We start from the raw sequence: 65,234 nt of genomic DNA on the forward strand, positions 1-65,234 counted from the left end.
TTTATTAACCATTTCTATAGCAAATATCATTTTGACTATGCAACATACCAAACCACAGAATCTGTCTGAAAACCCTTCTAACTCGAATTATAAAGCAACAATATTTTTACTACATGTAAGCATTCCAAATTTGACATCACCAAGTATACCAACAGTTCAATAACATCAAATACACTCAAGGAAACATAATGGTAAAGCCCAAATTATTTATTTAAAAGCCTTTATCAATTTAATTAGATAATTAGGGAAAATAACAAACATATACAAATGTGCACAATAAATTCTCAAAAAATTACAGTGCTTCCAAGTGCTACCAATATACTACTGTAAAATTTTCATGCCATTTGACCAAGTATAACATCCTTTACCAAAATGACAAGCTAGCAATGCCTATTTTAGTGAAAATAGTAAACCCTATAGAAAAATGTCAAACAATAGATTATATATTTTTCCAGCTTCCTATTAGTGTCATACTACTGTACAAAAATTTGCATATCAATATGTTACATATTTTTATCCCTATAATTTTTCTCAGAAAATGCCATTTATTAATGGATAAATAAAAAGACCCTACTTTAATCAAGTTTACAGCAAGTTTATTATTTTTTCTAGCTAGAGCATGTCAACACAAGTCCAACAAAATTAGAATCATAATTTTATGAGTTTTGTAGCCCAAGATATCTATTTTACAAGATTACTAACCTTCAAAAAGCACTTATTTAAATATATTTTAATCACCAAGAAAATACCATAAACTGTACATTTCATATTTTTATAAAACACTACATTTCATGAAGATTACAACAAATTTTGGGTCACAAGAATTGGACGTCTAGAACTCTACCTATGATTTTTCAAAGTTGCATACAAATCTGAAAATAAATGAACTATCTTTCAACTCAGAGCCGCTGATAGCTGGGGGCCAACGGTCAGACAGGGCCGCCCATCAGCGACGACAAAATAGAGGAACGGTGTGGGATGGCCAGAGTTTGCAGATGGTGAGCTTCTCCGACAATGGCACCAGAACAACAGTGACCCCTAAGTCATCCCGCACCTATTGAGTTATCTAGTTGGACCTATTGCCGGAGCTAATGACGACGGCGACGTTCATGGTGGTGTGGCGGAGCAGGCCGATGCCGAGGCGTCAGAGCTGGCTATGATGGCTCGATCTAGGGTTCGGCCAAGGTTCTAAATGACATGGCAATTCTAGCGCACCTACTAGCGTGACCCGTGGTGGTCAGAGACGGCCTAGCCGCAGCAACGGGGCACGGCGGCGAAACACCGGTGAGGCCGTGCACGGCGAGAAGACCTTATCAAGCACTTCTAGCTAGCAATGTGGGCGTGGTGATGCGGTAGGATCATGATGGAGCTATTACGGTGGCGAATGAGCAACGCGGTGTGAGCTGGGGCCGACAGTGGTGACGGTGGCGCTGCACCGAGCTGCTACGGCTGTTGCAGACGGAGGCAAGCAAAGGAGGAAGCAAACTACTCAAATACTACAACTTTGCTTAAGGGTGCTTTGCTATGCAAAGACTCTATGATATAATTCAAACTAGGTCAAACATACCACTTAAAATGATGACCTACACCATAACTAGGACTTAGAGACCAAACTAGGCTTAGTCATGAATACCAAAGTTGTTCCTTATGCTATTCTAAACATGTCTAAGGTACTCCCAAGGTTCCACACACGTTTCACACATTGGTTACATGTAAACCCTAACTTAAGTAAGGCAATTAAGTAACAATACATGCAATATAAGCCAACATAGGTAGAATACATGATATGCTTATGTTCATGAATGCTTAATGATGATTGTGATCATGCAATACCAATGTTAAATGCATGGTCCCAAGATTGTACGACCTACCATTCCTCGTAGAAACTCAGATAAACCTCACGAAGATAGTCCTCATGTTCCCACATAGCATCTTGCTCACTTTGATTATTCCAAATAACCTTGTAGAACTTGATGACTTTGCTACGGGTCACTCTTTCCATTTCTTTAAGCACTTGAATTGGTCTTTCATCATAGGTCAAATCTGACTGAATCTTGATACTAGTGGGTTCAATAGCTTCTTCGGGCACACGAAGATATTTCTTGAGTTGGGAGACATGAAAAATACTGAATATATCTTTCATTTCCAGAGGTAACTGGAGTTTGTAGGCTACTGGCCCTTTTCATGCAATGATCTGATATGGTCCGATATACCTAGGAGCAAGTTTTTGCTTCACTCCAAACCTTTGTACTCTTCTCATTGGGAATACCTTTAGATACACAAAATCTCCAACTTGGAACACAATAGGATTTCTCCTCTTATCTGCATAACTCTTTTGTCTTGATTGAGCGGCTTCTATATGTTGTCGAATGATTTGGACTCGTTCTTCAGCTTCTTTGACAAAGTCAATTCCATAATATCTTCTTTCACCAGGCTCAATCAAATTCAGAGGGGTCCTACACTTGCGACCATATAAAGCTTCAAACTGAGCCATCTTCATACTCTCTTGATAACTATTATTGTAGGAGAATTCAACCAAAGGCAACCAATCCTCCCATGAACCCTTGGAAGAAATCACACATGCTCTCAACATATCTTCCAAGATTTGATTTACACGCTCAGTTTGACCTGTGGTCTGAGGGTGATAAGTAGAGCTATGAATCAATGTGGTACCCAAGTACTTATGCAGATGTTCCCAAAAATGATTAACAAATTGGGGCCCTTGATCTGTTAAATACTCTTAGGTACACCATGCAATCTGACAATTTGCTAAATGTATAACTTTGCATATTGATGAGGTCAATACTTGACAATGACAGGAATAAAATGTGCAAACTTGGTAAGACGGTCAACAATTACCCATATAGAAACATGACCCTTTTTGGTGTTCGGAACTCCGACAATGAAATCCATACTAATGTCATCCCATTTTCAACTTGGAATGGATAGTGGCTGAAGTAACCCTACTGGTTTCATGTGAATGGCCTTAACTCGGCAACAGTTATCACATCTTGCAACATATGCCACAATTTCTTTCTTCATTTTTGTCCACCAAAATCTAATCTTCAAATCTTGGTACATCTTGCTGCTACCTGGGTGAATGGATAGCTTGGAAGAATGAGCTTCCTCTAGGATTTGGTCCCTCAACTCCCTATCTTTCGGCACAACAAGCTGATCTTTAAACCACAGAACACCATTCTCATCCAATCGAAAATGCTCACTTTCTTCTTCTTTCATCTTTCTCTTGATATGGAATATACCAACATCAGTCTTTTGTAGCTCAATGATCTTTGACTCTAGAGAACAACTAACTATGATACTATGTAGGACTGTCAGATGCAATAAGTTGAAACCATCTTCCAACAAAGAATTTCCATGATACTTCCGACTTAAGGCATCGGCAACTACATTGGCCTTTCCTAGATGATAATGCACTTCTAGGTTGTAATCCTTGATCAATTCTAACCATCTGCGCTGCCTCATGTTCAACTCAGGTTGAGTGAAAATGTACTTAAGGCTCTTGTGATCAGTATAGATATGGCAAACATTACCAAGCAAGTAATGTCTCCAAATTTTTAGAGTATGGACCACTGCTGCAAGCTCTAAATCATGCGTTGGATAGTTGACTTCATGCTTTCTCAACTAGTGCAAGGCATAAGCAATGACTTGGCCTTCCTACATTAAAACACACCCTAAACTGGTACCTGAGGCATCACAAAATACATCAAATGGTTTCTCAATGTCAGGCTATGCCAACACAGGAGCAGTAGTTAACAAAGCCCGCAAAGTGTGAAAAGCTGCTTCACACTCCGGTGTCCATACAAACTTCTCATCTTTTTGAAGTAACCTCATCATAGGCTTAGATATCTTGGAGAAATATGGGATAAACCAATGATAATATCCAGCTAGACCAAGAAACTTCAAACTTCATGAACTGAGGTAGGAGCTTTCTAATCCATCACTTCTTGCACCTTGGATGGGTCCACAAAAATTCCATCCTCCAATAATACGTGACCTAGGAAAGGTATATTCTTCAACCAAAACTCACATTTACTAAACTTTGCATACAACTTATGCTCTCTTAGTCTTGACAATACCACTCTCAAGTGCTCTTCATGTTCTTCTGCTGTCTCAGAATAAATCAAGATATCATCGATGAATACAACCACGAACTTGTCAAGTTTGGGCATGAACACCAAGTTCATCAAGTACATGAAGTAGGCAGGAGCATTGGTCAATCCAAAGGACATGACTAAATACTCATAAAGGCCATACCTAGTGGAAAAAGGCATCTTAGGTATGTCTTCCGGCCTAATCTTGATTTGGTGATAACCTAACCTCAAATCAATCTTGGAGAACACTTTTGCTTTTGACAATTGATCAAACAAGATATCAATGCGAGGCAAAGGATATTTGTTCTTGATGGTAACAGCATTGAGCGGCCGATAGTCCACACACATCCACAGAGATTTGTCCTTCTTCTTCACAAATATTGTGGGACAACCCCATGGTGATGAACTGGGGTGAATAACACCCTTCTCTAAAAGTTCATGCAATTGAATCTTCAATTCAGCTAACTCATTGGGAGGCATTCTATATGGTCTTCAAGAAATAGGTGTGGTACTAGGTAACAATTCTATCTTGAACTCTATCTCACTGTCCGATGGTAACCCTGGCAATTCCTCAGGAAAGACATCCGGAAATTCACATACTACTAGATTATCAGCAAGGGCCATAGGCTGGATAGCGTTGGCCACATTATGGAGATTAAACTCCCTAGGAAGGGGTACTAGAAAAGCCTCATTATTCTTGGGATCTCTCAACATAATAGTTCTAGTCGAGGTATCAATAAGAACACCATGGTTCTTCATCCAATTCATCCCCAAGATCACATCAATACCCAATCCCGGTAATATCACTAAGTTTGCAGTATATTCCCGTTCACTTATTTGGATGTGTACATCTCTAACTATCTGATTAGTAGAAATGTTACTCCCAGCAGCACTTATACAATAACCACCCTTGTTAACTCCAACTATTTTCTGATCATACTTGGATGCAAAAGTTGGACTCATGAATGAATGCGAAGCTCCAGAATCAAATAAAACAACTGTAGGATGATGATTCACGAGAAACATACTAGTCATGACTACTTCACCAGAGGGAATCTCTTCGATGGTGGTATAGTGCACATGTCCCTGACGTCCATTTGAGTTGCCTTGCTTCTTATTGTTGTTTTTCTTGGGATAAGGGCAATTTCTCACCCAATGGCCTGTCTTGTTACAGTTCTAGCATGGCATACTACTAGGTGGAACATTGGAGCTGCCTTGTCTAGTGCTACCCTTAGGTAGGGCAATGGAGTAGGCCTTGCGATATACCTTCTGGTTCTGATTGGGCTACGCCTTCTTCTAGGGTGGTCTATACTTTGGAGCGGGAGGGCGAAACTGGGGTCTCCCAGCGGTAGGAGCTTTGGACTGAGATACACCTACTTCAAAAGCTCTCTTATGATTCTTGGATGCTATATAGATATTGTTATGATTCTCTTGGGTTAATGAATCACTAATAAACTCATTGAATGTAGCACTTTTGTTGTTAGCTAGTGTCTTCATCAGCTTCGGGCTAAGTCTCCACTTGAAACTGGCAATCTTCTTTGCATCTGTATCCACAAACTCTATGGCATACCTTGATAGGTTGTTAAAGGCATGCAGATACTCAGTTAAACTCTTAGTACCATGCGTCAGCCTCATGAATTTTGTATGCTTCATACTCATCAGACCTGGGGGAATATAATGTCCCCTAAATGCAGCCTTGAATTGATTCTAGGTGATTTGAGCATCTTCAGGCAAAGTGGATCGATGATGACTCCACCATATGCCTGCAGGTCCATGAAGCTGGTGCGATGCATATTTTGTCTTTAGGTGCTTGGTGAGCCTCAAAAGACGAAACTTTTGTTCAATTGTATTCAGCCACTCGTCTGACTGCAATGGTTCTTCTGCTTCCTTAAAAATAGGAGGCTTGGTGTCAAGAAAGTCCCTGAAAGTGCTGAACTAGTTAGGTTTAGGTCCTTGATGTTGGTCTCTTCCACGTCCTTGGCCAACATTATGCACGAGACCGCGTAGCACTTCTCCCATGGAACGTTGAGTATCCATGAGTTGAGCCATCATCTCTGCTGGCGTAGGATGCGGTGGTGGGGGAAGATCCTCATTGCCATTGCCACGGTCATCACTACCACATGCATCCTCACCAAAAGCTCCCCTATGAGTGCGTGTCATCTGTGAAATTACAACAAGTGATTATTGGATGATGTCAAGAGATTGCAGAAGAATTGTATAATCATGCCATACTGTAATTACTGGAGAGAATCGTAAATTTATACAATAACGCAGAGGCACAATAATTCATTTCCATAACATAACATCACCAAATGATCGCTTATCGTGCTCACAACGCGTTCCATACATGCCAAATTTTTATATCAAACACAACTGGAAATCCATTAAACAATGCAATTATCACAAGTAGTACATGCATAGTTCCAATCACAACACAAGGGTACATCATGAAATTGAGACCTATGTTATGAGTTCGTTACATAAAGATCGAGAATAAAGAGCTAAGACATCAAGCTCTCTACTACTACAGCTAAGCTACTCCTGGGAGTGGTCGCTGTCAACGTCGGACACACCATCGCTGTGGTCGTCCTCCCAAGGCACCACCTCTTCATCTTCGGGCTCTTCTTCAGCATCCATCTCCACACCATCATCCTCAGCAATCAATACATTAGGCTCTTCTTCCACCACTGGAGCTAGAGGAAAAATTGGGTTAATTATGTTGTTGAGGCGATGAACATCAATTTGAAGCTCCTCGGTCTGGCGGATGAGCTCCTGCTCCCTTTGCTTGAACTCAGTGGCCTACCTAGCAGCCTGGAATACTACCCTAATCATGGCTGCCTCTCTATTTTCAGCAAGACGAATGACCTCGTCCCACTCTGCACAGACGCCCTATAATTCAGCGTGAGCTACATTTCTCTCTCTCACTGCAAGGCCAAACTGCCTCCGGTGAACTGCTAAAGCTATCTTGAAGTTATCTATCTCATGCTGAGCTGCCCTAATTGCCCTTTGGTGCCTATGAACACATGCTCTCATCCTACGTTGTGTGGCCTATGCTCTTTCGAGCTCTAGCATGCAATTGATGTAGCTATCTTGGCGACAATAAAACATCCTCATGACTGCATACATAGCACACATTGCAGCATTACTACTTCCATCCCTTTCATCCCTATCTTTGACTAAAGCATTATTGCCTTGCTGGGCCCAAACGGTCTGTGATGCACCAACACGGGGAAAAGATCCAACTAGCCCATTCACAAGCTCATCCCCGAATTCCTGACAAATCTCACTTAGAACCTCAAAAGCTGCCACTTGGGCACCTTCCCACAGGGCCTGTCCATCTGACTCCACACTCCATCCCTGCCACTGAGGATTGCCTTCATGGGCTGTGTAGTAACTCGCACATCAAACGACCTCTATCCTTCAGTTACCACTTTGCTCCAAAAGTATTGAGGCGGTTCAGCATACCCAACAGAGTTCAGCACCCGCCACAGTAAGGTGGGAGTCCCAAACAATGCCTAAAAAGTGTCGCTAGCAATAGGGGCTCCTAGGGCTGCCATCTGTAACAAAAGGTTACAATTAAGTGAGACACACGTTATAGAAATGGGTTACTTAACAATAAGATCATTTAAGAGGGAAATAATGCAGGAACATGAATGAATGGTGTATCTTGATGTATGCTCATTCTGTACGTCCTCACAAACTTAGAAAAAATAATAATTCATAACGACATACGCGGTGGCATACGTACGTTCTCTCAATATAATCGTAACTAAACAAGCTACATGTTTCATTGTTAGTGTACCAACAGAGAATTCATTTCAGCCCAACAAAACAAATATAAGTATAGAAATATAAATCTGGGCTCTAGGTTACAACTAAATACTTCCATATATGTATACCCATACATATACTTCCGTATCAAAGCAACCGATGACAATTTATACCCACAATTAAATACGCACCATACACACATGCAAGCGTGCATATACAGCTGTATCAAAACTAGCTCTCCCCGACTGCACGCTCACATCTTGCGGTCATGCCACTCATCAACTTACCTTCTTACCTTGGCGTAGAGGCATTTAATCCATACATTACCACTTAAGTAAATGGCATCCACACAATAGCACGTCGTATGGACAACGAAAGTAAAACCCCCCATGTTAGTACTTAAATAGCCACCTAAAAGTCCTTAACTGGGCATAAAGGAGATGACTACTGGCACACTTTAGATTTTTATAACACAAAACCTTTGTTTTTAAATACTCAAATGACAAGTTTAATGTTGAATCCTTGCTCTAATGTTAGCTGTCACAGAACCATCCAATTTATAAGAGCACAAGTATAATAGCAATCAGCGAAGCGATCAAACCGTCATACTTAAGCCCATATAAACCCGATAGTCCAACGAAATCACGAAGGATCTCAAACAACCAATATACAAATCAAGATCATAGAGATTCAATACAACCAGTCACATGTTACATCATAGCTCACAAATAATTCTCATACATCAGAGTTTGAATAATTATTACAAACCAAGTTTGAAAGTAGCGGAAGCAAAGTAGTTTAACATCAACATCACACGTACTTTAATACAAAGCCAGTTTCATAGTCATCTCCAACCAAAAGCACAAGAGTGAGATGATATACAAAATAACCATTGCCCATGGTCCTAGTCCTCATCCACTACAGGAGCAAGGCAGTTCTTGCAGTAGCCGTGATACATAACATTATTTGCAACAATGGGAATAAAACCCTGAGTACGAGAAGGTACTCAGCTAGACTTACCCGTCCAACTAATATACTAAGACACCAAGGAGTATGCAAGGCTTTATAAGTAGAGCTGGTAGACATTATTTGTAGAAAAAGCATAAGTTAACCAACATATCTTTAATTGTGAATCACCAGTTATTAATCCTATCTCATACTAGATTAGCAACTATTCTATGCCAAACATGTTGGTACCATCAAGTCATTACAATAATAACCATATCCAGTTGAGTTCTTGCAAAATCTCATAACCACACTTCCATCAATTACTACGATGAAGTGTGATCCTGTCAAGTTCTCATTATCCGAGAGAGACAGCGATTCAAATTGATTCCTACCTAGCTGGGGAATTATTCCTAACACACACCCATACTTCCCCCGTCGGGGTCACATCAGGTCACCTTTGGGACAACTCAAGTACAATCACAGGTAGGACCAGCGCCGCACCCTCAAAGATACAACCAATCTGCCAAGGGTGCTCGGGAGTCTAACCCGCCTTTGGGCTTACGCCATTGGCTCTCCACACATCCTTACTGCCTCTAGGGTGCGCACTTTAACTGCTCATGTCCTCGGCCTGAGTTGAGCTACTCGGCTTTATGGTCAGAACGACTTATCTGGCCAACTATGTGAGAGGCTATCGATAGAATATCGTCGGTAGTCCTCCGAGGGGTATCCCATGAAGGTAGATTGATCGACAGAGATGCGTATAATCGAGAACAAGAAGACAACAAAGACACATGAGTTAGATAGGTTTAGGCTATCAGTATGATATAATACCCTACTCCTATGATCTATTGCATTGTATTGGCTATTGTATGATATTGTGTGTGTTTGGAGGGGGTCCCTGCCCGCCTTATATAGTCTAGAGGGTAGGGTTACAAGTCAGTTAGATTTAAGAGATAACCGAAAAGCAATAACAGATTACAGGAATCATGGAATCATACGTATCCTAACAGATCTCGTAGTATCTTTAGGATATCTTCTCGGTGTCTTGCGGGAGATGTCGAGCAGCGTCGTGCCCCACAAGGCTTCATCTTGTAGGCTAGGCTACCCCAAGGGGTTGTACCCCCCACAGCTAGTCCCTGAGCACCATGTATCCATTGTGCAACACCGTCTTGAGCTTGTCCGAGCAGGTGTGAACAAAGCCGAGCAGTCAAACTCATGGTCCAACCACTATGATGAGTCGACAAGTAGTTATCAACTGTTGTTGAGCAGTGTGAACCATCGCTGAGCAGCATGAACATTTGCCAAGCAGCGTAAACCATCACCGAGCAGCGTATCCCAATTAGGCTTGCCATAAGGATGTAAGGAGCTCAAGTTCGAATTCAAAAATTTCCTCACAGTGGACCAAGTATGCCCACTTAGAGTCCGAGCACGAGAAAGGGAGATAGTCTTCTTCAGCTTTGGGAGGCATGAAGTCTTCCAGATTAAAGCAAACACACTCACCGCGAGGTGAAGTGTGCCCACTTAGTCCCCGAGCCTGACATTAGGTGACGTAGTCATGTGATGCCAGGGTCCAAAGTAAAGAAAAGCATAAGACTAGCCAAGTAGGCAGCCAGTCCCCAGGTGTAACCCCAAAATGAGAAAAAGCACATTCACCGCAAGGTGAAGTGTGCCCACTTAGTCCCCAAGCCTGACAGTAGGTGACGTGGTCATGTGGTACTAGGATCAGAAACAATAGTCAACAGAAGAAAGTTCCCAGTGTGGTGAGGAGCCAAGTCATGTTGATGATGCAGTCCTCGAGCCACAAGCAGAAACCTTGGAGAAAACAAATCATGGAGAAAAAACCAGAGTAACGGCTGTACAGTAGTAGTTACTAAGCCATAACAAATGGCAGAGAAGTCGGCAAATATTCGGTGAGTAGTAACAAATTGCGGCAATAAATGGGCGATATGGGCTGCAGTTGCGCAAAAGCCCAGATAATGGCCCACCATGCCATTTTAGAGAATTTGGAGATGTGTAAATCACGGAGCGGTTTCCCAAAGACCCTCGAATGCAAAAAGTGGGGGAGTGCTTTATAACTGCGCTGCCGCACCCCGCGCTCGCACCTTTGCCACTTTGCTATTTCATCTTCCTCCTCAACTCTCGCACTTCTAGATTCATATTTTCACATGCTACCGCCGTCAATCCCAAGCTAGATCTGAGAGATGGCGCCGAAGACGGGAGCTAGAAACCCAAAGAAGGCGACCGCCGGAGCCAGCCGCAACAACGAGTGGTTGCTGTCGAACATGGTGGAGGTGGAGCTCAATAGCATGGTGGAGGCGGGTGTCCTTTCTGACCTTGTCACCGCTGGATGGCAGCCAGCCAGCGGTGAGCCATTCCCGATGCCGCATACTGACGAAGTAGTTGTATTTGAGGATTATTTCGGGCGCGGGTTAGGATTTCCCATTCATCCTTTCTTGAGGGACATATTGGAGTTCTGGAGAGTGAGTCTGTGCAATCTTCACCCAAACACTATCTTGCACATCTCAATTTTTATCCACTTCTGTGAGGCATGTCTCAGAGTTCTTCCCCCACTTCAACCTCTTTCGTCATCTATTCTAGCTGAAGAAGATGGGTGGCGGCGGTTCAAAGGTGGTCGGTGGCATTTATCTTCAACTCTACGATGGAATAGCAAGTGAGTACGTCACTGTACCGCTGAACCCCTCACTGAAGGGGTAGAATGCTAGGTGGTTCTCCTTAAAACAGAGCCATCTCGCTGAAGAACTAGAGGAGCTGGTCGGAGAGGCCGAGCAGTGCGGACATGGAGTAGGTGAGAGAGCTCCTCGGCCTAATTAAGGGCATGAAGATGAATGTCGGGTTGGTGGTGGTGAGTTTCATAGTACATCACGCCCAGCCCTGCAAGGAGAGGGACCACATGGGCTTTGACTTCAAGGGAGACACCAACGGTACCCGAGAGAGGTCGGAGAGGCTAACAAAGGATGACATGCTAGAGCGGGCCATAGGGCTTTTTGCTCCAAATGCCTTATTCAGCGTGTCAAGGTAGACGTGAGCCTTTAACTGCATGAACCTAACTCCTCAGGAAAATAACTCAATTGTTTGTTCCTGATCCTTTTTTATCATGTACCATTGCTGAGCAGTGAACTGATTCACTTATGGAAAGATCCATTTGCAGGAACGAGCGATGTACTTCTTGGGAGTGCCGAGGGGTGATTGGCCGTAGGAAGTAGACGTCTGGCCACTAGCTCAACCTAAGGAAGGTGCCATCAGCGCCTCGTCGGAGTCTGGAGGTGCAGATGCTGGTCAGACAGAGAGTCCTCCTCTAGTGTTGGAGAAAGTCCGGGGGAAGAGGGCAACAGTAGATGAGCTAGCCCAGAAGAAGAGGAAGACGGTAGGTGCCGCTCCCTGCAAGCCGGGCGGCATCTCGCTTGGCGGTGACCGGACCACTCGGACATAGAGTGCGGCGATGTTCGAGTGGTCAGATGACGACAGGGCTCTAGTAGCTCCTCCTCCGAGCACTGAAGCGCCTCCGCACAACACACGCATGGTGGAGCGATCAAAGAGAGCGGAGGGACTCCACGAGCAGTAGGCGAAAGGAGTCCCCGAGTAGTAGGTGAGGAGAATCCCAGAGTGGTAGGTGGATGAGAGGCCGATGGCGGAGACCACAAGACCTCCACCCTAGGGCACGGGAGTCAACCCTAGGGCCACGCCTAGGGGCTCATGTAGGCAGCGCCGATTCAGAAAAGTGTACTGATAGGCCAACACATAAGTATCCTTGCCTTGGAGTTATTTTGTTGTCGGATCCTTATCGTGTTGGTGATTGATGAGCCGATCTAATGCAGTGCGAGGCGTACGAAGGAGTTGAATCCATCCGTCTAGACCGATGAGTAAACGGGGGCTGGTCCTAGCACAGAGGTGATGCCAACAGATACTGTCCCAAAGTCCCCGGGCACTGGGTGGCCTACAGAGGATTCAACCACCACTACTGGTGGACTTGGCAGTGGAGAACGGCTAGCACCGATGGCGGACGGGTCGGCGATGATGCTCGAGGCAATGACAGAAACTACTAGGGCTTCGGAGGTGGATGCTGGAGTTACCAATGCCATGCCGAAGTCTAGAGCAGAGAATCCTGTGGTGCCAGAGGAGCCGATGGAGCTCCCTAAGGAGTCAGAGGGTGTGGTCGGACATGTTGTGCGGCCATGGAGCCCCCCAGTGGTGCCACCAGCTACGGAGGAGGAGGACGAGGTGGAAGAGATTGAACGTGAGGAATCATGACCCCAAGCTATCTGAATCCTCCGCAAGCGAGGCGATGAAGTGGTGGTTGTTGAGGAGGAGGACACCACTAGGGAACTCAGGAGGCTAGAGTCAACCCTATCGACGGCGATGAAGCAGATCAAGGTTAGCATTACGTCATCAATGTTCATCTTTAATGTTGGAGATTAGAGTTCGTCATAGCTTGGACTGCTGAACTGCTTGTAATCAAGACGATGAAGTGGTGCTTTTGCAGATCAAGGCGATGAAGTGGTGCTTTTGCAGGGGATAGCTTGGACTGCTGAACAACGGCGCCAACTAATCAAGACGATGGAGCCCTCGCCGAAGAAAACACAAAGCTGAAGGAGGCCATGAAGCTTATGGAGAAAAACGTCAAAAGGGCCCAGCGCGAGTGGGATCTTGCCGAGTCTCAGGTGCAGGATCTAGAATACCAAAAGGGGGCTCTGCCTGAGCAGTTGGCGACCATGTCCGAGCAGCTGTGGGGTAGGTCTGAGTAGCTGACCACCATCTCTGAGTGGCTAATGAGTGTTTCTGAGTAGTTAGAGTGGAAGTACGAGCAGCTTAGAAACATCTCCGAGCAGACAAGGTATGGCATATCGGCGATTTTCCTTTGCATTTTTGAACAGTCATATTGTTGCTGACGACTATTGTGCATGTAGAGCAAGATGCAAAGCTCGGCTAGTTGTGCCAAACCGTTGGGCAACTCCAGGAGGAGGAGAAGAAAGCGACTGGGCGAGCGGAGAAGCTGGCTGAGGAGCTGAAAGGTGAGTACTTCATGGTTGGAGTTACTGTTGGAGTAATTTCTTTTGTTTGACATGTCCTTGTGATGCCTACAGACTATCATCGGAGGACCAAGACATAGTTTGATGTGCTGGAGCAGGAGGCCAGGACCTAGAGGAGCAAGCTCGGTGCCGTAGTTGTCGAAGTCAAGCTGGTGCTTGACTGCGTCGACCTAGAGGTGGCTCCTTAGCCCAACGGTAGGCCACCATGGCCAAACACCATCATTGATAGGTGCAAGGCGGCGTGAGTGAACTTCAAGAGCTTCAACCGCGATGCCACCATCACCGCCATCACACACGCCCTAGCGGTGGTCTAGTCCCACTACCTAGCCATTGACCTTCAAGCGAAGGGGCTAGATTCGCTAGAGGGACGGGCACGATGGAGCATCAACAGCTGGAAGATGAGGTGGAAGACGTGGCGAAGAAACTAGCTGGTGATGTTGACCTATTCGGCGAAATGGACGGCGATGGCGAAGCCCAATGATCTGCTTAGAGAATATTCTGTAATAACTGGGGAGGATAGTTAAAACGCGCAAGGGCGCAGATAAACATTTATATATATGTATAAATGTTGTAAAGTGATATGTGCATGTTTATGCAGTTTATTAGTATTACGGTGAAAAAATCGTTGTAGTGTTAACCCTAATGCAATTATACGTAGTATAAGTAGCATCCGAGCAGTTAGTTCATTACTAGGTTCTTGGCCTTGGCTAGCCTATAGTCCATAACAATGAGCGCGGAGCCCGTGCACGTGTAGGAGGAATATGCATGACCAAGGAAGCGTAGCTGGCCACCCATAACGTAGAGCGCAGAGCCCGTAGCACGTGTAGGGAGAGATCAGAGATTGGGTCTTCTCCAAAGAACACAGAGCAGAACGTGTTGCTCGGTGATTGGCGAAAAATCTTGGAGACATACCTAGTAGCGTCTGAGCAGTTGGTTCTTTACTAGACTCTTGGCCTTGGCTAGCCCATAGTCCATAACATCGAGCACGGAGCTCGTGCACATGTAGGAGGAATAGGCATGACCAAGGAACCACAGCTGACCACCCATAACACAGAGCACAGAGCCCGTAGCACATGTAGGGAGAGATCAGAGACCGGGTCTTCTCCAAAGAACACAGACCGAAACGTGCTGCTCGGTGGTTGGAGAAAAATCTTGGAGACATGTGTAGTAGCGTCCAAACAATTGGTTCTTTACTAGACTCTTGGCCTTGGCTAGCCCATAGTCCATAACATCAAGCGCGGAGCTCGTGCATGTGTAGGAGGAACAGGCGTGACCAAGGAATCATAGCCGACCACCCATAACGCAGAGTGTGAGGCCCATAGCATGTGTAGGGAGAGATCAGAGACTAGGTCTCCTCCATAGAGCACAGAACAGAACGTGTGCTGCTTGACGGTCGGTGAAATATCTTAGAGATATAGAGAAACGTGGTGGAGCATTTATGGAGATCACATATTGGAGTTTGTTAAGTAGTAGCTTAGAGCTGGCGACCACAAATGGAGATTAAACCGTAATGGAGATATAATGGAGACAAATTATGGCGATCAAAACTTCATTCATTATGGAGTGGAGAATACATATCTGGAGCATTTCAAGGATTGAAACATATAAGGTGCTCGATGTGAAATGAATTTGGGATATCGATTCTGTCCAAGTCACATAGCAAGTAAGACCCTGATCGGGTAACCTCTTTAACCACGTAAGGCCCTTCCTAGGGAGAGGAGAGCTTATGCATCCCTTCGGTTTTCTACTTTCTATGGAGAACGAGGTCACCAACAGCAAATGAATGACCTTTGATGTTGTGGTTGTAGTATCTCCACAAGCCTTCTAAATATTTGGCTGTGCAAACACAAGTGATCAGGCATTCTTCCTCGGCCCTATCGACGTCCTCTGTCCGTATAGTTGTGGCTTGCTCTTCATCATAATGTTCCACCCCAGGTGCTCGGAAGGCAATGTCCACTAGAAGTATAGCTTATGAGCCATAGACCAAGAAATATGGAGACACACCGATGCTACGACTAGCTTGAGTGCGTAGTCCCCAGACCACAGTTGGTAGCTCTTTGAGCCATCTGCCCGGATGCTTTTTCTTCTTTCTAATATAACTTCTTTTTGAGGGCATCAAGGATCATGTCGTTCACCTATTCAACCTGGCCATTGGCTCTAGGATGGGCAACGGAGACGTATTTGATGGAGATGCATCAGTCTTCACAGAAGTCCCAAAAATGATGACCAGTAAATGTAGTTCCGAGGTCGATGATAATGTTGTTCGGGAGACTGAATCTGTGGATGATATCTTCGAATAGCTCGATTGCCTTTTTTGCAGTAGCTAAAACAAGCGGTTTATATTTGATCCACTTAGAGAACTTGTCGATGGTGACATACATGTACCAAAAACCACTTGGCGCTGGCTTGAAAGGACTGATCATGTCCATTCCCCAGCATGCAAAAGGCTAGGAAGCTGGGATGGTCTGCAGTTCTTGTGCTGGCACGTGGATTTGCTTAGTGAAAAACTAACATCCTTCACAACGTCGAACGAGGTCATCTACATCAGAGATGGCCGTGGGCCAGTAAAAACCAACTCAGAAAGCTTTGCCGACTAGGTTTCTTGAGGCTGCGTGGTTGCCGTAGGAACCAGAGTGAATTTCAAGAAGTAGTTTCACTCCCTCTTCTTGGGTGATGCATTTCTGTAGTATCCCTTCCTTGACACTTTTTCTCATCAAGTTCCCATCCACCAGCACATAATGCTTGCTATGATGGATTAGGCATTTGGTTTCAGTCTTGTTGGTGGGTACTTCAGCGCTAGTGAGGTACTTGATGAACTGTTCCCTCCAATCGGCGGTCGGCGAAGGTACTGTAAGTACCAGCTGCTCAACGGGGGGAATTTCTTCAACTTCCTTCTCTTCCTTAATGGATGGCATAAAGAGATCTTGAATGAAGACCCTAGGTGTTATCGCGGTGTGAGAAGATCCTATCTTAGATAGGTGGTCGGCGAGCTAATTCTAATCTCATACCACATGGTGGTACTCGATACCGTAGAACTTCCCTTCAAGTTTCCTGATTTTGGCGCAGTATGCATCCATCTTCTCACTAGAGCAGGACCAATCTTTGTTGAGTGGGTTGATGACCAGCGTGGAGTCCCCGTATACCATGAGGCATTTGACGCCGAGCTCAACGGCTATATGGAGTCCGTGGAGACACGCTTCATATTCGGCGGCATTGTTGGAGGCCGGAAAATATATTCGGAGAATGTATCGAAGCATATCCTTGGTCGGTGTAATGAACAGAATGCCAGCACCAGCACTGTTGATGTTGAGGGCACCATCGAAGTACATCACCTAGTGGTCGGGGCAAGTAGCGGGGATGGGCTCTTGGATCTCAGTCCACTCGGCAATGAAGTCAGCGAGCGCCTGTGACTTTACGGTAGGCCTACATCTAAATTCAATGGAGTAAGTGTTGAGCTCAACAACCCACTTGATGAGTCAGCCATTGGCCTCTTTATTGTGGAGAATGTCCCCTAGAGGGAACTCGGTGACCACGGTGATCTTGTAATACTCGAAGTAATGGCGAAGCTTGCGTGACGTGATCAGAATAGCGTATAGCAGTTTCTAAACTTGAGGATAATGAGTTTTTGGCTCATTAAGGACCTCGCTGATGAAGTAGACCGGATGTTGCACCTTACAGGCATGCCCGACCTCCTCACATTCGACGATGATAGCTATGCTAACGATGCGAGAAGTGGCGGCGATGTAGATCAGTAGAGTTTTGTCTGGTCAAGGCACCGTCACGATCGAAGGCTTCGTTAGAAACAACTTGAGCTGCTCAAAAGCTATATCAGCCTCCTCCAACTAGGAGAAGCGCTCGAAAGCCTTGAGGAGTTTAAAGAATGGTAGTCCCTTTTCGCCAAGGCATGATATAAAGCAGCTAAGAGCAGCCATGCAACCCATAAGCTTCTGTATATTCTTTATGGATGTTGGTTGTTTCATGTTGGTGATGGTGGAGACCTTGTCGAGGTTGGGTTCGATGCCATGGGCGCTGACGATGTAGCCTAGGAGTATACCGAATCGGACTCCGGATCGGACTCCAAAGATGCACTTTGAAGGGTTCAGCTTCCATCTGTACCTTTTCAGGTTGGCGAACATTTCTTCGAGGTCAGCGATGAGATTATCGGCGGTCTTGGACTTGATGACCACATCATCGATGTAAGCTTTGATGTTGTGGCTTATCTATTGATCAAGGCACAACTAGATGGCCCTTTGGTAGGTCACCCCGGCATTCTTGAGTCCGAAGGACATGGTGGTATAGCAGTATGCACTAAAAGGCGTGATGAATGACGTCTTGGTCTAGTCGTCTTCCTTTAGGGATATCTGATGATAGCTAGAGTAATAGTCAAGAAAGGAGAGTAGTTCACAGCCGGTGGTGGAGTCTACAACCTCGTCTATCTGAGGCAGACCGAAGGGGTCTTTAGGGTAGTATTTGTTAAGATTAGTGTAATCAACGCAGATTCTCTATTCTTTATTCTTTTTTTTGAATGAGACAGGGTTTGCTAACCACTTAGGATGATACACTTTTTTTATAAATCCGGCAACTAGGAGCTATTTTATTTCTACCCTAATAGCCTCCTTCTTGTCTGGCGTGAATCATCAGAGTTTCTGCTTGATCGGTTTGGCAGTCGGCGAGATATTCAAGGAGTGCTCCATCTTCTCCCGTGGTACCCCCAGCATGTCTGTAGGTTTCCAAGCAAACACATCAGCGTTGGCACATAGGAAGGAAACGAGTGTGCTTTCCTATTTGGGGTTAAGGTGAGCCCCAATTTTCATGGTCTTGGAGGGGTCGTTGAGGCCGAGGTCAACCTCCTTCGTTTCCTTGGACTTGGCAGAGGCGTGAGGAGGCTCCAGTGATGGGATCTCCAGGTTGTCAGCGGGCACCGTCTTGGCGTTGGTGACCACACTGGCCATCTAGATGGAGAGGTCGGTGGATTCGGTGAGGGCGAGACTCTTTGTCTCATAGGCATAGGCAATGGAGAGGTTGGCCTGCAGGGCCAAGCTCCTGTAGGCGAAGGCATCTTCAGCACTAGATAGGTGTAATGCGGTATAGCCATGAACTTGGCCAGAGCTGACCGACCAAGTATGGCATGGTAGGCGGTGTTGAAGTCAACGATGTAGAAGTTGATGTGTTCGACATGGTACTTGCTAGCCGTGCCGAACTGTACTAGTAGGGTGATCTCTCCAAGCGGTTTGGATGCCCTACCAGGTACCACACCCTAGAAGGAGGAGTCGGAGGGTGTTAGATCTCCTATCCCGAGGCCCAGCTCCTTTAGGGCTCCGGTGAAGAGGAGGTTCAGAGCGCTCCCACCATCGATGAGCACTTTTCTGAAAAGCACTTTCTAAATGGTTACATCAAGGATGAGGGGGAAATGCCCTGTGTAAGGGATGTCCACCCACTGGTTGGCCCTACTGAAGGTGATGGGGACCATAGACTAGGGGTGATAGCTGGGGTTGGCGACGACATCCTCTACGTTGACGATGAGTACCCAGCGGGCAGTGAGCTTCCGATCTCTTTTGCTCTCGGTGGAGGCGAGGCCCTCAAAGATGGTGGCAACCACCTTGTCGTGATCCTAGAAGGCATTTTTGTTGCCCCCTGGTGGTCGGCGGCCTCCGGCTCCATCATTGTTGTCATCGTCTAGCTTTTTAGCCTAGAACTCCTTAGCCAAGCCAAGGAAGTCCTTCATCTTATGCTTGGTGTTCTTATGGAGAGGGCATGGTCCTTCAAGGATCTTCTTGTATAGCTCATCATAGTTGCACTTAGCTCAAGGTTCTTCAATGGCAGAGACAATGTGGTCTGGTTGGTGGTGGCGATATTGACAAGACTTGGACCCTTCTGGCCGATCACGACCATTGTCCTAGTGGTGACTACGGTCATTGTAACGGCGATCATTGTGGCATCGGTCGGCAGGTCGCTTGTTGCTGCGTCGAGTTGGTCGATGAGTGCCTGGGTCCTCATTGAAGTGTACTTCGGCTTCTTTGGTGTCGGCGTACTGGTTGGTAGTTGTAATCATCTCGCCAATCCCCATGGGTGGCTTGCGGTTGAACTTGGAGCGGAGGTTGTGGTGATGGAGTCCTCGAACGAAGGTGATGATGACATTTGCTTCTGTGATGTTGGGAATAGAATTCCTCATGTCAGAAAAAGCATCTGATGTTGCTACGGAGGAGCTCGAACGACTTTTGGTAGGTGCGGTTCAGATCATGCTTGGTGCCCGGCCAAGTACATGTAGCCTTGTAGTTGTCGATGAAGACCTTCTTAAGCTCTTTCCAGTATCCGATGGAGTCCGGGGCAAGACTTGTGAACCAGTTCATTGCAGTGGCCATAAGCATGATGGGAAGATAGTTTGCCATGACACTAGTATCTCCCTCGACAGCATGCACAGCAGTGGCATAAGCTTGTAGCCACTGTGTGCGGTTCATTCGTCCTTCGTACGGCTCGATCCCAGTGATTTTGAAACCACGGGGCCACTAGAGTGTCTAGAGTGCCCTTGTGAATGCTTTGGGCCCTTCAGGATCATCACTGTTGTGATCTATGGTGTTGATTGGCTAGAGGGCTGAGTCTAGATTACCGAACTCTTGCTCGTATTCTTGATGGCGACGTACTTCTTCATGGCGATCGAAATGGCGCTTATCGATATGTCATCGTGCATCTCGAAATTGTTGAGGTACGCTCAGACATCCTGGTCGACCTCCTGGTCATGTTGGCATGGGTGTTCGATGTAGTTGCCCCTAGCTCCCCCTAGAGGGGTTGTCCATCATCGTGGTGCTGGTCGGCGAAATGACTTTGGCTGGGGCGGCAATTGGATCTCGGCGTAGCTGATTGATGAATCAAGCTCATGGAATATGAAGGTCTCTGATCTTGGCGGATGTCGTTGACCTAGTAGTGCGTCGCTTTAAGCATGGTGGCGACCCTGGCGACCTCCGATGTCTACGAGAGCCGAGCGAGCTCATTGGTGGCCACAGCTAAGTTGGCGTTTGGGGTCTTGTAGACATCGTGGACGTCAACATAGACAAATTCATCATCGAGATTGCGTTGGAGTTGGTGTGGCCTTCCTTGTGAGTTGAGCTGAGCCTCGGCTAGCACAAGGGTAGCCTCATTTGCTCGGCACTGAGCATGGTTGACGTTCCTGTTGATGCGAGCAGCACGGTCCTCCTTGGTTTCCCCTTCCCACGGGGGGCTATCGACACTCACGTTGAAGATTGCACCTCCACGGAAGGGAGGGAAGGGAGGTTGCTCGGCGGTGGTTTCAGCGATAGTCTCCATAGAGCCCTAGGACTCAGAGTCTAGATTCTCTTCTAGGATGGTTTGGAGGGATGCTCTAGGGCATCGGCCAATGTGTAGCATGTTGACAGCTAGAGGGAGCTGGTCGATGACCTAGTCGGTGAGAGGATGGACATCTCTAACTTGGTCGGTGAATTTGCCCCTTAGGGCATCCTAGTAGGTGGCGGCAACATTGGTGAGCCCGAAGGGTAGGATTGTAACCCCTAGAGTTTCTTGATCCACCTCCGATGGATCTAAATTGGAGGGTGGTCAACAATGGACCAGAGTAGTTAGAGCCGATTCTACGATGGAGAGGCAATTGGTGAGCTTCTGGCCAACCTGATCGATGAATATAATCAGATCATCATTGTTGATTTGCCTCCTCTAGTAGCGGGGGAGCAGGCAGTGAATTGTTGACGAAAGCAACCTCAAAGGTGGTTCTGAGATCGGATCTATAGTAACAGGTGTTGGGGTAGTCAGCGTAGTATTGGTCTGCACTGGCTTAATGAGCTCTCTGACTCCATCAGTGTTGATGATCCACGAGATCGATCTGACCGTGAAGATCTGGCTAGGCTGTGGGAGGGACAAAGAGCCTACAAAATGTACCATCTTGTTCGACATGGAAACAACATGCACACCCCTACCTGGCACACCAACTGTCGATAGAATATTGTCGGTAGTCCTCCGAGGGGTATCCCATGAAGGTAGATTGATCGGTAGAGATGCGTGTAATTGAGAACAAGAAGGCAATAGAGACACACGAGTTAGACAGGTTCAGGCCGTCAGAATGACCATTGCCCATGGTCCTAGTCCTCATCCACTTTAGGAGCAAGGCAGTTCTTGCAGTAGCCATGATACATAACGCTATCTGCAACAATGGGAATGAAACCCTAAGTACAAGAAGGTACTCAGCTAGACTTACCCATCCAACTAATATACTAAGACACCAAGGAGTATGCAAGGCTTTATAAGTAGAGCTGGTAGACATTATTTGCAGAAAAAGCATAAGTTAACCAACATATTTGTCGGTGCAGAAAGTGACCAACACGTAAATATTTGTAGTTTTACTGTATGTTGTGATCGGAGGTGGCCTAGCACTCAATGACATAGGGTTTATACTGGTTCAGGCAACGTGCCCTACATCCAGTTTGAGTCGGTTGGTGACTTTATTCCTGAGCCCAGGTGCTCGAAGTTTGCAGTGGGGTTACAAACGAGAAGAAGAGAGATGGGGGCGTACAAGAGGTCTAGTCAAACTCTGGTCAAAGGGACCAAAAGTGGCAGGATCTCCGCTATGTGCTAAGTGTTAGAGTGTGTGCTCATGGTTTGAACATGGTGGTTCTACTGTTGTGTGTTAGTGAACTTGATCGATCTGAATGAATCTAAATCAACTTGAATGTTGGGAGAGAGCACATCCCCTTTTATAGATGAAGGGGATGGCCTTACAAGTGAGAGGGAGAGAGTACGTATGCTTCTAAGCCTCGTTGCCCACGCCGGTGGGTACATGATGATGGTAGGCGCCCACAACACTGTTGGATGTCAGATGCACGTGGGAGGTTTGTGTTGTTTTCTTTGGGTATGGCAGACATCGGCGCCTGCCACACTGTTGATACCTGGAGACATGCAAGGGGTTTTACCATGTTCGCCTGGTATGGTAAATGTCAGCGCCCACAACACTGTCGATGCCTAGAGGCATGTGGGGAGCCTTACCGTATGGGAGTTAATGGCGCCCATAATACTGTAGGGAAAAATGTCGGTGCCTACAACACTGCTTGGGTCTATCGTGCCAGGGAGGTCGTAGAGTACTATTTTTGTAGGTGTATAGGGTACAAACCTTGGTATTGTGGTTTGACTTGTGCACCCTGCCTTAGTTTCTCCATCTGTTTCCTAGTCCTTATCGAGCGGGCATCCCCGGTCGGTTAGTCCTAGTAGGCCCTGATCGCGCTAGTCAGAGAAGAGCAGTGAGCAAGGGTTTGGCGCATCCCCAGTCGGAGACACGGGTTGGAGTCGGAAGTAGTGCTTTGGCCAGGCCTCCCAATCAGAGAGGCCATCCGATGGCGGGCTGGATACCAAAGCGAGTGCTCCAGTCGGAGAGGTGGGCCAGAGTCAGAAAATGGGCATCGTTCCTCCTCGCCCAAACCTTCTGGTCGATGATTGGGTCGCGCCTTCTAGCCTGTCGTTTAGACTCTTGGGCTAGCCCATGAGTTTGCGCGTTGTCTGCTTGGGCTAAGCCTTTGTTGGGAAGCCGGTCTATGAGGGACTCTGGATTTATGAACCCGACAATATATTTAATTGTGAATCAACCAGTTATTAATCCTATCTCATACTAGATTAGCAACTATCCTATGCCAAATATGTTGGTGCCATCAAGTCATTACAATAGTAACCATATCTAGTTGAGTTCTTGCATAATCTCATAACCACACTTCCATCAATTACTATGATGAAGTGTGATCCTATCAAGTTCTCACTATCTAGAAGAGACAGCGATTCAAATCGATTCTTACCTAGCTGGGGAATTATTCCTAATACAGACCCATATTTCCCCCATCGGGGTCGCATCAGGTCACCTTTGGGACAACTCAAGTACAATCGCGGGTAGGCCCAGCGCCGCACCCTCAAAGATACAACCAATCTACCAAGGGTGCTCAAGACTCTAACCCACCCTTGGGCTTACTCCATTAGCTCTCCACACATCCTTACTACCTCTAGGGTGCGCACTTTAACTGCTCGTGTCCCTAGCCTAAGTTGAGCTACTCGGCTTTGTGATCGGAACGACTTATCTAGCCAACTATGTGAGAGGTTGTCGATAGAATATCATCGGTAGTCCTCCAAGGGGTATCCCACGAACGTAGATTGATCGGCAGAGATGCGTGTAATCGAGAACAAGAAGGCAATAGAGACACACGAGTTAGACAGGTTCAGGCCATCAGTATGACATAATACCCTACTCCTGTGGTCTATTTGATTGTATTGGCTATTGTATGATATTCCATGTGCTTGGAGGGGGTCCCTACCCGCCTTATATAGTCCGGGGGCTAGGGTTACAAGTCGGTTAGATCTAAAAGATAACCGGAAAGCAATAACATATTACAGGAATTATGGGATCATATGTATCCTAACAGATCTCGTAGTATCTTCAGGATATCTTCTCGGTATCTTGCGGGAGACGCCAAGCAGCGTCGTGACCCAAAAGGCTTCATCTTGTGGGCTGAGCCACCCCTAGGGGCACAGCCCATGTGGTCTGCCATGGGTATCTGGGTTCGTACCCCCCACAGAGGCATGCGTTCAACATGACAAGATGACCTCCAACGGCCAGTCCTTAAATGACACAGACAAAATCACTATGATACCATGACATAAGACTCAGTCCGGTCTCCATTTATTCAATAGTACCAGGTTATGTTCTATGATAGCACAATATAGCTAACCGTGATCAAGTTATCACCTATAGCTCGTAGGTGACAGGAAATCGCCCGACTTCTACCGATCTAAGCATAGCTAAGCATGATAAGCTTTCCTGGACATAAATAGGATTCATGATACATATTTCTGGTCAAGGAAAGGTAATATGCAACAAGTGTTTCCAAATAACTCATGTTACGTAATGCATCAATACGAATAACTTTAGGTGACATTATTAATAAAGTAGGGAGGCTTATAATGCTTTAGGGCTTGCCTTTCACGAATGTTAACAGCTGATGGTCGGGGCACTCCGGAAGGTTATCGGCTTCAGGCTCTCCTTCTTCAGGAACTGCACCTCCTGAGTGATGTTAAGTAGCACAATGATAACAATGCTAACTCCTTGATTACTGAGTAGGTGCATATCTCATCTCTATTCAATACCGAAATTCTACACAAGACAATTTCAGAGCTACACATGGCAGTTACAAGTTCACATCATAACTAAAGTTCTACTTATTCAAATGTTGTTATCCTAGACTTTCTGGAAATATTATAAAATTGCCTACAACTCTTATTTAATCACCAAAAGCTAATTCACACTCTATCCTAACCAAAATAGACAGTCTATCCAGTGCTGTCCAGAAATTCCAGAGAACAAATATTTTGGTAGACTAACTTTAAATAGCTATAACTCCTAAACCTTTTGGTCTATTGCCCTGAAATTTTAACAGAAGATAGATGAATAAGTTCCCTATAACTTTGTTATTAACCATTTCTACAACAAACATCATTTTGACTATGCAACATACTAAACCACATAATCTGTCCGAAAACCCTTCTAACTCGAATTATAAAGCAACAATATTTTTACTACATGTAAGCATTCCAAATTTGACATCACCAAGTATACCAACAGTTCAATAACATCAAATACACTCAAGGAAAGATAATGGTAAAGCCCAAATTATTTATTTAAAAGCCTTTATCAATTTAATTAGATAATTAGGGAAAATAATAAACATATAACAAATGTGCACAATAAATTCTCATAAAATTACAGTGGCTTCCAAGTGCTACCAATAGACTACTGTAAAATTTTCATCCCATTTGACCAACTAAAACATCCTTTACAAAAATAACAAGCTAGCAAGGCCTATTTTAGTGAAAATAGTAAACCCTATAGAAAAGTGTCAAACAATAGATTATATATTTTCCTAGCTTCATATTAGTGCCATACTACTGTACAAAAATTTGCATATCAATATGTTACATATTTTTATCCCTATAATTTTCCTCAGAAAATGCCATTTATTAATAGATAGATAGAAAGACCCTACATCAATCAAGTTTACAACAAGTTTATTATTTTTCCTAGCTAGAGAATGTCAACACAAGTCCAACAAAATTGAAATCACAATTTTATGAGTTTTCTAGCTCAAGATATCTATTTTACAAGATTACTAACCTTTAAAAAGCACTTATTTAAATACATTTTAATCACCAAGAAAAATACCATAAATGGTACATTTCATATTTTTTACAAAATACTACACTTCATGAAGATTACAACAAATTTTGGTTCACAAGAATTGGACCTCTAGAACTCCACCTATGATTTTTCAAAGTTGCATACAAATCTAAAAATAAATGAACTATCTTTCGACTCAGAGCCGTTGACAGTTGGGGTCCAACGGTCAGACGGGCCCACACGTCAACGACGGCAAAACAGAGGAACGGCACGGGATAGCTGGAGTTCACCGACGGTGAGCTTCTCTGGCAATGGCACCGGAACAACAGTGACCCCTAAGTCATCCCGCACCTATTGAGCTATCTAGTCGAACCTATTGTCGGAGCTAATGACGACCGCGATGTTCATGGCGGTGAGGCGGAGCAGGCCGACGGCGAGGCACCAGAGCTGGCCGTGATGGCCTGATCTAGGGTTCGGCCAAGGTTCTACATGACACGATGATTCTAGCGCACCTACTAGTGTGACCCATGGTGGTAGGAGACGGCCTGGCTGCCGCGACAGGGCACGACAGCGAAACACCAGCGTGGTCGTGCACGGTGAGAAGACCTTACTGAGAGCTTCTAGCTGGCAATATATGCATGGTGATGCGGTGGGATCACAATGGAGCTGCTGCGGTGGTGAATGAGTGACGCGGTGCAAGCTAGGGCAAGCAATGGCGACAACGGCGCTGCACCGAGCTGCTACGGAAGGAGGTGAGCAAAGGAGGAAGCAAGGGAGGGGAAATGAGAGCATGCGCGGGGGGGGTCATGGGCGAGCGTGGGCTTGAAGTGGAGCACTGTGGCCCGACATGGCCTGGCTGGTCAGGACATCAGTGACACGCGGCCTCCACGCGGCGGCCAAACTCTGACGCGATCGACCACGATGGCCAGGCCGATTTCGGCCATCAGGCCTGCGATCCGAGCCTGACAGCGTGTTTTGATGGTGACAAATCTCCTAATCCATAGCTCCTTAGCGCTAACAATTTGAACAAAAGTGGTAGCCCTACATACCCTCTACAATTCCTATTTAAGGATCAAGGTCCAATTCTCAACATATAATGAGTAAAATCATCCCAAAGTCGGCTCAGCAAAACTGAAAATCAGAAAACACTTAGAAAATTTCAAGTGTAGAAAAATAGTGAAATGTTGATTTTTGTGAGCTTAAAAAGACCAAGCTATGCACTGAGTTAGCTCATGACCCAAAAATAAAAGTTGTTGCTCTACTCAAATACTACAACTTTGCTTAAGGGTGCTTTGCCATGCAAAGACTCTGACATAATTCAAACTAGGTCAAACATACGACTTAAAATGATGACCTACACCATAACTAGGACTTAGAGACCAAACTAGGCTTAGTCATGAATACCAAAGTTGTTCCTTATGCTATTCTAAACATGTCTAAGGTACTCCTAATGTTCCACACACTTTTCATACATTGGTTACATGTAAACCCTAACTTAAGTAAGGCAATTAAGTAAGAATACATGCAATATAAGCCAACATAGGTAGAATACATGATATGCTTATGCTCATGAATGCTCAATGATGATTGTGATCATGCAATATCAAGGTTAAATACATGCTTAACACCTAGGGTGTTATAGAGATAGTCATATGGCTCTGCACCACCGATTAGAGCCGCGGGGGCCCATCTCCTCCCTGCCCCTATCCCTTTTGTGGCCTCGAGCCCTTCTAAGGACCGGCCTAAGAGTGGGTTTCCTAAGTACGATGCGGGGTCATGGTCGCGGTGGGTTGCTCGGCACACAATCTCTAGGGGCGGTCGGCCTTCCCGGTCACATCATGGCATAATGGCGCCTGACCACGAATAATCGTGCACCACGAAACACGGGCGCACAAATTGAAACAGTATGGACAGAGTGGGGATGCATGTGGCTTAATTGATTCATGGGCGACAGTCATTCTGCCGTCCCTCCGATCTCTTCACCTACTCTATGAGGTTTTCTAAGCAGTTAGTAAATGTGAGTGGGTGCGCACGTGCCTTGAGTATCCTTAGCGGCTATAAATATTCTAGGAGCAATGCGGTGAGGAGGCATTCGCCTTGAGTGGCCTACTCCATCACTTTCCTGTTCTTGCTCTAGCTCTTTCTAGAGTCACTTTCTTGCTGACAGGGATGAGTCATGGCAAGCGACCATTGGATGAGTCGTCGAGTCCGTCCTTGCCTGCGTGATCAAGGGTTAGCGCATTCGGATGATGCTCGAGTTTGAAGGTTCGACCTATGTTGATTGCGTGCATTTTGTAGGGCTACCTCCCTCATCGTGCCTATCGGGGCCACCAGCGTCGCTCGCGTTGTGACCCCACCTTCCCGGGGGTTGAGCTCATCGTCATTGTCTTTGGAGGATCGATGTGAGTTCCGTGAGCTCATCCATGGGGCGGACAAGGCCCACCAGTGCTACTCTGATGCCACCCGTAAGGTGAGCCAGTTGGAGCGCTGTCTTGAGGCCATCCGGGTGGCCCTCGAGGCGTCGGAGAGGGAGATCGCTACCACACATGCAGTGGCCGCTGACGCCCAGGCCCATGTCATGGTTAAGGATGCTTTTGTGTCTTGTTGTCTCACTCGTCATTTGTCATTTCTTGATTTCCTTCTGATCTTCACGTCCCCTCTTTGCTAGCGTTGGAGTAGCTGGCAGCCTCCCACCATGAGATGGAGGAAGCTTGCCTGCAGGAGGTTCTTCTAATGGAGGACTACAAATGCGTGGTTGTGGCTAGAATCCATCAAGGAGCCGGTGTTGCGCTCGCCGCCCTACAGCTCCACACTGGCCACAATTTTCGTCGGGTGGCGCTCGGGTTCTTGGACCATGCCGACCAGGCGGAGCAAGCGGAGATGGTCGATGGCTTCACCACCGCTGTTGCCGCCATCGTGACCGTTGTGAACATGGAGGACATCCTCCACGCACAATGGCCAGAGGCCTTAGGTTGTACCTAGGGTCCTTTGATGAATAAGATTCTTCAGTTGGTGTCTCATGCTTCTTTTTCTTTCGTGCACCCGCTGTTCATCCGTTTGTCTAAATGTCGTAGTCGCGACCTTGCCTGGGGATCGACCCGTGTAGTTTGGCTTGGTGTGACTCCATTTTTGTGACTGTGGTGTCATAGGACAGGCCCGACGGTAGCACGCCTTGGTTTGTCCCCTTTTTCTTCGGATTGTGATGATCTTCCCAGTGGGTGTCGGTGCGTGGTATGCTATGGTGTAGCCCCCGTGACTGAATCGTGTCATCAGGCACATGTCGATCGATATAGGTTTCTTGGGCGCACGTGCGTCGTTATAATGTCGCCTTGATGTGCGCTTATTAAGGCGTGTTGCGATCTCTAGGCTTAGAAGAGATTCATTGATGGTAATGTACAAAATTTTTAGCGGGCTGAAAGAAGCCTTGACGCGAACGTTTTGCACCCACGCCACTGGTCGCGGCTTTCATCGCTTGTGGTGTCCGACGCGGCTGGGCCTAGGATACAAGCTCGCTATGTCGAGGAATGCTCTCTGTCACAAACCCTTTGGCGCTCTTTGATCGCGTCGTCCCCGAGCCATGTCATCGCCTGCCTTGCTATGTGCCGCGGTTGAGGTCATAGAGTGTGTCCTTCACGTGCTCCCCTATCGTGCAGGGAAATCATGTTTGGGATTAGCCTCTAGGGGCTGGCTCGCAGCTGTCACAATGTCATAATTCTCTTGTTCATAGAGGTGAGCCTACTAAAGGTCGCCACCTATAGTGATGACCCCATGTGGGCCAGACATCTTGAGCTTTAGGTAGGTGTAGTTGGGAGCAGCCATGAACTTGGCATAGCATGGCCAGCACAGTATGGCGTGATAGGTGCTAGGGAAGTCTGCTATCTCGAAGGTGAGCATTTATGTGCAGAAGTTGGCTCGACCCCCGAACGTCATGGGTAAGTCGACCTGCCCAAGGGGGACGACATGGAGCCCGGGTATGACTTCATGCAATAGAGCATCGGATGGTCTATAGCTGACTGTGAAAGTCCCACGGCATCGTAAGTCTCGGCGTAGAGAAGGTTGAGGACACTCTCGCCATCCATGAGGACTCGAGATAGGCGAGTCTTGCCGATAATTGGGTTAATAGTGAGGGGGAAGCATCCCGGTTGTGGAATGTCGTCTGGGTGATCCTTTCTGTTGAAAGTGATCGTGGCTTTCGACCATTTCAGGAATACCAGGACGGCTTCGCCTAGGGTGGCCACGTTGACCTCCCTGGCTGTGAGCTTCTACTAGCATCTAGACTCGTACACCATCAGTCCACCAAAGATCATGAGGCACCCTCTCGGGTCAGGATACACATCCCCTTCTCTTCATTGTCAGTGGGTCCGAAGGGCGTGTCCTTGCCGATCGTCTTGTAATCGCCACTGAAGTAGCACTTGATGATAAGGTCACACTCTTCAAGGGTGTGCTTGATTGGATAGCCATGGTTGCGACATGGCATCTTAACTATCTTGTCGAAACTGGCGTGGTCGAGCTTGTCAGTTTTCTGCTTATGGACCCAGTCGACGGTCGCAATGAACTCGCTATCATGGTGCCTCTAGCTATCCTTCTTGCCTTTTATACGCTAGTTGCGGTCCCTAGCATTGTCCATGGGTTTGGCTTATGCCTTGCCCTTGTGCTTGCAAAAGATTGCACGGATGGCCTCCTCGCTGGAGGCGTGGCTTTTTGTGAGGTCGAGCAACTCCCACGTCATTGACGGTTTGTAGTGCCTGAGCTCGTGGACGAGTGCTTCGTTGGTCACGTCGAAGATGAACGCTCTAATCATGTCCGCATTCACGATGTCAGGAAGCTCGTTGCACTCCTTGGAAAAGCGGCAGATGGACTCGCGTAGAGTCTCAACCGCCTTCTGCTTGTGGTCTTTGAGATCCTAGGAATTTTTAGGGCGCACGTACATGCCCTGAAAGTTTCCTATGAAGACACGCTTGAAGTTTGCCCATGAATGGATGTTGTTTGCGGGGAGATGCTCGAGCCATGCTCGGGCGCTCTCCGCAAGGCAGAGTGGCAAATACTGGATGATGAAGGCATCATCGTCTGCTCCGCCTGCCTAACAGGCGAGGCAGAAGTCTTCCAACCATATGGCGGGCTAGGTGTCACTGGAGTACTTGATGATGTTTGGCGGCGCACGGAAGTGCACCGAGAAAGACGTCTGCCGGACCCTTTTTGCGAACACCTATGGGCCGTAGGCGTCCGGGCTCGGGCTGCGTCGAGCATCCCACACCCTAGGATGTTGGCCATGGTTGTCTGGGTCACTGTCATCGTAGTGCAGCTGCTCTTTGCCCGCCTAGTCTAGCCCAGGGTGCCTAGCCTTGAGTTGGTCGGGCGTTATGGTTTCCGACGTAGTGGCTACGCACGGGGGAAGGTTCCCGCCTTCGCGCCACACCATCGTCGTCTGGTTAGAGCTCGCTTGGCGCGTGGTACCCTTTGGTGGCACCATGTGTCGAGGAGATGTGTACGAAGCTGGCGTCGAGAAGTCGCCTCCCTACGGAACTTTGAGCCTGCTATACTGTCACGGTCTCCAGCAGGTCTCATAGTTCCTGATGGATGCGCTTTCCCTCATCGGTCGAGGGCTCAGGGGCCGTCCGCATGATCATGGCAGCTGCCGCAAAGTTCTAGCTAGCTTGAGGGAAGATTGGCGTTTCGCTCTTACGCTGTTGGATTTGATCGTACATGCGGCGTGCCCGTGTCCGCACGCACTCAGCGTCGTGGTGTTGCGGGCTAGGGCATCCGTCGTCGCGGCGTACGTTGGCCTGATCAACTTCCTGTGCCCTAGCTCGTTCCAAGTGCTCCTGGTCGTACTCATCCTATTCCCTAGGGGTGCGGGGGATCGGATAGGCGTCGCTCTCTACGTCCTCTACCGGTGCTGCCCAACCTCCGAAGGGTGCAACATGTTGCATTCCCTCAGCGGAGGGTAGCTCCCCTTGGAATTGGACTCGGACCGTGCTCTCAGGGGTCTCTAGCAGGAGGTCATAGAGGGACTCTAGGTCTCGCTCCATCATCCCCACGAACCCGGGGGAATCTGGCATTGTCGTTTGGTTGTTGCACCTAGCCTGCTCTTGCTCGAAGAGCGCGATAGCATTCCTCATTTTGGAGGGTAGTGGAGTGCTAAGGTTCCAGAATTCGGCCTCTAGTGGTAGGGCCCACCTTCGAAGAGTTGGGCAAAAGCATTTGCCAACACGTAGAACATGCGTCGGCTCAACTCTAGCTCGGGGTTCACCCTGAGATAGGCGTCGACTCGGCATGCTAGTGTATCAGAGTTGATGATCATAGGATCAGCTCAGGGCGATCCATGATCAGGTGTCAAGATGTGCGGGGGGGCCGCATTCTCTTCGCTCAATCACAGTTGACCTAGGCGGTCGACCACGAAGTCTAAGTCCTCGAAGCGCAAGGTTTGGCCAGGGAGAAGACCGTCTACGGGAGCTGGCCCGTTGATGTCGGCGAACTCGAGGCTTTTCGAAGTGGATGTGGCCGTCGGGGGTCACGCCAAGAGCAAGTCCGACGTAAGTGCAGGGAGCCATCGCTTCCTTCTCAATAATCGAGAGTGCGCGACTGTCCCCTACCTGGCGCGCCAACTGTCGGTGTTTTGTAAACCAGACTAGTAAACTTATACGATTGTTGCGCTGCTCTGGGAAGACGATGGTAGCATCCAATAGACATGGGGATTTATACTGGTTCAGGCCGGAGCCCTACGTCCAGTCTGAGAGATGATCGAGTGCGTGTTCCTCGCTTGAATGCTCTGAAGCTCTTACAATGGGGGGGTGCAAGAATGGTGAAAAAGATGGAAGGACCTATGCTTGGCGAAGGGCTGCCCGAAGAGAAGCCCTAGGAGCCCTACTACAATGGTGAATGAATGGAATTGTGGAGGATGTTGAACACGTTGTCCTGGCGGTCCTTATATAGAGTTCGGGGTGAGGGCTGATACAAAGAGGAGGTTCCCCCGACCGAAGGGTCGTGAGCCTGAGGGAGGTCCTAGCTAACATGGCTTGCAAGCTACATCGTCTTCTAGGGCTTGTCTGGGCGTGGCTATCGTCATGGTCTTGTGGCCACGTCGTGGCAGGGTGTGACGTAGTGCTATTGTGCTTGCCATGGCAGCAATGTAGACATGGTGGTGGTTCGTCAGCCATCCTGTGCGACGCGGTATCCGTCTTGGCCTTCGTTGCCATCTCTAGTTTTTCGAGGCATCGCAGGGAGTTGGTAGCCGCCCCGGGTCGTCGATCACCTGCGCTTTATGGGGCTGAGGGCTACGACCCTGATCGCCGGGGTCGAGGCTTTCAGCCAGTCTGGATTGCCTCTGTGTTGTGTTGAGACCCTTGTCATGGATTCCATCCCATAGTGGGTGGGACCGTATATCCGTATCGCGGGGCCGTATCTGGTCGGTGGTCTTTGTACCTGTTATCCCCGCTTTGAGGCGGTGTTGTCTTGTCCGTGCAGCGTAGCACAGGGTTGGTATCTGACCGAGCTGAGGTGACTGTTGTCCCCTCGGTCCTTGCGGGGTCAGTGCAGCATGCTTGCTTTTGTTAGCAGGAGCGCTTGACCAGACGCGACATCTCCCCATCCCTTCCGAGGGGCATAATGGGGAGATGTCGTGTGCTTTGTGAACATCACGCGGCTAGGGCTGGAGAATGGGTCGTGACCGACCTCAGCCTTAGTTCCTGACCTATGATGCTTGTCTTGGGCCTCTCCTTGCCGACGCGTTGCGAGCCACGCGGCCTTCTACCTAATCGGTGTCTTGAGATACGCCAGGGTTATAACCCCGACAGGTAGGGAGAGAAAGAATAAATAAAGAGAAATATAAAAGGAGAGGAAAAAAGAAGAAAAAAAGAAAAAGGGTATTTTGGACCTTTCATCATTTTTCACGTGAAAGAGAAGCTATTTTGATAAACGGTCTAAAAACAGCTTCAGCTCCCCAAGTGAATCAATTCCACCAGCAAAGTCACAACTGAAGTTGTTTTAGTTACCAAACGGACCCTAAATTCAGCATAGCCTCCTAGTTTATGCCCGATGGCCTTGTATTTATTACCTATTTTAAATATCTAATCCTTGCCCCCTCTCTTTCGGTTGACGGATGCCATCCCAAGCCCTTTATGGAACGGATTTGGTAGTCTCGCCTTCTTGAATTCGAGCTACCAAAAATTCCAGACAATTACATATAGTGAAATGAGCAATGAGAGTTTTTGAGAAAAGTATATTAGCCATGCTATTATATACGAGAACGGATGCGAAGACAATGCTTATATAAGACTTCATTCAGCACAGCTCAACTTCACTAATAAATTAGTTCTTTTTTTTTTGGCTTTAGCTCTACGATCAGTTTTATCGGCAAAGCAGAGCTATTTTGGTGAACTATTTAGTAAAACAACTTTATATATAGATTTATTTAAAACATGCTTTCATAGAATACCATGACGCATAATTGTGAGGTGAAGTCGTAAAACTTACTATTTTCTAGCTTCATCACATCTCATTCTTATATGAGAGCATAATTTGAGGAGCTTTATTGGTGAAGCTGTTTGCAAAAAAATATATGTTTGACAAAAAATCGCTTCAAACATTTTATGAAGCCGGTGGTAAAGCTGTAGCGAACATATCCTAAGTGAGACGAACGATGTAGCTTAGGGCCTCTTTGGATCATCGACTAAAGTTTAGTCATAAGATAATAGGCTAAACATGGACTAATCAAAATTTTCTTTTTCCTTCTGAGTTTTACTCATCAATTAGCCTATACTAGTTCTTGTTAGACCATAATTAGTTCATGTTTAGGTCTTCTATTCGGCATCCAAAACGTGGACTAAAGTTTAGTTTAGTCCATCCAAACACCTCTTAGTTTGTTTGTTTTGACCATGACCAAATTTTAAAAATAAATAATAAGTAAATATAAACTCATAAGCTTTTTTTTACAACAACTCATAAGAGCATATCAAGAGTTTTCTAAATCACCTCCTAATCCTTGATTTTTAGAAAGATTAGAAAAAACCCTCTCTAACAACTCCTAATACTTCTTCCTAAAATTTACGCACTTGAGAAATCTTCCCCCGTTCCGCGTAACTTTACGCGAACGCGACCTCGCGCTTCCTCCCGCGGCCCTCCGACGTGCGCACCGCCACCGTGGCCATGGGCGACGACGACGTGCTCCCCGACGCGGCGGCACTGTCCTTCGCCTTCGCCACCTGGCAGCAGCACCAGCACCAGCGCCCGAGCCCCTGGTCGGCTTCTACCCGCGGTCGCACCACCTGGACCGGGCCTGCGGGAGGTGGGCGTACACGGCGGCGCGGCTGGGGCGGTACTCCATGGTGCTGACCAAGCTGATGCCCCTCGGGTCTGACCTCCTGCGCGCGTACTCCTGCTCGCCGGAGCTGGCGGCGCGCGCGCCGTGGTGGACCGTGAGCGCAACTGTGAGGACATCCTCATGAACTTCGTCGCCGCCGAGGCGACCGGCGCCGGGCCCGTGCTCGTGGAGGCCGGCGGCGTCAGGGACTGGGGTGACCCTGGGAACAACGCTGGCGCCGGCGAGGGGCCTCGAGGCAGGGTCAGGGACGTGGGGCTCAGCACCACGGGCGGGCTGGGCCACTAGGAGAAGAGAGGGCACTGCATCACCAAGTTCCACCGCTTGCTGGGAAGGATGCCGCCGGCAAGGTCGTGCAGCCCACCGTCGACGAGCAAGGCCTCTACAGCAAATGCGTCCGCCTCGTCCGCTGCGACAAAAAAAAGTCGGGAAAAAATTGATGTGAGACTCAAATTTAATTTTTTGAAAGTCATTTATTGGAAACTGTTGAAGATGCAATTTTTTTCCTCCCAATACCTTTTTAGAAGTTTAGAAACTATATGTTTTTAGGAGGAAAAAATAAAAAACTGTAGGAGATGCTCTAATGTTCGTTCCTTTCCCGCCATTGGAAACCGGAGCGTGGCAGCTTCAAAATGCGAAACCTTTCGTTAGTCGGAACTAACCAGGCTGGCAGGTGGGGCCAGCCCAACATGAGCTCACACCGGGCCCATTCCCAAATCCCCGCCCTCGCCTCCCCGTGGCCCATCTCTATTTTCTCCCGATCCCACCTTCTTCCCCCTTTCCGGCCGCCACCTCTCTCGTCTCTTCTTCCATCTCCTCCGGCTTTCCCCCCTTCGTTATATAAACCCTAGACTAAAACCCCCGAGTCCCGCCCGATCCCTCTCGCCACAACCACCGTGCCGCGCGATCCCATTTCGAAAGTAAAAGGAGGAGCGCGCTCGTACTGAGCTCCGCGGAGCCCCAACCCTAGCGGCGCCGGCGGTTCAGATGGAGGCGCACGGCGACCAGCGGTGGCTGGTGGAGTGCCTGACGGCCACGCTCGACACCGCGCGCGACGTCCGCGCCTTCGCCGAGGAGTCGCTCTGCCAGGCCTCGCGTCTCCCTGGTTCGACACCTCCTACCTTTCCCCCCCTCTCTCGTCGACGATTGACTTGTAACTGATGAACAGAGCAATTCAGCTTCACGCGTTGGCCAGAAGCTGCTTTCTGCTCGAGTTTTTGGCTGCGCTCTAGTGACATTTCGACTGTAGATACTACGGGCGTGCAATTTACTAGTGAGAGCTGAGGGGTGAGCTGAGAGTTGATGGAGCTGAGGAGCGAGCTGAGAGTTGATGGGGATCCCCTAGGCGTGTGAGCCGTGACTTCAGGAATGATGATTGTTTTATTGTTGAAGCCTGGTTTGCTGCCGTAGCATTGCCCTGTTGGGGAGTGCTGAACATTAGTGCAGCATTGCTCTGGTTGCTAAGGCTCTGATTGGGATTGCTTTGCTCTATGTACACTCCTTCCCAGGAACACAACTTCTGTATGTTTTAATATGATAATAGCTGTGCGAGAACGTCTCTATCCATGTCCAAGTCTCTAGAGGCAAAATCATAACTAACTAATCCAGTTCACAGCACAACTTGACAACAGGGAACCTGGCCCCACTGTAGTTCACAGCGCAACGTGACAACAGGGAACCTGGCCCCACTGTAGTGCATGGCAGCTTCATTGATGCTGCTTTAAATTCTGTTAGAAGTGACACTCTTTCTAGCACTGAAAGTGTGATTGATCCGAGCACCATTCTTACAGGACCTCGTGTTGTAGTTAACTAAGGTGGTCATATAATTAGCATGCTGTTGCAACTAGTAACCATACTTCGCATTCACATCCACGTATTCAATTTTGGTCTGTTGTTATATCTGTCAATTATTTGCCAATCAGGTTGAAACCTTTTGCTAGATTTGGGTTCATCACAATTCTTTGACATATGAAGTACCATCAACTGATAATAGCCTATTTTTTTCCTGTATTGTTTTTTCTCAGGATATGGAGCTGCCCTTACAAAAGTCACCATCAACAAAGAGATCCCGTTTGGTTTACGTCAGATATCCTTCCAGCCATTTATGTACATTGTTTTTTTTATCAAAATGTTGTGTTGAACGCTGTATTATTTTTCAGATTTCCTTTTTTCATGAGTTGGACTAGCTTTTGCTTTTTTTTGTTGTTCCTTTACAACTTGATACCTTGCTGCTGTCTTGCTAAAGCAGTTCATCAAGCAGCATTGGCAGGAAGATGAAGAGAATTTTGTGCCTCCTGTTGTTTCCGCTTCAGAAAAGGTACCAGCAAAATAGGACTTGAGTGAGAATGTGCCTTTGTTTCATTGCTTACTTGGCTTGCCCAACAATATGGTAGCAATTGCCATTTTGTTCTTTAATAAAAAAATGATTTAAAAAGTTACAGATTTGAAAAACTGCAAGAATGGGGAATGGTATCCACATTTTCGGAATAAATTTTAAAAATGATGCAACCTAGACTCATCATTGTTTGTCCAACACCTCTTTAGTCTTTACACTGGGCTAGACAGGTGCGGATGTTGGTGGGACCTGGCCGGGTCAGATCATTTGAGCTTCTAGGGAGAGAACTTCCATGGCTTGCAGACTTAGAGGAAGCTCCAGGGGAGGCAGGCTGGCTGGCGGTGTGGCATGTCTGGGGTTGGTGCAGTGAGGTGGTAGGAACACTGCTGGCGGCGGACCGCGTCAGACAGTCAAATGGCTCACGAGAGGGCATGGAAGGCACAATTTGCTGAGGGTGGGGGTGAGTGCTGTGGATTGTGGTGTTTATCTCGGGAAGCAGCAGCACACAGATGAATGAACATAGCTTGAAGTCATTTGATGCAAGATGGACTACTGGGAGTGCCACCTGATGGAAAACAAAATCTCAGGGCCACTTTGGTAGAGCTTCACTTCTTGATTCTTGAGCTTCACTTCTTGATTATCCGAACGAGTGATTCTGGTGGGGAGCAGGTGAGAATCAATTCTGAAGTGATTCCTGTGGCAAATGAATAGGGAGCAGTGGGAAGTGGTGGAGAGTGGGTTTTTTTTAGCTCCCAGCTCGTAGTGTAAATGGAGAAGTGATTCTCGTCAGCTTCCCACCAGAATCCAGTTGCATTTTAAGTGTTTGGCAGCGCTCTGCGGAAGCTGAGAGTGAAGTTGGGGCTGGGAGCTGTGCCAAAGGGGCCCTCAATTGCCTGATATATAGCATTCCCCTTTTTTCTAATGTGGGGACACTTCATTTTGATGTTTTATTCTTGGATTCTTGAATTGATGGTAGTTTTCTATGAGAAGAGCAGGGAAATAAGTTTTGAACATAATAAAATAAAAAGATGTATGTACAGTGAGATATTATGAGCCCAACTAGAGCCCGAAGGAAAAGAGAGGTGATGGCATCTAGGCGGTTCTATGTTGATTTCTTGAGCAATGTTTTTTCTTTATGCGAAGCGAGATTGAACTTGTTACATTCCTTTCCGTTCATTTGTGAAGAGGATGTTTTCCAGTACATTCAAACAGACCAGAGGCCTTTATGATCTCGCTTGGGCATCCGTTATTGTAATTAATGCCATTGTTATGCTGTATGTATGTTATAAGAACAATAGACTACCACATGAAATTTTGAATTTTATGTTGTTAAATACATGTGTTGTATCTAATTTACATTCCTCCCAATGCTGTTTTGCTTCAGGTGGTCATACGGCAGCTCCTGCTTACCTCATTGGATGATTCTAATGGGAAAATTCGCACTGCTATTAGCATGGCTGTAGCAGCTATTGGACAGCAAGATTGGCCTGAAGACTGGCCTGAGTTACTTCCAGTTCTCTTAAAGTTAATTAGCGATCAAAGCAATGGGAATGGAGGTAAATAACTTTTCTTGCTTCGTGGTATGTTGACGTACAGATATGCAGCTGTTTTAGGGGTATATTAATGGTCCTAGAGCTTAAACTCGATGCTGTCAATCTCCTAATAACGTAAGGTCCTCCAGTTGAGTTGTTTCTGTAATAATTCCTCGGACCAGAGTGCAAGATATCAAAGGAGTTCTCACTATCCAGGCTATAGTAGAATGCCTGCAAATTTGGGACTTTTGATGGTTTGATATTGCAGCATGATGTCCCTGATTAGCTTGTCTAGAAACTCACAAGGTTGGGCTGCTACTCCTGTAAGTCAGCATACAACACATATTTCTTTGGATCAATCAAATTTGTGCCTTCGAAGCGAGTTCGGAAAAAGCTGGATACCGCTGCAATGCAAGTTTTCCTTACGGTAGCTGTGAACAATCCATGTTTGATCGCCAACCGTCTTGCCAAATGGGGTCTGCCAGATCCTTGTGCCTGTGAGCCTGTCCCATATGTGACCAAGCCAATGAAATGATTCAGCATTTTACTTGTCCCTTGCTTATTCGCTCAGAAAGTCTGGAAGCTCATATTTCAGAAGTTGGGCTTGGTTAATTGGTCTCCACCAAAATTCAGCAACCCGTTTTTTGAGTTGGTGGTGCCAAATCCTAAAGATCAGCGAGATGGCCTGAACTCCTTGATAATCCTTGTGGCTTGGGAGCTTTGGAAGCACCAGTGCTTCTTAAATGGAGTCAATCCTAATGTTCTGATGGGTCCTTCAAGCAGTGGCAAATGAAAGTATCCTTTGGTACTCTGCGGGAGCCGATGCGCTCCAAGAGCTTCTCCTCGGTTGTTTACCCCAGATGCTTAGTCCATTTGTTGGTGTGTGTTTCTGGTCATGTTTCAAGCACAGTTATCCCTATTCCCTCCTGAAAAGGGTTTGTGTTTGTTTTGGGGAGGGGTTGTTTAAATCCCTCCTTGGTGTACCTTAATTTCATTTTTTTTCTCGAACATGCAAGAGAGTTGTGCGTCATTTCATTAAGGAAGAAAAGAGAGTATATGGGGAGAAGAGTCCCCAAACGAAACACACACACAAACCTACAGCCCACACCAGGGTTGATCTGGTTGCTAGATGTCTTTGATGAGCAAAGGTTGCGATTGCAGCCATGAGTGCTACATTTTGCCATGGTGTTTCATGTGAAAGAGGAGGGGAGGAGCACTGAGGAAAAGGAGAGGAGCACCAAGGAATAAAAGAGGCAGAGGTAGGGTCTGTAAAACAGCAGACCTATGGTGATGCAAGGAAGGCTGGAACGATGGGAGTTGTTTTGTTGGTGTGGACCGTTGTAGAGCTATTCTGGGAAGTGGGATTATTTGTTGACTTGGATCATCTGTGGCCGTGCTCTCAGAGTTGCTTGGGTTGCATAACAAGTTCATGTATGATTGATATTTCCTATTATGTTCACAGATAAATGGGCAAGTATCTGTGTCATCAGTCCATCCTGAGCAAGTTTCTTGAAGAGCTTGACCTATTTGGACACCTCGTTTTTACTGACTGGTTTACTTCCTGATACCTTTGCTTTGAACATCAGTGCACCCCAAATCTGAATAGCTTCATCTTAGGATGGTCTCATGGTTCAAGCACTGTGTTTATAACTCCATACTCCCTCCGTCCCAAAATAAATCAACTTATGGCTATGTATGTCTAGATACATAGCCAAAAGTTGATTTATTTTGGGATGGAGAGAGTATATGATAATAATTATGATTGGATTTTTATACTAATGTCATTTCTTGAAGCAAGAATATGAGTTAAGTAATTTCATATTACAATCGAACTTCCGTTTTGCAGTTCGTGGAGCATTAAGATGCCTAGCCCTTCTATCGGATGATCTAGATGATACGTGTGTTCCAAAGCTAGTGCCAGAGCTATTCCCATCACTGTATAGAATAATATCATCTCCTCATGTATGTTCAGATTAATTCTTTTAGTATTTCTGTGTTCCTGTTGTTCATGTTTTCATGACAAATTGATAAGACAATTTCATTTGCTTTCGCCCATGAAAACAGCTGTATGAAAATTCTCTTCGCGCAAAGGCTTTTGCAATAGTCCATGCATGTATTTCCATGCTTGGATCAATGAGTGGTGTCTATAAGGTAGATTAACTGTTTGTTTACTATTGAGTTCCTTTTGCTGTTCTTCACATTGTGGGAACTGATGAGATTTTTTATGCAGAGAGATACAGCTAGTTTGATAACTTCGATGCTTGATCCACTAATAGAGCAATTCTCCATAGTTCTAAATTCCCCGGTGCAGTCCCAAAATTCTGATGACTGGAGCATGCAGATGGAGGTATATACATCATACAACCTATGTTGTGTCTGAATGCATGCATCACTTATATTTAGTAGTGATTCTTATACTTGTCTTATCCTCAGGTGCTCAAATGTTTACTTCAGCTTGTCCAGAACTTTCCTGGACTGCCTGAAGCTAAAATTTCTGGCAAGTATAGATACATCATATTTAAGCATTAGCTTGATCTTAGACCTTTGAATTTCTGATAAAATGGAGAATTTGTGCAGCCATTCTCCCCGCACTGTGGCAGACATTTGTTTCATCGTTCAAGACCTATCACCTGTCATACATTCAAGGTGCAGAAGATTTGGATTCTGTTAGTTATGATTCTGATGGCAGTGAAAGAAGTCTTGAGTCCTTCGAGATTCAGGTAGTTCTTTCTTTCCTTTTTTACTGATATGTCTTTTCTATTTTTTTGTCCTTTTAACTTCTATATATCTCACTCCATTTGCCACTATTTCTTTATGTTCTCATTTTTTTGCAGTTATTTGAGCTATGGACAACAATTGTGGGGAATTCTAGATTAGCAAAGGTTTGTCTTTCTAATGAATGTTTAGTGCATCATGCGTTTGTATTGATTTTCATGTTGTTCCACTAGGTCATTGCGGGGAACATTAAGGAGCTAGCATACTATACTATAGCCTTGCAACAAATAACTGAAGAACAGGTATGAACTGGCTGAAACACTATAACTGTACACATGTGATGCTTCCTTTGTTCTTTTTGAATCATTGTTTGGACTGCTGCACTTAATTAAGGATAAACAGAAATGAACCACATACACATTAAATTATGGCTTCCGCAGCTATGTTTTGGTGTCCCCACTTAATTGGGGGAATTGTACAGTGCAGAGCACAGCCAACAAGTTAAAGAGTCGATTTAGAGTTAGTTTTTTTTTTCTCGAACACGCAGGAGAGCTGCGTATCATTATATTAAGAAGAAAAAAGGAGGGTTTAGGAACCCCTTCCAACACCATACACACCCCAACACACTTCACAAGACACAATCCGTCTCTCTCTAGACAAAGACCTGACCCTCGACCACTAGTAGTAGGAGAACTCACCCATTGGCTGGCTCTAGAGCAAGGAGATGGGAAACTCCTCGAGCTCCGGCCAGACTCCAGAGGTGAAGTTCGTCCTTAACTACAGCTAAAACTCCATTAAGATTAGGTTAAATCCCATCAAACACACATCTGTTACGGTGGTTCCAAATAGACCAAAGCTCCTAGAATGATGAGAGATTTCAGACCCTTTCTTGCCTGACCATCGATTCCCCTGTTTGTGCCTGCACACCAGTCATCAAGGAAGATGTCTTCGGGCTGGGGAGAAAGGCCCTGCAGGCCGACCCTCTGAAGAATATTGAACCACACTTCGCGGGAGAATACACATGATACTAGCAGGTGGTTAATTGTTTCTTCAGCCTGATCACACAGCGGGCAACGTTCAGGGTGAGGCAGCCCCCTTTTAGCAAGGCGGTCTGCTGTCCAGCACCTGTTATGTGCAACCAGCCACATGAAAAACTTGCATTTGCCCGGTGCCTAACTCTTCCACATTCTTTCCCCTGGCCTGAACTCAGCACCAATGAAGAACGCCTCATATGCTGATTTTGCTGAATAAGGACCTGAGGCAGAAAATTGCCAAACATGAGAGTCATCAACATCAGGTTGCAATACCACCTCTGAAAGGAGATCCCACAGCCTGAAATATTCTGCCAAAACTGCCACTGTAATAGCCCCCCCTGATATCTCGAACCCATCTCAGCTCTGTCATTGCTTCAAAAACTGTTCTCTTCCTTGCTCTTTTAGGCACTGAACCATAGAGGTTAGGCACAAGTTAGGCTAAGCTCTGACCATGCAACCATCGGTCAGTCCAGAACAGAGTGTTCCTGCCATTGCCAACTTCTGAAATTATGGCCACCGCAAAGAAAGCCTTTACTGAGGGGTGGACTTGAATCTGGAAGGCCTCCCTTGGCCGATCAGGTTCAGTTTTTTGCAGCCACAACCATCGCATACGGAGAGCCCATCCTAGCTGCTGCAAACTAGAAATCCCAAGTCCTCCAAGTTCAGGTGGCTGGGTAACCTTAGGCCAAGCCACCAAGCAATGGCCACCGCTCGCATCTTTAGTTATGTTTCTTCTTGACATGCTATTTAAGAAAGCACATGGAATATACTTTTTGCAAATAGTTTGTCTATTAGTCACTCTTCACGTTTCTTTTTTCTTTTTATTTGTTATCCATGTAATGGTTATGCATTAATGTTTTGTTTTTCTAGGTGCAAAGCTGGTCACGTGATGCTAACCAGTATGTAGCTGATGAGGATGACCTAACCTATAGCTGCCGTGTGTCTGGTACAAACTGCAGTACTGATATATTTTTTTGTTTACTTGGTAGGCTTATTAAGAGCGCAATTCTGTTTTTTTCTTTCGATGTCAAGCGCCTTGGCACTCAACGACGGCGGCCCGCGACTACGTAGTTCGTAGTCGTGCTCCAGTCCTCACCGCGAGGTTATACCCCTCTACTGGTGGCTTAACGAGAGTAGAGGTAGGAGCATAGTTCTTAAGGCGTCGCCTAGGCGACGCCTAAGCGTCTAGGCGTGCCCACCTCGCCGTGGAAACAATGGCGCCTTGCCCCCTAGGCGTCGCCTAGGCGTCCAGGCGTACCAAGCACTCACTTGGACGCCTCACCGCCTTAAAAACTATGGGTAGGAGATTAGATGATAACTGATTCCCCCTTCATTGTTTGGAGTCCCGGGAATATATGAGCCAACCGGCTAACAAACTTGGAAACAAACGATCCTAATTTTAAGGCCTAATTTTCTCCTAGCCACTGGGTCCGGCCCTGCCATCCTCGTCCGAGGTGATCGTGGCCCTTGCCGCGTCGCGCGCTGCAGCCCGCTCTGCTGCCCTGCGGATGTCTCACGCCCTGCGCTGCCTTGCGAATGTCCGGCCCCACATGACATCTCTCCCCTCCTCGAGAAGCAGCTCGTCCTCGAGCTGGAAGCTTGGAAATTGCTCGCGGAACGTGTCGAGGTCTTCCCAGGTCGCCGACTCCGGCGGTTCGCCGCGCCAGTGGACGAGCAGCTGGCGAACGCCGCGCGCCAAGCGAGCCCGCTCAACCCGAGCCGGCTCTGGAGTTACCACGCCATGGTGGATGTGTGGCAGTGCAGGTGGAGTTGACGGAGGCACGCTGCTGAACTTCTTGAGGGCGGTCACATGGAACACGTCATGGATGCGAGCCTGCGGCGGAAGGTCCAAACGTACAGCCACGTCGTTGATGAGCTCGGCGACGCGGTAGGGCCCGATGTAGCGTGGCTTCAGCTTGCCCGTAGTAGCCTGGGGTAGGGAGGACATGGTGCGCTGTCGGAGGCGCAGCAACGCCCAATCGCCCACCTGATAAGACACTTGTCGATGATGCCGATCGTAGTGGTGCTTCTGAACAATCTGCGCCTGTTCCAGGCGATAGCGGACGTCGGCGAGAAAGGCTTCGTGTTCCTCCATGTCGCGAGCCACGGCAGCAACCTGAGTCTCTCCCGGCTCGTAAGAGCGGATGGTGGGTGGGTCGCGGCCGTACACCACGCGGAACAGGGTCTCCCGGAGCGAGGACTGGTAGGCCGTGTTATACACGTACTCAGCCCAGGGAAGCCACCGCAACCATTGTCGGGGTCGGTCTCCCGTGAAGCAACGCAGGTACATGACGATGACGCGGTTGGCCGCCTCCGTCTGGCCGTCAGACTGAGGGTGGAAGGCGGACGTCATGTGCAGCTTGGTGCCCATCAGCCTCATGAGCTCGCGCCAAAACAGCGAGGTGAACACTGGGTCGCGGTCCGAGACCACGGACTGCGGCATGCCGTGGAGGCGCACAATGTCGGTGAAGAACGCCTGGGCCACGGTCTCGGCGGTGTACGGGTGCGCCAAGGGGATGAAGTGGCAGTACTTGCTGAAGCGGTCGACGACGGAGAGGATCACCGACTTCCCGGTCACTCGCGGCAAGGCCTCCACGAAATCAAGGCCGATGTCGGCCCAGACGATGGTAGGGATGGGCAGCGGCAGGAGGAGCCCGGCGGGGTGGAGGTGCTCCGACTTGTACCTCTGGCAAGTGACGCAGTCCCGAACAAAGTCCTGCACACAGCGACGCATGTTGGGAAAATGAAAATCGCGGCGTAGTCGATGCAGCGTGCGCTGGACACCCTCATGTCCGTCGTCGTGGACGGCCGCCACGATCTCCTGCAGCAGCGGCGAGGCCGGCGGTATGTAGAGCCACCCGTCGTAGGTGACCAGGCCGTCGGAGAGCGCCCACGGTGCGGCGCGCGTGCCCGCGCTGATCTCGTCGTGGACAGCCACCAAGGCCGGATCCGTGGCCTGGGCGTGGCGGAGGCGGCTGATGAAGTCGAAGCGGGGGCCCGAGACTGACATGAGCGCGCCCGTAGAGTCCTCGGTGTCGCGGCGTGAGAGGGCGTCGGCCACCGTGTTCGTCGCGCCGGACTTGTACTCAACGGTGAAATCAAAGCCCAGCAGCTTGCCGACCCAGTGATGCTGGGGAATAGTCGCGAGGCGCTGGTCGAGGAGGTACTTGAGACTGTAGTGGTCCGTCTTGGCGATGAAGTGGCGCCCCCCATAGGTACGGTCGCCAATGGCGGACGGCGAGGACGAGGCCGATCAGTTCCCGCTCATAGGCCGCAAGGGAACGATGGCGAGGCGCCACCGGCCGGCTGAAGAATGCAATCGGGTGCGCCTCCTGGATGAGCACCGCCCCGAAGCCGTAAGTGGACGCGTCACACTCCACGATGAAGGGCCTGGAGAAGTCCGGCAGGGCCAGCACAGGGGCTGATGTCACCGCCCCTTTGAGGGCTGTGAAGGCCGCCGCGGCGTCGTCGTTCCATGTGAACCCCTCCTTCAGGAGCGTGGTGAGGGGTGCGGCGATGGCGCCGTAGTTGTGGACGAATTTCTTGTAGTAGCCCGCCAGCCCGAGGAAGCCGCGCACCGCGCGCGCAGAGCGGGGCCGCGGCCACTCATGGATGGCCTGGACCTTGGCGGGATCCATCGCCACGCCGGATGCGGAGATGATGTGGCCGAGGTAGCTGACGGAGTCGACGCCGAACGAGCACTTGGACCTCTTCACAAAGAGGCGGTGTTGGCGCAGAATGGTGAGGACGACGCGGAGGTGTCGAAGATGGTCCGCCCAGCTCTTGCTGTAAATCAAAATATCGTCGAAGAAAACGAGGACAAACCGGCGGAGGTGAGCGCGGAGCACGTCGTTCATGAGCGCTTGGAAAGTCGCTGGGGCGTTGCACAGCCCGAACGGCATGACCAAGAACTCGTAGAGGCCGTCGTGGGTGCGGAACGCCGTCTTGTGGACGTCCTCCGGCCGCATCCGCACCTGGTGGTACCCCGACCGAAGGTTGAGCTTGGTGAAGAAGCGCGCGCCATGGAGCTTGTCCAGGAGCTCGTTGACGACGGGGATGGGGAACGCGTCCTTGACGGTGAGGGCGTTCAGGGCGCGGTAGTCGACGCAGAAACGCCATGAGCCGTTAGCCTTCTTGACGAGGAGGACCGGTGAGGAGAACGCCGAGTCGCTGCGTCGGACGATGCCCTGGTTGATCATGGCGGCGCATTGGCATTCCAGCTCGTCCTTGTGGGCCGCCGGGTAGCGGTAAGGACGGACGGCCACAGGAGGAGCGTCCGGCTTGAGAATGATGCTGTGGTCGCGGGCGCGGGGTGGGGGCAGTCCCACGGGCTCGGCGAAGACGTCCTCAAAGGTGGCCAGCAGCTCGTCGAGGAGGGACGTGCTGGCCGTCGCGGAGTGGAGCCCTGGCGCGCTGGAAGGCGGCACCCCGGTCCAGCAGAAGTCACGCCCCCGTAGCTGGAACGACATGGTGTGCTTGGCGAAGTCCCAGACAATCGGTCCGAGGGTGGCCATCCATTGGGTGCCCAGCACCAGATCGTATCCTGCAAGGGGCATGACAAAGAGGTCGATGTTGAAGTCAGTGCCGTCGACGGAGACTGGTGCGGCCCGGATGACGCCGGGGCATGTGATCCGCTCGCCATTGGCCACGATCGCCGTGAGTCGAGGCCGGGGCTGGACCGTCAGCCCGGTGCGCGGCGCGGCGCTGGCGGCGATGAAGTTGTGGGTAGACCCACTGTCGAGGAGGGCGACGAGCGTGGTACCGCCCAGCGAGACGGCGATCTGCAACGTCCCGCCGAACGGCACTCCGGCCACTGCGTGCAGGGAGAAGATCGGCGACTCCGTCTCCTGCTCGTCGGTCGCGGCTGCTTCGTCGGTGTCGGAGATCTCCACGCCGCCGATGTGGAAGATGCGCCGGCAGACGCGATTGTGCCCCCTGGTGTACTTTTCGTTGCAGTTGTTACAGAGGCCCAAGCGGCGGCGCTCCTCCTGCTCCTCCTTGGAGAGGCGCTTCGCCGGCCGGCCCTCTCCCTGGTTCGCGGGCACCGGAGCCTTATCGGTGGCGGCCGTGGGCGCCGGGAGGACCGGACGCGATCCCGGTGCTCCCAGGACGCCGCGCGCAGGGCCCTTGGCCGGAGCGGCGGTGTACTGTTCCATGCGCTCGAACTGCTGGGCAAGGCTCATGGCGGCCGCAAGGGTTTGCGGGTTTTGCATCTGGACCTGGAGGCTGAGCGGCGGCAAGAGCCCCCCCGTGAAGAGCTGAACCCTCTGTGCCTCGTCAAGGCGATCGGCGCGGGGAAGCAGTGCCTGAAAGCGGTCCTGGTAGTCGGTCACCGTCCCCGTGCGGCGGCAGGCCGATAGCTCGAAGAGGGGCGCCGAACGGAGCGGGGGCCCGTAGCGTAGGTTGAGGAGCTCCGTGAAGCGCAGCCATGTCGGCGTGCCCTCGTCCTCCTGGACCTGCATCTACCACAGTTGGGCTCCCTCCTGGAGATTGTACGATGCCATCCAAACGCGCTCCTCGTGCATGATCCGCTGCTGCAAGAAGAAGGACTCGCATTTGTTGATGAAGATCAGCGGGTCACTCTTGCCGTCGTAGTGCGGGAATTCGGGGCGCCAGTGCTTCGGCGGCCGATCTTGGTGGTGTTCGCCCGTGCCCGGGCGCCCTCCGGATGCCGAGGAGCCGTTGACGGAGAGATCATGGATCGCCTTCGCGTTGGCCTCGATCGACTTGTGCATCAGTTCCATGTTCTTGGTGAGCGCGTCGATGGACGCCTTGAGATCGTCTCCCATGTCGTCGGCGGAGCAGGAAGCGACGGACGACGAGGGTGGAGATGCGGCGGCGGCGGATGGTGGTGGGGCTTCGGTGGTTGACGGCAGGGCGGGCTGGGCGGCAGCGGAGGAGGAAGCGGATCGACGAGACCTAGATACCAGGTTGTCAAGCGCCTTGGCACTCAACGACGGCGGCCCGCGACTACGTAGTTCGTAGTCGCGCTCCAGTCCTCACCGCGAGGTTATACCCCTCTGCTGGTGGCTTAACGAGAGTAGAGGTAGGAGATTAGATGATAACTGATTCCCCCTTCATTGTTTGGAGTCCCGGGAATATATGAGCCAACCGGCTAACAAACTTGGAAACAAACGATCCTAATTTTAAGGCCTAATTTTCTCCTAGCCACTGGGTCCGGCCCTGCCATCCTCGTCCGAGGTGATCGCGGCCCTTGCCGCGTCGCGCGCTGCAGCCCGCTCTGCTGCCCTGCGGATGTCTCGCGCCCTGCGCTGCCTTGCGAATGTCCGGCCCCACATGACACTCGAACAACGCAGGAGAGCTGCGTGTCATTTCATTAAGAAGAAGAAAAGGGGGCTACAAGGGAGAGGTCAAAGACCAATCCTGAACCCCCCACCAGAATGTTACAAAGGGAGGGTTGAGAGAGTGAGAGACCAATCCCAAAAACCCCACACAGCACCAAAACTAAAAGAAAAAACGAGTGAACCAGCAAACACACACAACCCAGCGCAATTCTGTTTACCAGTGTATTGCTTTTTCTTTACAACAACAACAACAACAACAACAACAAAGCCTTTAAGTCCCAAACAAGTTGGGGTAGGCTAGAGTTGAAACCCAACAGAAACAATCAAGGTTCAGGCACGTGAATAGCTGTCTTCCAAGCACTCCTATCTAAGGCTAAGTCTTTAGGTATATTCCATCCTTCCAAGTCTCCTTTTATTGCCTCTACCCAAGTCAACTTCGGTCTTCCTCTGCCTCTCTTCACGTTACTATCCTGACTTAGGATTCCACTACGCACCGGTGCATCTGGAGGTCTCCGTTGCACATGTCCAAACCATCTCAACCGGTGTTGGACAAGCTTTTCTTCAATTGGCGCTACCCCTAATCTCTCACGTATATCATCGTTCCGAACTCGATCCCTTCTTGTATGACCGCAAATCCAACGCAACATACGCATTTCCGCGACACTTAGCTGTTGAATATGTCGTCTTTTCGTAGGCCAACATTCTGCACCATACAACATAGCAGGTCTAATCGCCGTCCTATAAAACTTGCCTTTTAGCTTCTGTGGTACCCTTTTGTCACATAGGACACCAGACGCTTGCCGCCACTTCATCCACCCTGCTTTGATTCTATGGCTAACATCTTCATCAATATCCCCGTCCCTCTGTAGCATTGATCCTAAATATCGAAAAGTATCCTTCATAGGCACTACTTGACCTTCCAAACTAACATCTTCCTCCTCCCGAGTAGTAGTGCCGAAGTCACATCTCATATACTCAGTTTTAGTTCTACTAAGTCTAAAACCTTTGGACTCCAAAGTCTCCCGCCATAACTCCAGTTTCTGATTCACTCCTGTCCGGCTTTCATCAACTAGCACTACATCGTCCGCGAAAAGCATACACCAAGGGATGTCCCCTTGTATGTCCCTTGTGACCTCATCCATCACTAAAGCAAACAAATAAGGGCTCAAAGCTGACCCTTGATGTAGTCCTATCCTAATCGGGAAGTCATCCGTGTCTCCATCACTTGTTCGAACTCTAGTCACAACATTGTTGTACATGTCCTTAATGAGCCCGACATACTTCGTTGGGACTTTATGTTTGTCCAAAGCCCACCACATAACATTCCTTGGTATTTTATCATAAGCCTTCTCCAAGTCAATAAAAACCATGTGTAGGTCCTTCTTCTTCTCCCTATACCGCTCCATAACTTGTCTTATTAAGAAAATGGCTTCCATGGTTGACCTTCCGGGCATGAAACCAAATTGGTTCATAGAGACCCGCGTTATTGCTCTCAAGCGATGCTCAATAACTCTCTCCCATAGCTTCATAGTATGGCTCATCAACTTAATTCCCCGGTAATTTGTACAACTTTGAATATCCCCTTTATTCTTGTAGATCGGTACCAATATACTTCTCCTCCACTCATCAGGCATCTTGTTCGATCGAAAAATATGGTTGGCAGAACCACAGAAGCTAGTATCAATGAACTAAATTTCTGCTACTACTGTTACTGACTGCCTTGAAGCCTAAGTGTTCAAAGATGTCTTTCTTTGAGTTCTGCTTTTGTTTATAAGAGAGACCCTTGTAATCTACCCTTGAATTGGAACTTGTTAGTCGCTTGGTTGCAATACTTCCTCACTTCTTACTGGTTTTCAGGGTCTCTTTTGCTGGAAGAGATAGTAACGGTTTATGAAGATTATGGAATTGACTCAATTTTGGAAGCTTCACAAATGCATTTTCATGAATCACGAGAATTGAAGGAAGCGGGTTCTGCTGACTGGTGGAGAGTGAGTTCTTTGGTTTTGTTATATTAGATATAAAAGAGCTTGAGTTTCTTCTTACCTCTTACGAATGATGTTTCATTGCTTATCATATTCATCGCTGTTGCTTTAAGTCTAAGTATTGTTTAGCATTAACTCATATTTATACTTTAAATATTATAATTAGTATCACCCCAAACATTCTATTTAACTTTGCTGATATTATGTTCATGATGGTTTCTGGTCTGATATCTAATGCAACATTTTCTTTGTGGCAGCTGCATGAAGCATCACTTTTTGCTCTAGGTTCACTGTCAGAACAGTTGTCTGAAGCGCAGGTTGGTATATACTTGTTTTGCTTCTGCTGAGCAGTTCGTTACATCAACTGATTTTCTATTGGTATGTAGTGCAAGATTTTACTCCCCTTGTTTAGGGAAGTCTTTTTGAACCCTTTTTAAGGTTTTCTTCAACCTGCATACAAGTTCGACTATTAATTTTTATTGTGATATATTTTCGACACAGAACAGAATAATGATGGCATGAATTTATTGACAAAGAATTGGCTGATATAATTTGCCCATATATCATTAAACAACGACAAAAATAACTTGATCTAACTGTTGACCCCATGTGCCTACTGTGGTGCTTTTTTTGTTGACTAGGAGTAGCATTTGAACATGTGACTTTGAATGCGGAAAGCCTCATGCTACTTGTTTAGCAGCCTTGATGTTGTGTTGCTGCAGTCTGCACAGCTGGGCACCTGGGACTCACCATGGTTCAACTTGCGATGTCCTTGTGAGAGATTCCCATTTCTGTGCATGGGCTAGTGATGGGATTGCTGGGTTTACAATGGATATGGTAGGGACTAAGGGAGTGGGGAATATATGTGTTTTTGAGATGGTTATATGACAGTTATGGATATGGGCCAGAGCTGGGAACCTGGGATCTCAGAGTATGAGTATGTAATGTTTTTTGTTAGAAAAACTCCAGCAGGGCCCTTAAACAGGCCCCTAAACTAAAATTTGAGGGCCCATGTTAAAAACACCATGTCCAACATGGCCCTTATTTGAGCCCTCAAAATGAGCAGGCCCTCAAATCTACTTCCATGGCCCTCGTTTCTGCGGGCGTCTCCCCTGCTCCCCGTACAGTAGTTGACAGGTTTCCACCCCACATGCACTTTTTCCCAGTTCTGGTGCCTGGACCGCACCGCCGCCGTCGTCTGCCCATCTCCAAGTCCAGCACTGCCCTTCCCCACCTCCAAAGACGCCTAGACCGACCTCCCCCACTCCCCCTCCCTGATTAGCCACGGTGGATCAGCGGCCTCTTCCTCGTCTGGGCTACCCTCCCCCTCCCTGATGAGCCATGATGGATCCTCGTCCTCCCCCGACGAGCCATGGTGGATCCTCATCGTCCTCCTCCCGTCGTGGGTCAGGTCCCGTCTGGGCCCTCGGCGGATCCTCGTCCTCCTCCCAGCAAGGGTAGTTTGTCTTGTCCGCATCTAGCTCAGTAGATAGAGTGAGGAGGAAGAACAGGGAATGACGAGTGGGTCCTATATGTCAGTTTATATTGGAATGGATTTGAGGAGCGAGGAAGAACAGGGAATGACGAGTGGATCCTATATGTCAGTTTCTATTGTAATGGATTTGAGGGCTCCTGTTGGAGCAGATGCAACAATAATAATAAAAAAAACAGGCCCTGAAATGTAGGGGGAGTCCTCAAATCAAAAGTAGGGACCTTGATTTGAGGGCTCCTGCTGGAGTTGCTCTTAACATATGTCAATTATGTTATATTATCTCGCATGGATATTGCAGTTGGCAGATTTAACAGTTCATGCTAACTGTCCAACTGCCCAACTCTCTGTCTGTAAAGCTGAAGGAATTGCCTGACAGTTATCTTCAATAATGTAAGATCTGATAATGTTTTTTTTTTGTAAATGAAGCGGTGTATTACTCTAAGAGGCAAGGTAGAGAGTTGTTCATTATGATTTTATTTTCTTTTGAAATGACTAAAACAAACTATGGAAGTTGTGCTCTTATTTATAATGTGCTTTTTGCTGTTTAGGATTCTGGTTTGACAAAATACAATGTGCGGGATTTACTTGAGCAAATGCTAATTGACATTATGGGAACAGGTATATTTCTCTACTCTAGGGTGGTGAATTCTTGTGTGGCCTGTTTTATGACTAATCTTGTGATTTTTAGGGGTGCATCAGTACCCATTTCTCCATGCACGTGCATTTTCTAATGTGGCTAAGTTTTCTTCAGTGGTAAGTTTCCTTTTTTTCCTGCTTTTGTTTTCCTTTATTTTTAGCAAGCTTAATTCAAAAAACATGACAGATAAGTAAAGGGATCAGTGAGCAATATCTATGCAATGTGGCTCATGCGATTGCCTCAGATGTGTAAGACCTATATTCTTGTTTTGTAATTTTCTTTCTAAATGCACAAGGAAAATGTTGCATTTATCTGTGAATTATTTATGTCGCAGGCCGCCCCCAGTTAAAGTTGGTGCTTGTAGGGCACTGGCCCAACTTTTACCAGAATCTAATCAGAATCTTATTCAGCCAAACATTATGGGCATACTCTCATCTCTTGTTGATCTTTTGCGGCAGGTAGTTATTGTTGTAAATATTGCCTTTCTTGACTCAAATGACATAACTAATGTGGAGTTTTAGCAGGCATCTGATGAAACACTGCATCTTGTTCTAGAAACCCTGCAATCAGCAATCAAATCTGGTATGCCAGCATGTTTGTGTATCCACTTTGTAGCAAAAAGATGTTATATATACTGTATCGACACTAGAATTGTGTGCTGTTTTTTTCATCTGATAATGTAGGTGGAGAACAATCAACTTTAATTGAGCCTGTCATTTCCCCCATCATACTGGATGTTTGGGCACAACACATTGCTGACCCGTTCATCAGCATTGATGCTGTCGAAGTGTTAGAGGTATGTTTTCGTCAGAACTGGAAAGCTCCAGTGCTGTACATATACTTAGTTTTTTTTAGAACCACTATGTACAGAATTCTTTTTGATTGCATTATGGAGCTGACCAGAAGAAGAATTGTTAGATGAATTAACGTTGATGTATACTAAGTATTTGGTAGTGATATACTTTTTTTCGAAGCACTTAATGCCATTGTTGAGCATTTTAGTACGGCCTCAAAGCAAATCCTTTACTTTCATTATGGTTATGTGGTTTGTTTCTCTATGCAGTATTTTATGTCATTCTATAACATTTCCCTGTGCACCTGTTATCATTTGTTAGCAGAAAGCAAAAATTATTTTTTTCTGGCTTTTGAGCTCCTTAAAGTTACATTTAACATAATTCCTTAGTTTTTAGGCCATCAAGAATGCTCCTGGATGCTTACAGCCGCTTGTGTCTCGAATCCTCCCAACAATTGGATCCATTTTAGCAAAAGTAAGATGCCAACGCCAGTTTACACATCACTGCCATTGTTCTTTCTTTCTGCGTCTGCCTACATTATGCAAATTTTAATTTCTGGTCGATTTGCTACTTGCTAGCCCAAGGTCCAACCAGATGGACTGGTTGCAGGTTCACTGGACCTTTTGACGATGGTACTCAAAGTATGTCTTGCATATCTCGGAAGTCCTATGAAGCTAAATGCAAAACATTTCTTTTAAAGTGGTTATTTCTAATGCTGCTCTGCACATTTCAGAATGCTCCAGCTGCTGTGGTTAAAGCAGTCTTCGACACATGCTTTGTTTCTACTGTTCAAATTGTTCTTGAAAGTGATGACCATGGAGAGATGCAGGTACATGCTAAAACACGGTTCATTTGCACATTTGGGCTATCCATCTGTATCACTGTAGTTGTCTGGTACACATGTATGAGGCATATTATTAAGTAATATTTAAAATAATTGCACGGAACTTGTACTTATCAGCTAAAATTACTTGTATGCGTATATCTATAAGGTCAAGAATGATCCAATTCCGTAAAGTTTTACTCAGCTGTTGCCTCTAGCCTCTAGGTGTATGTACCAGATGAAAATTGTGAAACAGAGGTTGTTGCTAACCTACTTTGTTTTGAAATGTATCCCTAATAGTAGCTATTCTCAACTAGAATGCGACAGAATGCTTGGCAGCATTCATATCAGGTGGCCGGCAGGATTTGCTTGTCTGGGGTGGTGAACAAGGACACTCACTCAAGATGCTACTTGATGCAGCTTCAAGGTAATGTCAGAATCAGTCTTATAGAAGATACCACAGTACCTACAATCCTAGATGATCATCTTAGTGACCTGAGAAATATCCAAAAGCAACACAATGCTGGACCCATCTTGATTTGATGCTGGGAACTCATATTTGTTTCCTCTTGCAACAGCAAACTATATTTTTGAAATGGGACTTTCTGTTGAAATTGAAGCATAATGCTTTGTGGTGGATTAAAAGATTCACCAGAATCTGCATATTCTCTGTGCCTTCTGTTGTTTAAATCCAAATTGCAAGTAGTTCTCGCTTTTCTAGGTACATAGATTTTGCTACACACCTAGTAAAGCTATGTATATCTTGAAAAGCCAGAACAACTTACGATTTGGAATGGAGGGAGTACATTTCTTCTATACAATGCACCAGCCTACACCTTATCCAGATGTTCTAAGTGTTTTTTTTGTCTGTTTACTGCTTTCATGGTTCTTAATGGTTGTGCAGGCTTTTAGATCCAGCGTTAGAAAGTTCAGTATCACTCTTTGTTGGAAGCTTTGTCTTGCAACTCATTTTACAAATACCTCTACACCTGTCTCCCCACATACCGGATCTTATTGCTGCTATTGTGAGACGTATGCAAACGAGCAGCATCACAGGATTGAAAAGCTCGCTTATTGTTATAATAGCCAGATTAGTAAGTCTCTCTCTCTCTCTCTCTCTCTCTCTCATACCTAAGGTGTGTTAACTGTTAACTCTCTGGCATTTGTGGTGAAAGATTACTCTAGTTACTTAAGCTTGTCCAAGATGTGTCCTCAGTTCACTCTGCCTGCAGGTACATATGAGTGCACGAAATGTTGATGGGTTCATCAATCTATTGCTTTCTATCCCTGCACAGGGGTATGGCAATTCACTTGTTTATATTATGTCAGAATGGTCACAACTACAAGGCAAGTGTTGACCGGATCATATCATCGTATATTGAATTCTGAAACCAATTTGCCTTCTCACCTGTTTCACTGAATATGCTTCCATGTTAAATATCCTTTATAGGTGAAATTCAGGGAGCCTACCAGATAAAGGTAACAACGACTGCATTAGCTCTTCTCATATCAACTCGTCACCCTGAGCTATCCAAGGTTGAAGTTCAAGGGCATCTTATTAAGGTACCGTTGGTAAGAATTGGTGTTCTACAGCTAGTACCTTGCCTGATTCGGAGCCTGACCCAGAAACATGCAGACTAGTGCAGGTATAACGACACGTTCAAAAGCTCGAGTGACTCCTGATCAATGGACCAAGATTCCACTCCCAGCTAAGGTAACAGTTGATTATTCACATTTCCATTCCCGTCAATGTTTCAAATCTAGGTAGGAAGCACTCTGTATTTGGTATGTAGCCATGCATTACCCAATTTTTCCACACATGTGACAAGATTCTTTTTTTTCCAACCTGGTCTTATGCACCAGCAGTTCAGCACCCAGCAAAGTAGAAAAATGTGGCGAGCTTCTCTTGAGGTAGCCAAAGTGTGTTTGTGAATTTAATTGCTTAATTTGAAACAAGTGTGGCAAGAATGTGGTAACACAAAAAAAAAAAAAACTCGACCGGGGGGTTAAGACTGCCCCCGCAGCATTACAAATAAGAAGGACCTTCTCACCCAGCCGAGAAAACCCCCGAACCCCCGCCCCCACCCTTACATGGTGGCTTTCCGTCGCCCAAGTGAGAATTGGGCCGGTGCCCCCCCAGTGCTTTGGTTATGGGGACGGACGAGGGGATTTTTTTAACCTCAGCCTGAAATTCGCTCCCACGGGGAGTCGAACCCAGGATTTGAGGAGTGCCGCTAGGTCACCTAACCGTTTGAGCTAGGCACTCTTTGGCAGAATGTGGTAACATGATAACAACCTTGTTAGTATACAAACCAAATGGCCATTATATGTCTAATATATTCTGTTAACAGTGTTAACTAATGTTTAATGTGACATCAATCATCAAGTAGCCTTTTCTTAGCAATTGCTACTTAATATTCTTGAATTTGTATTATGCAGATCTTCTCATTGTTAGCAGATACTTTAGCTGAAATTCTGGAACAAATTGGTGCTGATGATGACAATGACTGCGAAGAGGTTTCTACACATCTCATCATTTCAAACTATTAACTGCAGTGCTTGTTTGATCCGAAAGTTCCAACTTTTTTTGCCTTTTAGGATAGTGACTGGGAAGAAGTGCAGAATGGTGACGCTAGCATATCAGATGATATCATACACTCAGCATCTGTTCCTTCAATCGCTAATCCATCAGTTGAACATTTAAATGCAATGGCAAAAGTTTTTGATGAGGTTTGTTAGCAACCAGGTTTGCTCCTTTGGTAGTTCTGTCATATTTATGCCATATTTACCTGGAGCTGTACAACAGGATGATGATGATAGTTATGACGATGATCTGACAAAAACTGACCCTCTTAATGAGGTTTGTTTCCACTGCAGAAAAGATCTTCGATTTGAATTAGATGATGTCAGTCAAATAATCCGTCTCCTGTGCAGGTGAAGTTAGCGGACTTCCTGACAAACATCTTTGCCAACTTGTGGGAGAATGATCAACCAATGTTTGAATATCTTTGCCAGGTAAAATGTCATTTGACCAGTTGCTTTGCATTATCAATCGTTCAACAGATATGAATATGGCCTAGGTAAAACGAACGTATCCACATCAACATTGTCCTCTAATAAATCCTTTGCAGGGCCTATCGGATTCACAGAGGTCAGCTGTTGAAAAGGTTTTGAGGAGGTGAAGAGTTAACATGATTGGGATCCCGTCTTGCATCTTTTGGGATATATATTTCTTCATATTAGTTAGCGAGTCTTGTAGGCATACCTATGGATTGGTTGTCATGCTTGTTATATGTTTATTGGTGTAAAACTGATACATCCCTGAAGCCGGTGTAGTGAGGTTTTGTTAGTGTAGGTTTCTTTATGTTCTTTGTATTTTTTCTTTGGGGAACATATGTTCTTTGTATTTAAAATCTACAAGATGTGTGTATTTGTTGTAACGGGTGTGGTGATATTGGGTATTCATGTCTTAAGAATTCCCGGCTTCAGGTGTTCTTGACGTTGAATTTCTCCGGAGGGGCCTTGTTTCTTTATTCATCAGTTTATTCATGTACGGTGTATGGAGTAGCTGAGCTCCAGTGACCAACTGAAATGTTATTTATAGAATGTTTGCCTAGTGGACACATGTTGGCACGCTTGAAGCTAGGCAAATTAGATGGAGTTAGTAGACTTCAAACAATGTTAAGAATTTGATCAATTAGCTTTAGGGTTGGTTTGACAAATGTGGTATATGCTAGCAGCTTTAGGATATGTGCCAATTGGGCCTTTAATTAGTTAATAACTCCTGGTGTCTGGTGAAAGAGAAAAACATGTAGCTCCTCGAGAGGCGGCACCATGGCCCATCCCCCACTTCCATGTTGATGGTGTCTGCATGTCGACATCCTCGGTTTTTGATCTATTGACAACTGGTTGCCGATTCTGACTGATTTAGGTTCTCATCATGAAAAAATAAAATGAGGGACCATGGCATCTTCCTCACCACGGAAGTTTGGTTAATTAGTTAATATTAGTATATGTGTCCGTGTGTTGCAAAGGAATCTAATATGTATAGTAGTCCGATATTATTGTTAGACGTGTTTTGTTTTAACTTATATAAGCATGAGTCATGAGTTCGCGTCATATATGAGATATGGAGAGCGCGATCCAATATGAATTGGAATCAGACCCTGAATCAATCATCGCTAGATGCTACTTGTTCTAACTTGTTTGAGTATGAGTCATAAATACAGATCAAATAAAAAAACCAGGAGAAAATAAACTATTCACTGTCCGGGTAATTAGAGAGGTGGATAAAAAAAACTCGGCCTGCGGTGGGCAGACAGCCCCCGCAGTTTTTGCGCTAAGAAGAAGACCTCTCACGCAAGCCGAGAAACCTCGCGAACCCCATGCCCCGCCCTCACAAAAGGGCCCGTAACCCTGTGAGTGGGCCGGAACCTTTTTACATGTGCTTTGGGACGTGGGACGTGCGATGGTTTTTTTTTCTGCACAAGCTGCGCATTACCGCAGCTGTGTCCACGGCAGCCAGGGGTTGAACTCCCGACCGGGGCCTTCCCACGATGGGGACGGAACCACTCGAGGTAACGCTCGCTCGCTAGAGAGGTGGATAAAAAAACATAGGATGAAATTTTGACTCTTAATATTATTATTAGATATATATATATATATACTCTCGACCTGGTCACGAGCCCTTGTTTAGTCCCAATGCTATTCATATGTTCTCTTTAAACAAAGGCCACATAACAATGTATTGGATTCATTCAGTTCAAAAAAACTGTATTAGATTTTGTCACTTTGCCTATTTCAACATGTTTGAGTTTGTAAGGAACTTTAGGTAGCCTTCACCATTTTTACAAACAAGAGTTCACTATCAAATTCAGAGTGCTGCCCAAGCGGGGCACGAGCAGTTAATACATTCTTTTTCTTGTAATCTGTTAGTGCTGTGCCAGTTGATCTCTCAACAGAAGTTTCAACTACAGTCGATTTGTTTGATAAGTTTTAGATAATGATTGCAAGGCTGTAACTATCGTGTTGATGATTCCTAAGGCCCAAACTATTCCATTTTCTTTTATCTTTTACAAAAACTAAAGTCAGAACTCAGAAAGATACGGTTGGTGCTATAGCGGTTCCTTTGGAGTCTGACTTTATATGTGAAATTGTGAATTCACAGCTCCAAAGGTGGCTTTGGCTACCACGGTCTTCTTTTTCTATGGGGCTTTGGGTAGCAGAAGACTGGCCATTTTTTGAGGCGTGGCGGGGGTCTAATTTTTTCGCTACCTCAATTAGTTTTTTTTTTCATGAGAGATCTTGATATTTAACACCCAATATGCTTGACTCACTTAGGGTGTGTTTGTTTTGAGGAATGATGTGATCCATCATCTTTTCACTCCTCACTTTTTGTATTTGGTTTGTGGAATGAAATGAGTTGATCCATCACCACCTCATTCCTCATAAGCTAATAATTAGTATATGCCTGAGGAATGGATTGATTCCACCAAAATTCATGGAATAAATTCATGATGCATCACCTCAGGAAGCAGTGACTCCACAAAACAAACACACCATTGGATTGACACCTAATCCACATGACTTTCAAAACTTACGAATTACTTCGATTCAAGTGTTTTCCTCTCCTTTTTCTTTTTGTTTTTGCAGCCGTTGTGAAATGCTATATTTTTTGCGACGTTGTGAAATGCTATTTATGCCCTGCCACACTCTCTCTTATGCACGCACACCTTAGACAGATTACTCTAAGCAACTACTTTCATCAGGACCTCCGTGCCCTATAAATTACTCGTATGCACGCACACCCTAGACAGATTGCTGCAATGGCAAAGTGTGATAACTAAACTAATTTCATCAGGACCTCCGTGCGCTATAAATTAAATGAAATAGATAGCATATAGGATATTCATAAGGGATTCCAGAATTTTAAACAAGCCTTAAAATGCATCTAACAAACAGTTTAGTACTTGCAAAAAGACGAGAGCCTCAAGGCTCACCCCTTTCTTGAGCAATGGTGTTCTAGGACAAATTGAAACCAGGCATGCGGCGTCCAGTTGGCTGCGTCTTCCTGGAGCAGTTCCCGGGTACGGAAGTTTTTCCAACGACATATTCGAATCCAAATGGAACACATATATCCAGTGCAGTATATGCGAGATGTGGAGTGTCTCCTTCACCTTCTGATTTCAGAGGCCTTGTGGCTTCAGCCTTCACATGACTGAATTCTGTCAGGGCTATGCCAACACATTGGCTACTTGTTCAAGGTGTGCAGGTCTACAAACTTGAATTCAGTCTGCTAAAATCATCGTTCCCACAAGTATTTTTTTCGTTGCCACGAGTATTTCAACTGCTAGCAAGCAATTCGATTTCCAGAGACAGAAGAGAAGTATCTAGCTATGAAACCAGGCACAAGTTCCACGGCGCTCGTCGATACGTCGTCGCGCGTCTCGAAGATTGTTGAGGTGGACTTGGACGTCCTAGTCGACCTCCTGGTCATGTTGGCGAGGGTGTTCGATGCGGTTGCCCCTAGCTCGCCCCTGGAGAGGTTGCCTGTCGTCACGATGCTGGTCGGTGAAACGACTTGAGCGGCGATCAGATCTTGGCGCAGCTGATCGGTGAATTGAGCTTGTGGAGTATGAAGGCCTCTGATCCTGACGGATCTCGTTGACCTGGCAGTGCGCCGCTTTAAGCATGGCGACGACCTTGGCGACCTCCGGTGTCTGCGGGAGCCTGGCGAGCTCGTTGGCGGCCACAGCCAGGTTGGCGCTTGGGGTCTTGTAGACGTCGTGGCTGTCAACACGGACAAATTCGTCGTCGAGGTTGCGGTGGAGTTGGCGTGGCCTTCCTTGCGAGTCAAGCTGAGCCTCGACCATCGCAAGGGCAGTCTCGTTTACTCGGCACTATGCACGGTTGATGTTCCTGTTGACGCGGGCGGCGCGATCCTCCTCGGTTTCCCCTTCCCGCGGAGGGCTGTCGACGCTGACTGAAAGCATCTAGGCCCCTAGTTGGGTTTCGGTGATTAATGACAATACAAGATTACTATGACTAACGTGTGTTTTGCAGATACAATTAAGTTAGGTCATGGTAATGGAGATCAATTGGGCAATCGAGATGGTCATGCCCCTACGATGGAAATCGTTTCTGTTTTCAAAGGATGGACGACAAGGTTAAGGATGACTAGTTCTAAGTGTCGATTGGAGTTGGAGTGACACTTAGAGTAGTTTAGGACATTGTTTTTCTTTTGGCCGTACTATTAAGGGGGGTATGGACGGGTAGCTTGACCTAGAAGAGTCTAGTGAGTTAGGTGTGGTGCACACTTATTAAAACTAGCTCTAGGTAGCTCCTATGAATGCCTAAGATCCTTTGGAGCAAACTTCATTCACATATGATCGAGAGTTGGAAGTGAATGGAGGGTCAAATGCTGATCGGACGCTGGCTCCGGTGCGACCGGACACTGGCCGCAGGGTCCGATCAGTTCATTTGATCAAGCGGACAGCGTTCGGTGTGACCGGACGCTGGAAGGCAGCATCCGGTCGACTCCAGTAAGGTTCCAGAGAAGGGAATCTGTGACCGGACGCGTCCGGTCAGTACTGACCGGACCCTGAGGGTTCAACGTCCGGTCGAGTCTAGTAAGCATCCAGTGAGGGTTTCATGCGACCGGACACGTTCGGTCAGTGCTGACCAGACCCTGCCAGCGTCCGGTCAACACATTTCCACTGGATCGCGGGTTGAACTGACCAGAGCGTCCGGTCAACATGACCGGAGCGTCCGGTCACCCCGCAGAAGCTCATAATGGTTCGTTTTTCAGGCTGCCTTATAAATAGAAGCTCCACTCGTGTGTGGAGTTACTTTTGCTCATTCCAACAGCTGAGAAACACGTTTGTGAGTGCCAAGAAGAGCAAGGTCCTAGTGAGGTGATTGAGATTTGAGAATCCAAGAGAGTAGCCTCATTAGTGAATCAAGAGTAGCAAAGTGTGCATCCATCTTCTCATTAGGTTTCGCGTGGTCAAGTGAGAGTTCGTGCTTGTTACTCTTGGTGATCGCCATCACCTAGACGGCTTGGTGGTGGTTGGGAGCTTGGTGATCACCCGGCGGAGCTTGTGGGTGACCCAACTCAAGTTGTGAGCGGCTTTGGGTGATTCGCCGTGATAGAGTGTCGAAGAATCAACCCGTAGAGAGCACTTGATCCTTGCGCGGATCAAGGGGGAGCTACACCCTTGCGCGGGTGCTCCAACGAGGACTAGTGGAGAGTGGCGACTCTCCGATACCTCGGCAAAATATCGCCGCGTTTCTCTCTCTCTTTACTTTGAGCATTTACTTTGAAGTATTATTACTTGTCTTTACTTTCTTGGAATTGCCATGCTAGAGTAAGTTTGGAACATAGGTTGCAAGTCCTTTGTGCGTTAGTTTGATAGAAACACTTTTCTAGGCACAAGGGGTTAATTGGGCTATCCATAGGATTTGATTATTGCAAAAAAATTTAGAATTAGCCCAATTCACCCCCCCTTCTTGGGCATCTTGATCCTTTCAATTGGTATCAAAGCCTCGTGCTCACGTTTTTAAGCTTAACCACTTAGAGCAAGATGTCTCACGGGGATGGACCTCCTCCTATCTTTGAGGGAGATGACTTTCCATATTGGAAAATTCGCATGGAGACGTACTTAGAAGCTCTAGACGTTGGTATTCTTAGAGCCGCCTCACAAGGCTTCCCAAAATCTCGGGATGCTACTAACCTACAAGGCGATGAGGTTAATTATGAAAAATAGAATGCAAAGGCTCGCAACACTATCTTTAGAGGCCTTTGCAAAGATGTGTTTAACCATATAAGGAACCACAAAGACGCCCATGCACTATGGTCGGACGTTTGTGCGCTCCATGAGGGAACCAAGAGTGAGCGTGAGGAACGCTATCATCTTGTGATTAAAAAGCTAAATTCTTTTGAGATGCTTCCCAAAGAAAGTGCTAATGAAATGTATTCTCGTTTAAATGTTCTTGTAGAGGAAGTCAATGGGCTTGGACTTACTCAAATGTCACCATCCGACGTTGTGAGAAAGATCTTGAGTGTCCTCCCCATTGACAAATATGGGCACATTGTGACCGTGCTACATCAAGGTGATCTTTCCGCCGCTACACCGACACAAATCTTGGGAAAGATCAATGCTCATGAGATGTACATGCACATCACGCCACAAGATGGATCATCCTCTACAAAGAAGAAAGAGAAGGACTTAGCATTCAAAGCTAGCTAAGATAAGAGCAAGGCAAGACTTGAGTATGAGAGCTCAAGTGATGAAGATGATGAAGAAAGTCTTGCTCTCATGGTGAAGAAGACCGCCAAGATGCTAAAGAAGCTCAACAAGAGTGGCATCAAGTTTGACGGCAAGAAGAAGTTCTTCACTAGCTCAAGAAGAAAGTCAATCTCCAAGATGGATTGCTACAATTGTGGCGAACTTGGCCATCTAGCTCATCAATGCACAAAGCCCAAGAAAGACAAGTTCAAGAACAAGAACAAGGGCAAGAAAGATGACTCAAGTAATGAAGATGAAGATGAGAAGAAAAAGAACAAGTCATACAAGAAGAGAGATGGCAAAAAGAGAGACTTCCACAAGAAGAAGAAGAGTGGAAAGGCCTACATCGTCGGTGATTGGCTCACGGACATTGATTCATCAAGTGGATCATCCGATGATGATAGTGACAATGAGAAGGTGGCCGCTATTGCTATTGATCTTGCATCTTCACCGCCACCATCACCATCATCCTCTACACACCTATGCCTTATGGCCAAGGGTGAACGCAAGGTAACTAAGAGTGATGATAGTAGTGATGATGAGCATGCTAGTGATGATGATAGCGATAGCGATGATGATGATTCACCTACATATGATGATCTTGTTAAAATACTAAGAAAATAAACTAAGATCATTAGAAAGAGTAGAGCTACAAATGAAAAGCTTGATGCTAAAAATGATTCACTCTTAGCTAAGTGTGATACATTGGAAAAGGTTAATAATGAGCTTAGAGAAACTAATGATGCTATATCATCCAAACTCAAGGAGCTCAAATCTTCTAAGAAAGAGCTTAAGGATAAACATGATAAACTTGAGTGGGTGCACAATGAGCTCATTACCAGTCACAACAAGCTAAAAGATGAATACACTACTCTTAAAATCAATCATGATACACTTGTTATTGCTCAAGAATTCTTACCAAATGAGCCACATG

The 65,234-nt window shown here is 47.0% G+C and overlaps 1 protein-coding gene and 1 pseudogene across 3 annotated transcripts; both read left to right on the forward strand.

Moving 5' to 3' along the window:
- Window positions 1–35,129: 35,129 nt before the first annotated feature.
- Window positions 35,130–37,329, forward strand: LOC136523753 (glycosyltransferase family protein 64 C3-like; annotated as a pseudogene).
- LOC136519426 (uncharacterized) lies at window positions 36,331–58,640 on the forward strand. Of its 3 annotated transcripts, none has more exons than XM_066512828.1 (34): window positions 36,331–36,469; window positions 37,389–37,445; window positions 37,613–37,681; window positions 39,084–39,255; window positions 41,078–41,193; window positions 41,296–41,382; window positions 41,462–41,578; window positions 41,665–41,728; window positions 41,809–41,951; window positions 42,066–42,113; window positions 42,180–42,248; window positions 43,851–43,926; window positions 51,143–51,273; window positions 51,525–51,584; window positions 53,186–53,209; window positions 53,308–53,377; window positions 53,448–53,512; window positions 53,583–53,644; window positions 53,731–53,854; window positions 53,918–53,978; window positions 54,080–54,192; window positions 54,587–54,664; window positions 54,769–54,831; window positions 54,924–55,019; window positions 55,331–55,440; window positions 55,918–56,107; window positions 56,246–56,360; window positions 56,464–56,576; window positions 56,650–56,727; window positions 57,453–57,530; window positions 57,612–57,743; window positions 57,820–57,873; window positions 57,948–58,028; window positions 58,145–58,640. In XM_066512828.1, exons 2-34 carry the CDS (start codon window positions 37,392–37,394, stop codon window positions 58,193–58,195), a joined length of 2,964 nt encoding a protein of 987 aa, XP_066368925.1. In that variant the 5' UTR covers window positions 36,331–36,469; window positions 37,389–37,391; the 3' UTR covers window positions 58,196–58,640. The 3 variants fall into 3 exon arrangements, with proteins under 3 accessions (XP_066368925.1, XP_066368926.1, XP_066368927.1); XM_066512829.1 differs by having other exon boundaries at window positions 53,921–53,978; window positions 58,145–58,639; XM_066512830.1 differs by lacking the exon at window positions 53,186–53,209 and having other exon boundaries at window positions 58,145–58,639.
- The last annotated feature ends 6,594 nt before the right edge of the window (window positions 58,641–65,234 follow it).

This window comes from Miscanthus floridulus, chromosome 18, assembly GCF_019320115.1.
Source record: "Miscanthus floridulus cultivar M001 chromosome 18, ASM1932011v1, whole genome shotgun sequence".
In the NCBI taxonomy this organism is placed as follows: Eukaryota; Viridiplantae; Streptophyta; class Magnoliopsida; order Poales; family Poaceae; genus Miscanthus; species Miscanthus floridulus.

Bases quoted from the DNA above. Each gene is read 5' to 3' on its own strand.
- LOC136519426 (XM_066512828.1), top strand. From the start codon at position 37,392: ATGGAGCTGCCCTTACAAAAGTCACCATCAACAAAGAGATCCCGTTTG. The intron at 41,579-41,664 runs GTATATACATCA...TCTTATCCTCAG, and splicing joins ACTGGAGCATGCAGATGGAG to GTGCTCAAATGTTTACTTCA. The intron at 54,832-54,923 runs GTATGTCTTGCA...TGCACATTTCAG, and splicing joins TTTTGACGATGGTACTCAAA to AATGCTCCAGCTGCTGTGGT.